Below are 72,089 nucleotides of genomic sequence, written 5' to 3' on the forward strand. Positions count from 1 at the left end.
AATCGATCGAATAGAGATCACGAATGAACAGTAGCACAAAGAATGTAGTTCGTGTGAATTACTTAGGGTTAATTTTCGATTAATGGTAATTAATGAATAGTAATAACCCATATTCATATTCGAATCCTCATGGACCGGGCCGAAGGACTAACTTCGTGAGCTTCGTGGGCTTCGTGATGACGTCAGCGCGAGGCATGTTGATGTCAGCACAAAGGACTTCGAATTTTTTAGATTTTTATTCACACAGGCTTCATTCCTTAGCCAAATTTCGTGAATTTTCCAGAATTCTAAACAAGGAAAAATTACAAAAATTCCAGAAACATAAACCTGTAGATACTCGTTACCAAAAACCTGTATCTACTCAAATATGCAATCGTAGATCATCCGTACTAACTTGTCATCACAATAATGTATCAAATAAATCTTACATTATTATCTTGACATAAAATCGATCATTTCTTCATTGATGTTTAACTCAACAATGCAAACTTACATTAAAACATATTTAATGTATAATGCATTACAATACATCAAAATATCATATCAACAACCTATCACATTACATCTTAGGTTGTGATCTTGATAATAAAATTATAACCTATCACACTAAGTCTTAGGTTAAATACAAGGCAATCCATCATTGTAGCACAGTTCTTGTAATTTCTGAGCAACTTTTATTGTCCGTCGCAATGCAATTATAATAAGCAAGCGAAAACAATTTTGCCTTCAATCACAATCTGAAATTTTGATGCCAATTACATTGTAAAATGAGTTTATTATCTGTAACCTGCACACTTAACAAACTTCATCAATGCATCAAAAACAATAAAAATAGCATAAATATGCAAAACAACCAAAATCTTAACCTAGCAATCATTACAAGATCTAAGGCAAGTCCAATCTCTGTCAAGCATACTTATCAACCAATTGAAATTTCAAAAATTTTACTTGAAACACATTCAAAAATATTTTGACTTTTCAATTTTCTAAACATTTCATTTTCTAAATTAAACAACTTTTGTATTAATTAGAAAATCCATCTTTTAAACATTTATACCATAAGCAACAAGACTTATATAATTCACTAAGAATTATAACTGTGAATGTTTATCAAACTCTCGTGCAATAAGAACTAGTTTGACACACAAACTGACACTTATTAGTAAAAAAAAAAAATAAAATAAATAAAAATAAGAATAGCTAAAATAAAAAACTAAACTACTTTATTTATTTACAAGAAATTCAAAGTTTTTGCAGATTAGATCAGAATAGCATTTACATAAGTCTGCAAGTGAGAAATAATTCTCTTATTATTAGTTATGAACAGTGACCCAACCACGATTACCGGTATTTTGTCCTCTTAAACACTCGGTACTTCCAGTTTTCTTTGAGTTATGACACTTTCGACATACACTGGCCAAGGACAGTCACCATGTAACCCAAGTAGCCTAATATGCCACTGAATAGTTTGCGAACTTATGTGACCCACATTCAGATATACTTCCGTAATTGATACAAGCACTAAAATAACAAATATTCAATATATATTCATAAACATCCTTAAACAAATCATGAGACATTTTTTTAGATAGCAGAATTTAAGTACTTTGTGATTTAACTTATTTGCTTTTGCATTTCATTATTTATAAGGAACCCGTGATTTTCTATGAGACCTATGTAGCGAACTTTCTGACAACCTATCCCAAGTTGGAAGCTTTAGGTAGGCTAGGTATACAAAGACACCCCGAGGACATACTTGTCCGAATCTCAAAGACCACATTAGCCCCTTAATTTTCATTCATTTCATTTGCATAAACAATATCACATTTAACTTTCATGCTCATGATTGGTAGAGGTTTTTGCCTATACATTGAACAAATCTTATAGTAATGCTAGATCTTTCACAAAATTTAAGGACTAGATCAATTCATTACTGAAAAGCATGCATTCTCAGCCGTATATCTGAATATGTTTCCCACAAGAACATTGTATAATTTAAGTTCAGATTAAGGAAACCTTGCTACTTTGTGTCTACCAATATATCCCAAATTGTAATCACTGAACTAAGCAATTATATTACGATTAAGCCGACTTAAAAGCTAAGTATCCTCACTTCTAATCACCTTACAGCATTAACTTAAATCTCTTCATATTTTTGTCATTTTCTCAGTTTTCACATTTTTATGGTTTTTATGACACTAAGAACTCTTTTTGTATTTTTATGACTCTGGCTATTTACAGACACAAACTTACAAAATTAGTTCTTTGAGAGATTTAATATGAATCAGCATTCTTCATCCCATTGAGAACAATTAACTTCTCAAATCGAGCCTTATCAAATGCTTTGGTATACAGATCAGCTAAATTATCATCAGTTATAACCTTTTCCAAATGAATCAACTTCTTTTGGGCACAATCACGCAAGAAATGATGTCTAATATCAATATGCTTGGTGACCTTATGCATGACAAGGTTATTTGTAATGTCTATAGTTGACTTATTGTCTATTCTAATAGGAGTATCAAGAAAATCCATACCATAGTCACGAAGTTGTTGCTGAATCCACAATACCTGGGAACAACAGCTACCAGCAGCCATATACTCTGCCTCACATGAAGACTGAGCAACACATGTCTACTTCTTCCACTGCCATGATACTAATCTCCCTCCTAACAACTGACAACCTCCAGTCGTAGACTTTCTGTCATTGTTACAACCGCCAAAGTCCGAATCAGTATATGCAACAAAATCAAACGTTCCTCCAATTGGATACCATAGACCAAGCCCTTGGTTTCCCTTAAGATAAGGTAGAATACGTTTTGCTGCAGTCAAATGTGACTCTTTTGGACTAGCTTGAAATCTAGCGCAAAGACAAACAGCGAACATAATATCTGGACGCGAAGCAGTCAGATACATCAATGAGCCAATAATAGCACGATAATAAGTTGCATCCACAAGTTCATCTTTCGGATCAAGAACTCCTAAACCATGATTTTGTTGAATAGGAGTACCATATGTCTTGGACTCTAGCATTTGAAACCTCTCCAAGATGTCATCGACATACTTAGACTGGTGAATAAAGAATCCATCTGTTCTTTGATCTACTTATAGTCCAAGGAAAAATTGTAATTTCCCCATATCACTCATTTCAAATACATTTTTCATGCTCATTTCAAACTCTTTGCACATCTATATATTAGATGAACCAAAAATGATATCATCCACGTAAACTTGTACAATTAGATAATCTCGCTTCTTCCACTTGATAATCAATGTGTTGTTTATCGATCCTCTTGTAAAACCATTTGTCAACAAATGTGTCGACAATTTCTCATACCACACTCTAGGTGCTTGATGCAATCCATAAAGAGCCTTATCCAGTCGATATGCTCTTCTTGGATAGTTCGGATCTTCAAACCCTGGCGGTTGGTGAACATACACTTCTTCTTTAACTTCACCGTATTAGAAGGCACTCTTAACGTCTAACTGATACACCTTTATACCTTTGAAACTGGCATAGGCTAAAAATAACCTTATAGCTTCAATCCTAGCAACTGGTGCAAAAGTTTCGTTATAGTCATATCCTTCTCGTTGTGCAAACCCCTGAACAACCAAACGTGCTTTATTTCTAGTAACGATCCCTTTGTCATCTCGTTTACATTTATATACCCAACGAGTTCCAATCGGTTCTTTACCTCTAGGCACATCTACTAACTCCAAACTCCAAGTTTTTCAAATTGAGCTAATTCTTCTTGCATAGCTTCAACCCAACATGGATCTTGAAGTGTTGCCTTAACATTCTTAGATTCTACTTGTGAAATGAAACTAGAATATAAACACTCAGTTATCAGTCCAGTGTCTTTCACTTCACAAAACAAACTAGTCAGGTCCTTATTTAACTGATTTCTAGTTCGAACAGGTTCTGTAGCATTACCAAGAATATTTTCAACTGGATGATCCTTATTAACTCGATATTGAGGAACCGAATCAACATTCAGAATTTCTCCTAAATTTCTTCTAATCTGAAACTTAGGAGAGCTAAAATCATCTTCCGATTCTTCAGAAATAGGATCATCATCAGGCAGTGTAACCTTCGATGGAGTAAGTGGTGTAGTGTTCTTGGGTTCACTATTATCTGAATCTGGTGTCTTATTCTTGTCCTTACCACTTTCATCAACATCAGTAGTAGACTGAACGTTGGTTGGAGTAGTATCGACATTTTGAGTAGGCGGAGATATAGGAGTATTATCCATGTGATCTCTTAAAATAATCACATCATCAACTTTCTCAGGATCTGAATAAGAATCAGGACCATGTAGTGAACTAAACACACTATCGTAATCGAAGTTTTTGCCACTTCCAGAATGAATAGCGGGCTTATGACTGACAATCTTGACATTTGTTTCCAAATCAACTTTGCCGGTTTGTTTGTTGTAAACCCGTCGAATTGATGTTCCCGGTTTATAACTCATGAGAAATCCCTCTTCAACCTTTGAATCAAACTTTGACTGAGGTAGATACTTCAAGAAAGTACACGGTACACCAAATGGTTCAACATTCTGTAAATTCGGTTTCTTCTTATGTAGAAGCTCATAACATGTCTTATTATGACGCTTAACTACAGTAACCCTATTTAAAATATAACAAGTTGTATTCACCGCCTCCGCCCAAAACATAGTAGGAAGCCCTGAATCTGCAAGCATAGTTCTGGCTATCTCGATTAGAGCCCTATTCTTTCTTTCAGCAACTCCATTCTGTTGTGGTTCATACGGAGAATTGTATTGATGATGGATTCCCTTTGACAAACAAAAGACATCTTTCACATTATTCTTGAATTCAGTTCCGTTGTCACTCCTGATTCTCTTAACACGAACTCCATAAATGTTTTCAGTTTCGACAAAGAAATTTATCAAAATCTGTGGAGTTTCATCTTTCAATTTAAGAAAGAATACCCATGAGAATCTCGAGTAATCATCAGTAACCACCAAACAGTAATACATCCCACCGATACTTCTTACATTTACTTGACCAAATAAATCCATGTGAAGTAACTTGAAAGGATTGGCAATAGAATTTTCTTGCTTCGGTTTATGTGTAAACTTTTGCTGTTTACCTTTCAGACAAGGTACACATTTGTCTTCCATTCCAAACCGTTTCATGGGAACGCCTTCAACCAAACCATGTTTGACAATGTCATTCATCTTTCGGAAATTGATATGTCCCATTCTTCTATGCCATAGTAAAGATTCAAATTCGTTTGCTTTCGATAACAAGCAAACAGACTCCTTTGGATCATCAACACCTAACACAAGGCCATAGATGTCTCTCTTCCTAGGAGCTTTCAGCAAGATCCAATCTTCAGGAATAACATATCCTGGTTTCAATATAAGTGCTTCTTTCTCAGTAAAATGAACATTATTTCCCTTGTCACAAATCTGAGAAATACTTAATAAATTATGTGCCAACTGTTCCACATAATTGACTTTCTCCAGCGTAATCTTCCCATTGACAACATCACCTTGGCCCGAGATGTTGCCGCCCTTAGGACCTGCGAAACTAACATAAGAACCATTTACATTTTCATAACTGGACAAAACATTCTTGTCCCATGTCATGTGCCGAGAGCATCCACTGTCAACATACCAAAGACTGATAGGCTTCCTTGGTTCTCCCTTCTGATCTGCAGCCTTGCAATCTGCCATGTACGCAACAAAGTCTTCAGTTGTCATACCTTCAGGTATCACAAAGTTCTTCATTTGTTCTTCAATGCTCTTCATAGAAATGTCATCAACAGGACTCGATGACTCTTCCTTTTCTTCAGATGCTTTCACTACTGTCATTTGTTCACTCTCAGATCTTACGGTCTCGACAACATTACATACATTCTTCTGAACTATCTCAGATGCACTTTCTTCACTTGAGTATATAGCATAATCAATTGTTGCAGCTACCTCATCATATAATTTTACCATGTAGGCATGATTCGAGGTGTCATCAGATTGTGTATCCCATTGATAAGTACCATCTGGATTCTGAACAACAACAGCCTTTAACTCCGAAAATGGTGACGAAACTGGCTGTTGTGGAGTAGCAGGATATGTAATCATTGCTTGCGTTTTATGATTACTCGGAGTAATACCGCCTTGATTGTAATTTTGACGACCAGCAACGGTATTATCAATCCTCTTAGGTCGTTGACACTCTCTTGCAAAATGACCAAATCCATCGCAGTTATAACATTTCACCTTGGATTTGTCAAAGCCTTTAGTGCCATTACCTATAGGTCTCCCAGTTCTCTGAGTAAATCTTCTGACCTTAATAGTGAGCATAGCTAGCTGCCATTGTAGATCCATTTCTTCCAAATCATCAGGATCTATCTGATTGTAATCCTCATCAATTACTGCGGGATCAGTAATCTTTCCTTCGATAAATGCTTCATAAGCATTACAAAAGGCTGAGTAAACACTCATTCTTCCTTCTGCAGAACTCATACTCATTGGCATAGAATGAAAAGATTGTACATTGCTCTTGACATTCGTATGTGTATTGTCATAAGCAACATATCCAACAATACCTTCAGCATCTACTATTGGTGTAGCTTCTGCACCACTTAGAAATGCATTGTTTCCCGAGCTAGAACTTGCTAAATGAACAGACTTAGCATGATATAAAGATAGATCTTGTGTGAAATCCAAGTGAGTATCTTTAATTCTTCTCTTCATGTCTCTGTTCTTCAGCTTGGAAACTACCTTTTCAAAGTCCCATGTACTGTATTCCTGATCATCTTGAAGTTGATGAACATAATCAGTCCATGTCTTAGGCAATGAGTCCAAAAACTTATCAACTAGCTCAGTTTGAGGATAAACAACCTCAAAATACGACAACTCAGTGGTCAAATGACTGAATCGAATAATAATCTCGTCAAGAGATTCTCCTTTCAGTCCATTAAAGGCTTCATACTGGCGCTTTAGGAGTTTGATACGATTCTTCTTCAAGGTTACATCGCCCTCACAATATCTTTCAAGAGCGTCCCATAAATCCTTTGAAGTAGTGTATTTTTTAAACAAATGTACACTATATTGAGGCAAGGCCATAGTAAGAATGGACAAGGCCTTTCCTTCAACTGCGTATCTTTTACGTTCTTCAATCGTCATATCAGCATAAGTATACCTACCGATCACTCCATTCTTCTCATACGAAGGCCAATCAAAACCTTGAGTTATCACAAGCCACATTTCCATGTCGGTGAGATGAATGTAGTCTTCAAAACGTCTCTTCCACATCCAATAAGCTTTGGAGGTGTATTACCCCGACCAACCTCATGATCGTGCATGATCATCTGGTTGATAAGTAGGGCATTAGGAGAGTTTGCGGCAGCTGGTATAGTCGTCATTTTGAATCTTTTGAAAATCAAATCAAACGAAATGGTAAGGAGTTCGTATGTTGCGAAGTCACACGAAGGACACGAAGTCACACGAGTTACACGTGACACGAGGTACTAATACACGAAGCCACATGAGTTACACGTGACACGAGGTACTGATACACGAAGTCACACGAGTTACACGTGACACGAGGTGACACACGAAGTCACACGAGGCACACGTGACACGAACTGACGGCTGACGTAAGCAATACACGAAGTTCACCTCGTGCTGACGTAAGCACGAAGTGACACGAAGAAGAGCACGAAAATACCTTTAAACACGAATTTCGAATCGAATTTGCAAACAATAGCAAATCAAACGATCTTACACCTTCTGGTAATCAACCTTAGGGCTCTGATACCACTTGTAAGGTGCCCTATTGTTGTGTGGATCGTAATAAGATGTGATCCGTTATGTCAAGAGTGCGGAATCCTCTTGAGATAACTAGATTGCTATTGCCTTTTGCTGATTAATAAGCAATTAACCAACCCAAGGAGATGCACAAGGCTTGTGGTTCGTGTAGGAAGTCACACGAAGGAACAAATAACCTTGATTCGTGTATAATCACTAAGATCTAAAAAGATTAGAAACGATTTAACTAAGATTAACCTAATTCCGTAGATTAGGTCTTGTATTTATACTAATAGGTATTGGGTTTGTGTGGGCTTCGGCCTTAATTACGTATTAGGCCCGATTAAGCAACCAATCGATATACCTCGTGCTGACGTCAGCACGAGGTCAGTTCTTCATGCTGATGACGTCAGCACGAGGATCGACCCTTTGGTGCTTTGTTTGACTTCGTTTGGCTCGTACATAACATCCAATCATCGTTTAAGTGTTCTACGACACTTATAAACCTTGATTCTATGTTCTTGTACCTGCAAAACAATATATAATACACAAACACAATATAAAACACAAACAGATATAATATTGAAGTTCAAATGTAATCATTAAATATCAACACAAGTTCTTATTTAAATGATTACAAACATAGTTCCTAGAACATAAACAATAATCAAATCTATGTTGCGATTGTCACAACGAATCTGCATCTACAAGATTTGACCCCTTTGAGCACCCAGCTCCAACAGATCTACGAGGGGCAGCAGGCCAGCCGCCAGGCTTTTGATGACTATTAGCGGCGTATGGATCAGGAGGTGACATGGTTGGGGTCGCAGCAGGCCCATACAAATTACACTCTTGATTATTACCAGCCGATGTGGCAGGATCAGTATACAGGGACGGAGTTTGTGAGGCCTGACCTGATTCCACCCTTCAGCCCACCACCTATCCGTGTTCCACCTTATCGACAGGACGGCGGTTCTTTCTTCTTCACGCCATCCCAGATGTCCCTACGGCCCCATGACTTGGGAGGATCTCCCCGAGGGCCAGTTCAGTTTGGTCGATATACAGGTGGCGATGCTGGGATTTCCTCTTCCATGCCTAGTTTCTTTGCAGGTGCCAGCTCTGGATTCGCTGATTTTGCTGGAGGCTCGGGAGGATTTGCCGCTGGTGGTTCTGGACAGGCAGATGATCAGCCGGGAGGCGGCTATGGCGGTTCAGGTTCAGGAGGAACGCCAGAGCAGGACACTAGCTGGGTAGATGATCTCTTTGGCCCACCCGGTGCTCCTTATGGCTATCATGGGCAGCAGCAGTGATGACAGAGATGATGATGACTTCCATCCGGTACCATGGGATGAGGTCATTTGTTGATTGATATTCACTCATTTTGGTAGATGGATGATTGTACTCGATACATTGTTTCTTATCTTCTCTCTTTATTTCTGTTGGTATCCACCCTAGGGGTGATGAAACATTATATTTGGTTATTCTTCTTTTTTTCTTTTAGTTTGTTGCATGAACAGTAGGTATAAGTATTGCTTTGAACTATTATGGTTTGCTTTGATGAAATATGAGCAGGTTGTTACATTTGATGGCTATAGCGCAACTCCGGTGTGGGGGGAACCCCTTGGATTCTCTTCTCATCTATTCTATGGCATCAGTGTGTTGATTGTGTGATGGTGTGTGTATGCTGGCAGTAAGTTTAACACCATATTTGTTATTTCTATATTTGATGCACACACAACTCTCGCACCTTCCGTTTTGGTACAAGTTGTTTATCCCACCAACCAAAGTGTCCTTCCTATTTCGGAAGTGCCATTTGTGACACGGGTTCGATAACTTGTTTCAAAACGGAATGTGTCCTTATTCCGGTATGTGCTCTTATTTTTCTATGTCGCTTACCCCTATTTACTTTTGTTTGACCAAATATGGACATTGAGGGCATTGTCCATCTTAAGTGTGGGGGGTGGCAAATAGGTTTAAGCTATCGGGTTTATCATTTTTGTTGTTTCGCTATTGAGATTTTTATCAATTTTGTTGATGTGTCCCTCTCGTAGGCCTTTGGATTCTATCTAGGGGTATGAGTTTCTATTTTGAACTCTTAACTGTGATGTGCATGTTTAAAACTGGTGATATCAATTTGGCGGAATAATAGAAGTTGATATGATTTTTAAAACTTGAGTTGAACTTGTCCTTGTGGTAAATTGCTTTTGACACTTAATTGATTACTTATTAAGCAATTTTACTACAAAATGTTTCCTTGACAAAAATTTTAATTGGCGAAGTGTGTCCTGAACGGTTATTTGGCTAGTCCTTCGGGATTGATAACATTACTTGCATACTCATATATATCCAAAACATCCGATTGTGAGATTTCATAATTTCATATATAGTGTGTCAGGTGACGGTTTTGGTTTGTTTGCCTCGTAAATACGTCCCACTCTTAGGCTCTTGGAGTTATTCAGGAGTAAGGGTTTTCATTTTGATGCCCTGCACTAAGATGTGCGTGTTTGAGGTATTTTTAAGCCATTTCCGGGTTCTTTTCTTGATAAGAGTATACCGGTGATGTGTTGATTCTAGAACTTGGCCTAGTGATCGTGACGAGTACATTGGATGACGAATTGGCATTTAGGTTTGACCATACTTTTTATTTCTTTCTTTTCATTTTTCTTTTGTATATCCATTTCCCTAGTATACAACCTTATACATATACTTGTCTATATTCACACAATTTTCTTTTCTTTTATACCTTAGCAATATATACACATATACATCACTGTAACTTACCTTTCCATTGTATAAATCCACCTATTCATTTAAACTTCACGTAATTATACCGTTAGTCTAATCTGGGAGCCATTGATTGTCATTGGTTTGTTTGGATGGTTTGGGAGAGTTTCAGTGGGTTGATTTGTGAAATATTCTTGTCTATGAGAATATGTAAATGGGTTAAGTTATTGAAGATTGTCTTGGATTGTTCAAACAAAGAAAGTGAAGTGTTATAGGCATGTTTATCATTGTAAGAGGGTATCTACTAGTAGAGTAAAAATGGTTCAAAAAGAATAAAAAGAATTGAAAAACAGAAAAATTAAAAAAAAAAAAGAGAGAAAAGAAAGAACTTGGGCTACTAGTAGGTATTTCTCATTTTTAAAATGTCTAGAAAGTTGTTGTATCATTAATTTTGGAAGATTTGGTTGATTGTAAGTTGTTTGAAGTTGATACACCACAATGGTGTCGGGCTTGCTTGGTACTTTGGAGGTGTCTGCGAAATTGCATCTTATGGGATAGTGGTTTGTTGGCAATCAATGGTGTGGTTTGATTAGACTATTTTGTACACTTTTCATATTTACCTTATACCTTGTACTATTTCCTTTCACTTTTAACCTATATAGTTCCCATATCCTATTGTACATATCCCTTATACATAGCTTTAGTTTAACTAAACAACCACCCTTAATTAATGCCTATTTTGACGATGTACTTGATCCTTGCGCCTTAATGGTGGTGTGACGATCCTGGTTCAAGCCTATGGTAAAAGAGTATACATCACGACTGAGTTATGAGTGATTCTTCATATATTCAACCTCGAAAGTAAGTTTGTTGGAGCAGAATAATATTGATAGGATCGTTTGTTTTCATTTATGCTTAGTTGATTATCTTGGCTTGCGGATTGTTCAGGTATTGTCAAACATTTCAAGTTTTCATTTAAGATTAAAACTGCTTCACCCGCTTTCTGTCATTTGACATGCTTGGTGTTGCTTCTTTTTGATACTTGTCACTTGTTTGATAGTTTGATTGTCAAGGAATGCTTTACTTAAATTTTGGATTTGCTTAAGGACAAGCAATGCTCAAGTGTGGAGGGATTTGATGTGACTAAATTATACCCATTACCCACATCCTTATTGGCCTATTTCTTATGCTTTTTAAGTATATTTTGTATGCATTTGGCGCGCTTATGGTGTTTGCTAGTATTTACAGGCTCTAAACAGGTTACACGTTCATTTGGTGCAATTACGAAGGGTTATTGGCCTAGAAGTTGATCTGAATGATTGAGAGTTGATAAAGTTTGGAAGATTGAAGAGTTCAGCAAGCTTGAAGATCGAAAGACAAATCTTGTCACAAAGCTTGAGATTGCGCCGCAGTGGAGGTAGCCATGCCCACTGCGCCGCAGTCCTTATCCTCGGAAAAAATGGAAAACACCCCACTGCGCCGCAGTGGGGGTCGCACTAGGCTGACTGCGCCGTAGTCAGGAAGGGAGAAAAGAAGGCCAAGAAAAATCATTGCGGCGCAATGGTGGTCACACAAGCCACTGCGCCGCAGTCAGCGGGAAGTCAAAGTCAAACCACGATCACTGTGCCGCAGTGAGGAGAAGTCAAGACTCACTGCGCCGCAATGAGTACACGGGGTCTGAAGGAATAGGTCGGTTCTGCATCAAATTTTCAGGAGGTATATAAGCAAAACCCTAGGTCGAAAATAGGGCATCAAAACTCTTTCAATGAGCTGTTCTACAAGGTTTCTTCACCCTCCAATCAAGATAATTTCTTAGGCAGATTCGTTGAAGATTCACGGGCACCCATCTAGATCGTATCTACTTACTGTCTTGCAATTTATTTTTCATCAAACGATTGGTACATCATGTTTCTCTTCTATTTTATTTATTATTGTGGATTGATCATGAGTGGCTAAACGTTTAATCATCCACCTTGATGAAACGAGACGGATAATGTGATTGCAACATTTTTAATTCAAAAGAGTTTATTCAATTATCGTTGTTCTGTGATCTTGATGATGTTAATTCTTTTTATTAATTAATTTTGATATTGGTTGCATATAATTCTTCGTTAGTCGTACCAGTTGAATGTGTATGTGATTTTAAAACGGTTACTTGTCTATAAGTAATTATCACTAGTTCATGGTATGATAGTGAATATCATTTTAAGAAAAGATTAATTTTGTCAACGTGATTGATATCGGTTGGTGGTACCACGTTATTGTCACATAGGATCAAGTGATAATTTGATAGTCAATAAAACTGATTGTTGGAAGAATTGCCTTAGTTTTGGTGGTACCAGCTTGGGTAATTTAACTAGCAGTTAGGTGATTCGGTATTTTGTTCACGGTTGGTGGTACCATGTGAGCACCTTAATCTTGTCACGATTATCTTTAAACTCTAGAGAATTTGTTCTTAATTAAATGCAATCACATTTAAAGTCGAGGGAAGTCAAGGTGGATGACTTTTAATTATATTGACTGAAGTTCCTTTTAAATTTATGCAATTATTTTGCAAACCAATTTTACTTTAATTGTCAAGAGGATTTTCAAAGCAACACCCATTTTCCAAACCATTTCATAAGCAACTAATCATTTCCAATCCCTGAGAACGAACTCAGACTTATCTCTTAACTATATTACAAACGATCGGGTCCACTGCCCGTGAGTGCGTAGTAGTGAGTTTTTAGGTAGTTTTAGTTTTATAAATTTAAAGCTCGATTTTGCACATCAGTTTGACAAATTCTATTTTTAGTTATTACTAGCACGTTAGCTACATAATGTGGTGGTGATGGCGACGGCTATTGATGGTAGTGACGGTATCTGAGTGTTGTACATTGGTGCAAATGTAGTTATTGTATGTTGGTAGTGCAGATATTTTAACATATACTAACACGGCACTCGCATAATGTGGCGACGGGAATGGTGTGGTGAGGGTGACACATGTCAATGGAGGCAACTATTGGTAGCGGTGACAGTATCGAATGATGTTGGTTAAATTATTTTAAAAATAAGAGCATGATGTGTAAATTAGTATGATAAGTGTTTATGGTGTAAATTAATTCATTATGGGCATTGAGTAATTTTTAATTACCCTATCCATTAAAAAGACGTTACTAAGGACAATTAGGTCATTTCTAATGTTATTTTATTGTAGTTATTTTCTAAAATGAAGGGAGCCAAGAAATTCTAATAATAATAATAATAAAAAAGAGTTTAAGGGGTAAATTATTACATTAAAGTTGAAAGTGTAAATTAAATCATCAAAACAAATTGAGTGATTTCTTATAATTCATTTTAGATCCGGGATTTTGTTAAGAGCAATTAAGCTATTTATAACATAAGTTTTGTGCAATTATTTTTTAAAAATAAAAGAATAGATAATTTTTTCATATAATATAATATAATAAATATGGGTAAAAATCGAGAGAGAATGTTCTTAAGGAGAGATTGAAGAGAAGGTCCGGTTTTTTATTTCTTTTAGCCCGTTTGTTTGATTTTTTTTCATTTTTTCACTTTTTTTATTCTTTTTTTAATTAACTCAATCCATGAAAAATTAAATTTTTTTTTCAAAGGTATGGCATCACGCTTAATGTGTGTATTGAAAAAAGCCTTGCACGAGTAAGATGGATCAATTGATAACAAGTCAGCTTTAGCATCGCGGCCACAAAACTCTTCTATCTCATCCAAAGCATCAATCACCTGTCTTTTTGTTGTACTGTGAGCGACTTTCCAGAACATACCTTTCATTGTATCACCCGGGAACCTTCGCTGCCAATTAGTTAAAACATGTCTTGCACAAAGCCTATGTTCAACGTTTCAAAAGATGAAATCAATAGCTGGAATCAAACCCTGTGTCAGATAAAAATGAATAGTTGTGTAAAACTAGACAAAAGTTAACCGAAATAGTAGAAAAGTATGTTACTAATTAGTTTCATACCTTTTGTTGATCGGATAATATACTCCATCCGTTTCCATCAACCATACCCAAGTCTTCTTGAGTTTTTATTTTTAACCTCTACAACGACCCACGCAATAGAAAACATTTGATCATTCGCATCTCGACCGACTGCACTTAGAATCTCACCCTTTACATCACCTTTAAGAAACCAACCGTCCACCCCAAATATTCGTCTACATCCCTCTAGAAACCTTCGTTTGCATGCATCAAAACAAAAATACATCCTCCTAAATGTGTTATATGTCAAGTCTGGACTAGGTTCACTATCAATAACTATTGTGCTTTGAGGATTTTTAGTTAGCAATTCTAAAGCATAGTCCCTCAACATTCCATTTTCTTGAGGGATATTACCATCAAGTTCACCTTTGATTTTCTTCGCCTTTTTACATAGATGCACATTAACATTAACCTTCAAGTCGCTTTTCACCTTCTCTTTCAAATCCTTAAGTTTAAGCCTATGTGTCTCCATGATGGTTTTCTGAAACTTAAATGCAATATATCTTGCACTTACTAACTTCGACTTCCAGCTTTTGTTACATTTATGTTTATTTCTTAATCTCTTAATTTGAAATTGATCCAAATTTTCATGATGCCTATATATGAAAAGGGTAGCCATCTCTACATTTAACTTGTAATCTTTTTCTATCACTCTTCTTAAACCACAAATTTCAATGATGAAAAACAGGGTACTCAACACATGCCTCCTTCAGCTGTTCTACATCATCAAACATTAACCCAACTTCAAACATAGGGGGGATTTTCTTCGGATCAAACTTCGCCTAAACCTAATATTAGGTATGGAACCTTCACCACCCTCATCAATTTCCGAGTCAATTTCCCCACCATCATCGGAATTTATGTACTCGGTTTCATATCCATCAACTCTCTCTTGATTTTTGTTAGAAGAATCGTCCGTTTTCATATCTTTGTGAGATTCCTCATCAGTCGAAAGTACAAAATCATCATCTTCTTCAATGTTATTGTCATCATCATGATCAATGGGATTGGCATCTACCTTTTTTATTCCATCGTCTACATTTTTTGTTTCATCATTTGTCATTCTTGTTTCATCATTAGGTATCAGTCTAGTTCCCTTCCCAACAGCTTCACATCTGCTTCACCAACTCTTGGATTAAAATTGCTATATTCCTCGCCATGTTCTAAGAAAAAAACACATCCCTTATTTGAATGACACAACAAGAAACCTGCCCAGGCCGTTTCGGAATCATGTATATGCTTCAAATCCTCATGAGCATTTATTATGGTTCCTAATGTTTGTTGTTGGTAAACCTTTTTGACATTCTCATACCGAAAGCTTCTTATAAATTCTACAAACCGATACCAACATGTAAAGTAATCAAAACTCTCATATGTCTCCACTCTACCCCCTCGTATTTGAATGGCATAAAGCTCAAGTTTCTACCAACATGAAAAGTGTATTTGAATATTATCACTTGTTCACCCATTCTTCAATAAAAAAGAAAGCATATACAAAAATATCACATAAAGATCACGAAACAAATGTGATTAAATTAACAAATATCAAAATCGTAAAAAAGAGGCATTTCAATATCACTTAAAAAGTTTGTTTAGTAAATTCTAATTAAGTATATGACAAAGAAAACAACTACCTTAACAAAAAAAAAAATTAAACACTGGTTGAAAAAAAAACTCAAAGTGAAAAACAAAGATAAAACCTGATTTTAATTGTTACTTGTGTATTTGAAGGCACCGATTTTTAGATTTGTTTCACCATTTGCTATCTTTTTCACAGAGCTGCTTGTTTATGTAGGAAGAAAACACCGATTATTAGATTTGTTTCACTATTTATTATCTTTTTCACAGAGTTGCTTGTTTGGGTGAGAAGAATACACTGATTATTAAATTTGTTCAATCATTTGCTATCCTTTTGGTGGAAAGATATGTTTGTCGATTGATATATCCTACTTTGGCCGAGAACATATTTCTAATCAGCAAATCGATTGATATACCCTTCTTTATTCCTAGTCAGCAACCCAATCTTAATCAGCAACACACTCATCCACAAAATTGTACCTAGGTATTAGTTAAAATATGACAAAATTAATCTTTACATTAATTTAGAGGGCAAATTTACCCTTTTAACCTAATACAAATGACAAAGTAACGTGTAGGAAAATCAAAGAGGGGAAAATTTATATTCTCCATCTCCAATTCCAATATTCCATCGTCGTCTCTTTTTTAATAACACAATCAAAATTGATCATCGTTTCCGTCTCACCCCCCTTGTATACATATATACATATAATACAGATTCCGTAGTGATTGAAGGAGACGGAAGTTGATCACTGCATCTCCACACACATTATCATCATTATTTCAAGATATTGAATTGATGATGTGTAGAGATGCGTGAGTATACATATAGATATAGATATATAGATAGATAGATACAGACGATGATATTACTTCAGTCTCAGTCTAGATATCTCCTACAGATCTTAACTAACCGCCTTCACAAGTAATTATTTCCTCTATATCTATTAATCTATCTCTATCTATATCTATCTTATATTCGCTTACTCTCTTTTCTGCATTTATTTAGTTTGTATATCGAAATGTTATTGTTTTTCGATAATTCCGTATACGGTACATGCTTGAAACCCTAGCTTTGACTATATCAATGGATTTTTTTCACATTGTGGATTTTAGGTGTGACTGTAAGTAAGTTAGCATTTCATTATGATGTCTAATATCTGAACATACAATTGAATAGAAAAGATTGGGGTGAAGTCCGGTATTCCGTCCCTTGCATAAGTGATTTTTTTAGGAATATTTTGGCGTAATTTAGGAGTAGGGATATATACGGTTTGTTTTTAAGGAAGAAAAGAAATGAAACTTGTAATGCTGCAAAGGCGAATCGGTTTTGAGGATTCCTTGATTGTTTTAGCCTTTTAGGACGTCTGGCCATTTTATATTTATCTATTTTGAATGTGTTATGATGGTAGTGACAGTATTAGAGGTTGCTGATAATGGCGGTTTAAAATGATAAGAAATATGTATGCAGTCTCATGAAATGGGAATTGGGATAGATATTGATGGTAGATTGTTATTCTTTGTTAAGATCCTGACCAATTGTTATACGTAAAGCTTGTTGATGTTTTTCGCCGATGTGTAGAATCTGGAATGGGTTTAGCCATTTAGTAGCAGGTGGATAGTGGTTTTTTTTCTTCTATTTTTTTTTTTTTTTTTTTTTCTGTCAGACCAACTGGTTACCTTTTGTGAATACAAGTTTGAATAGAAGAATACTATTTACCCTTATGGAATGACCGGGACATACGTTAGAAGTGATTGTTTTTACCATCAGGTTAGTCCGTCGTGGCTTGGTTATACATTTACCATCAGTTTAAAGAGGCAAAGACTACTTTCAACAATTTGGGATTTTTGTTTGATGTTCCTTTATGACTTTCCATGCTCTTTGGCATTTTCCGAACACAATAGCTTCATTTTTTGTTAATGATCCTCCAATATATTTGTGGATTTAAGGCATGGAGACTTATCCCCTAGTCATTTTTCTAAAGTAGATGTTATGTACACTGTAGCTTTAGATGTACCCTATCATCTACCACAGTTAGTAACTTCTCTTTCTTTGTCCTACAGTATCGAGAAAGGAGTTGAGTTGGACTGCCATTGGGTTGAATTTGATGACATTCGGTATCATATTCAGGTTAGCCACACAATATTGTTCACATGCTTTCTTAAATTGAATAATTGAATAATACGGGAAATATACTTGATATTGTTAAATACGGATGATATGTTATACTTATCTAGTTATTGAACTTCAAGAACTAGAATGTTTGATGGTCAGCGCACTGACTCATGTAATTCTTACAGGCATCAATAAAGAATCCACATCTTCTGCATCTATCAGTATCACTCCCGACTCCACCTCCAGAAACTGCCTTCTCAAACGGACTTCCACTTGGCGCCATTGAGGCTATAAAAGCGGCTTATGGGACAGTTGTTCATATTCTTGATCCTCCAAGAGATGGTTTTAATCTCACAGTTAAACTTAACTTGTCCAAACTTCCTCCAAATGAAGGTTTAACGAGTTCCCTTTCTGAGGTCATATTAAGTTTGCATCGACATAAAATTATTGCTACCAATTGCCTAGATTGTTCATGATTTATTTATCTTTCAGATTTCCGTTTTGTTTCTGGCTTATTGCTTATATGTCAGTATCTGCATGACTGCATTTCATCCTTAATTATGCTCCTCCCTTCTTTCATGCATGATCATCTAAATAAACATGTTAACAAAACATGTAGATACTAGTTAGTTACATGTACTATATGATGTTTAAGTACGTTGAGTTCAACTATCGTTTGGTGTCATTCTCCTTTACCAAACTGACCGAGGTTAATTGCAATCTGTTGCCGTAGTGTGACATGGGGATTAATTTAAAATTTTAAATGTTTTGTCCATCCAACTGTTTGCATAAGAGCAAGTACTAGTGTGGTAACATTCTGAAAAAACATTTCAAAATGCTGATGATTACTCTATAGATTATAAGTTCTTGCAAGGTTCATATCTTATTTGAAAACAATTTCTAGGAGCCACACATACTTTCATAGCAGATTTATACGGTTTACATGGAAGGAGATCTTTGTGTAACCCCGTGGAATTGTGGTTAACCAATGGTGGAGTGAAACCCAAAAGAAGGAAGTTTGGCAAGGTTGTCATACTTTAAGTTTAGGACGAGATGTAGATACATAAGCTTATTATCATCATGAATTCATGTTCCATCCATCTATTCTTGATTGAGTTGGAGTCACGATCTTGATTAATTTGTCAATGGCACTAAATGTCCTATCCTTAATGATTCCTTATAGCTCACATCCCCATTTGTTGTGATACCATTTCTCATCATTTTACCTTTATCACGTGTGACTTGAAAAACATTATACGAGGATCTATGGTTACTGCTGATAACATTTGTGTCTAAACAACAGGATTTTTAAAGTGCTGCATATAGATATATATACACATGTGTGTGTGTGTGTATCTGAACAGTAATGCTTACATTCTGTATACTAAATAGTTGATAACATGCGTATAATTTCCTTGATTAGAGGTGATAAATGGTAAAATGATACTGTTACTTCACGATGTTGCAGAGAATAGACAAGCGCTTTTGGTTAAAATTGCATCTGTGAGGGAGGTGGTAATGGGTGCTCCATTACGAGTAATTTTGAAGCGCCTAGCATCCAGGTCTGTGCCTTCCAGTGCTGGAGTTCTTGTCCCCCTTGTGCACCGACCAAATGAATCATTCTTTCTTCTTCCACAGGTGCTATATTATATCTGTATAAACGAGTCTATTTATAAATAATGGTTGGCTTATTGCTTCATATAACATGATAACGGTAGCTGCTTACTCTTGATAGTTTATCTGATCAATGGGATCAAACTCACAGATCATGTTTGTAGTCAAGGGCCTTTTTCAATCCCAGTAGTTGGAAGTGTTGGCGGCACATTATAGATTAACAATATATTTTTCGAATCATGTCAGATTAAATAACAAAACACATACTGATTAGGAAGTTCATTAAGCAAACTTAATGAATCCTCAATAGTAAATGTGTACAAATTCTAAAGCCATTGACAAACTCAGCAATATGTAGCACTTAAGTAAATTTACAAAGGGAAATTGGATAACGTTTATTAGGTTTCATCCTATTATCTATTACGTTATTGAGCATTCACCAGTTGGCATTGCAATATTAGGTGTTGCAAACCACTCAGGTGACACTCCTTTAGAATTGGATCTGTATTCAGATGCGTTATGGAGGGTTTTGTTTTTATTTTATAGAAGCATCAGATTAGTGGTGTAGGTATTATCTGTTGATGCTGTAACCTAATATTCTCTTCCAGAGTGATTGAGATTTGTGACTTCTCTAAAATTAATTAGCTTTTAGAAGAAGCCATTGTAGTAGCGTACGTCTAAAAGCACATTTTACATGGATAACATAGAACATTTGTTACCACTAAGCTTTGCTACAGATTTCTTTATAATGGTTATTTTTGAAAGCTAAAGGTAAGAATGTATAAAGCTTACTAGTACCTTTCCATTGATGAATTCATGTGTTTGATAAATACATAATTGTTTGATGAAAGTTCCTGTTGTGAGAGTCACGCATCTTCTCTTTGGGGCTAAAGTTGCCTACTTGCCTGAAACCTTGAAGCTTATTGCCTTAGATGATTTAAATTCTAGAAGTGAAATTTATCTGCTGAAAACGGGATCTAGTTGCAGATAGAATTGCATATAGTTCGTACATACAAATGCTATAACTAATTATTGGTAAGTTTAGATTGCTAGTTTTATGTTTAGAATTGACTCCCAGATTCATTATTTCACTACAAATTTGTATGAATTTGTTGATTGGTTATATTATTTGCCGCGTTAAGCCGAAGACTGTGCTACTAACCATTACTGTTAGCTGTCTCTTTCGGTTAAGCGGAGGAGTTTTATATAAGCAAATAAGTTGAAAAGAATTACATCGTTGAAGTTGTTGCTTTTGATGAATATCCTAAAAGCAAACTAAGGGTAGAAAAAACTAGAGTAGGATTGGCTCACTTTAGATTTCTTTCCTAAATAATATTGACCCAGATCTCAAAAACTAAAGACCCTGACTGAAAAGTTCTAAACTAGGTAATATCTTATACAAAAAATAGCCATTGCATCAATTATGATGCTAAGTCAAGATCAAGCATTATCAAAAGTATAGAGAACAACACTAAATGTAATTCAGACTTGGTACTGGGCAAGAATGTGGCCACCAAGTAACGAGGACATAACTGCCGCTCACATTACAAGGATGAAGTTTTGGACCCAGCGATTTGCAAGAGTCATTTCTTTTTCTAGGTTGTTACTATTGAAATGCGAGCTTAGGCCTCTTTAATTAGTAATGATGTCATGAACAATCATGATCTCATGATGTGATATTTTGGTACCATTTATAAATCATTTGCTTAAAATTATACTAAATACATGTTGAATATCGTGGCAGGTAGAAAAGGCGACTGTTGTGTTTCCTATGAGATTTAATGATTCCGTTGATACCGTACTTGCAACATCATTTCTACAGGTAATTACAAAAGTGTTTTGGTTATTGTTTGCTATGTAGAAGGCAATAAATTGTGTAATGCTATGTTTCTGGATGTAGAGGACTTGATTAGAAAGATCTCATAACTCTCGAAATGGAGAGAGTGACCCGTTTATACATATAAGTCAAGAGAAATGAGGAATGCATAAAGAGATTTCTAGAACTTTAGTGATAAGAAGAATCTAATCACTTTTTAGAAATTAGTATCATAATTACTGAAAACAAGAGACGCCTAAGAATAGTAACTAGGTTCTTGAACATGGCTATCCAACAAGGATCCCTAAGTTTTTTATACTGTATCTGGGTAAGGCTTTTGTAAAAGTATCCACTGGTTGTTTATGGATGACATGTACTGGTATTTCCGGACTGCAAAGTCATTGCTGTGCTATTTAGGTTGGTCGCGCGGCTATTGACTTAGCTTAGTTAACACCGTCTTTAGCCAAATACCGCTACAAGTTCCATAGCAGAATGTTCAAATCTAGCTTTTGCACTACCCTAGGCTACGAAAACTTCATTTTTTATTACTTCAAGTTTCTAAGTTTCTATCAAGGTATATGCAGTAGTTCGTATTTGGCCTTTTAGACATCAATGATGTAGCCCGATCTACATCATTTGCCGGACTTTATGTTAGACATTGAAGGATTTGCTATATGGTCTCTAGAAGAGTCCTTTGTTAGTTTGTATATTTGATCACTATGCATCTTATATCAAACCTTGTATGTGATAATCAAGTGCCCCTCTAGTAGTCTAGTAGTCTAACTATATTGTTGGTTGGTTTGAGATCTTATGCTATTGATGTTTTAAAGGGTCCATAGCTGTTGACTGCTTGCACCATACTATCATAGCATCCCCCTTTCAATTAACAGATTTTACATATATTTCTTGTATGTCAGAAAGGTCTGTTTGTTTAAACTGGATGTTCATATCTAGGCTGAGCTTGAGCATAGGTCTGTAATCTCCATCTTGTTTACTATAACGTGTTAGGCGTGAAGTCCTTGTATGGGCTTGTTTTAATTCGGGCCGGCTGGCTTTTATTTAAGCCTTAATTAAAAGGCTGGTTCTAATTAGGTTTCTTGGGGACCAAGTTTGTAAACCCTAGCTGTCTCCTATATATACTGGTCTATTGTATTGTAATTCGGTGTCATTGAACCCTAGTTGCAGCCGTGGATTAGTTCACACACTTTGTGTGAGATACCACGTTATATTCTCGTGTTCTTCTTCTTTATTTTCTGTTTTGCTTCCGCTGTGCAACCCAACTGTTCCTAACAAGTGGTATCAGAGCTTAGGCTGCTTTGATTCTGTTCGTGGCTGCTGAATTCGCGATTAAGGGACTGTTTTCTGCCCCTTTGTTCGCTGATCTTGTTCTGCTACTGATCAGATCTGTTTCTGAGATCAGTTTGATTGAAATTCGGTTGTGGCTGCTGCTGTTACTGTTCGGTTTTGATCTGTTCTGGTTCTGTTCCTGCTGTTCTGCTGCTATTGCTGCTGTTTGCAGTTTTCTGCTGCTGCTGGAACTGCTGCTTTCTTCCTGTCAGATCTATTTGAAGCTGGTTTGCAGCTGTTGCTGCTGTTCCGCTGCTGTACATCACCAAAAACCGCCGCTGTTTGCAGCCGACTGCTGCTGTTGATCTCGGGTTTAGGGTCTTCGTTTTGTTTTTTTTTGGGGGGGTGTTGTTGACTGATCGTTTGGAAGATATAAGGTTGCTGTTATTGTTTTTTTTTTTTGTTTGATTCTTGTTGGCGGGTGTTAATCAACTAAGTTGAAGCCGGGTAACTTTGGTTATTTATTTTTCGTTTGTCATTATGGCTGAAGACGGAAAAGTTGTGATTGAAAAGTTTGACGGTTCGGATTTTAGTTGGTGGAAGATGCAGATTGAACCATTACTTGGTCAAAAGGATCTGGACATGGTTCTTGGTAAAAAACCGGAGAAGATGAATGAAGAACAGGCAGCTCTTTGGGATACGAAGGATAAGAAAGACAGAGGGGTTATTACACTGAGTTTGATGAGAAACGTGGCTTACAACATCATGTCTCAAACTACTGCCAGTGGTATGATGTCGGCGTTGTCAAATATGTATGAGAAACCGTCTGCTGCTAATAAGGTATTCCTGATGAGAGAGCTATTTACCATGAGAATGAAAGAGGGGAGCTTAGTAACCGAGCACATTAACAAATTGAACTCGATCATGTCCAGATTGTCTTCTGTTGAGATAGAGTTTGATGATGAGACTAAGGCTGTACTATTGCTATCTTCATTGCCAGATAGTTGGTCCGGGACGGTGACAACTATTACTAGCTCGGTGGGAACCGATGATATGACATTTGAAAAGATTCGCGATTTGGTATTGGGTGAAGACATTCGCCGGAGGGGTACTCAGTCGGGATCTTCTTCTGAGATGTTACATGTTGGCAAGAAGGGGAACAGCAGGAATAGTGGCAAGGGTCATGGCAGGAGTCCATCTAGAACTCGGCCAAGTGTGCGTTGTTGGGACTGCAACGAGACAAGGCATCTTAGGAGTTCGTATCCTAATAATAATAACTCCGATCAAGGTTTGAATTCTGCTTTTAAGAGTGCTTCTGATTCAGATGATGGTGATGCACTGGTACTTAGTAGTGTGGAACCTTGGGTCATGGATTCTGGTGCATCAGTTCATGCCACCCACAGTGCTGATTGCATGCAGGATGTTAAAATGGTCAATTTTGGCAAGGTTAGGCTTGAAAACGGTAAGGTTCTTGATGTGACTAGCATAGGTAATGTTGTCTTGGATACTTCTTTCAGTACTACCTGGACTTTGCTTAACGTGAGGGTCGTTCCAGAGCTAAAGACAAGTTTAATCTCTATTGGGCAATTGGATGATCTGGGTTTTGATGTGAAGTTTGGTGGAGGGAAGTGGACAGTGTTCGAGAAACATCGAGTTATTGCTAGCGGTTTCATGAAAAGTTCGTTGTATTGTGCCTGTTTCGTCTGGGGAAGTGACCACCCCTGTTAAGACGAACGCCAAAGTTGGAATCGCTGATTCGGTAGTTAAACGAGTTTGGTCGACGGTAAAGAACTCCGGGACTCCAGGTAATCTGCTTGAGCGTATTCGGAAGTCTAAACGTGTACGGGAGTTTCGTGACAGTGGGAGTAGCTCGACACAGTCAGGGAATCTACGTTGGGTTCGAAAGACTAGGGATCCGAATGAAATCTCTCCTGAGATACCGTCGTTGGAGAGTGTTCCTCTAAGAAGTGTTGAATCTACTTTGTGGGAGTCAGATGGGATTGAGGATGTGAAGCTGATGTCTGGTAAGACCGTGTTGGGGCCATCTGAGGCTCCAACGGGGCCTTCTTTTTAATAAGTGGGGGTCCGCTGCAACTAGGTGTGCTATGGTTTGAAGTTTGGTTTGTTCGTTGAGCTGGACCTGTTCTTCTGTTCCATGTGTTTTTGGATTACTGTTTAGACCAGGATATTGTTTGCTTGAAAGGCGGGCTGAAGTTTTTCGCAAGGTCTTCAAGTGGGAGATTGTTAGGCGTGAAGTCCTTGTTTGGGCTTGTTTTAATTCGGGCCGGCTGCTTTTATTTAAGCCTTAATTAAAAGGCTGGTTCTAATTAGGTTTCTTGGGGACCAAGTTTGTAAACCCTAGCTGTCTCCTATATATACTGGTCTATTGTATTGTAATTCTGTGTCATTGAACCCTAGTTCCAGCCGTGGATTAGTTCACACACTTTGTGTGAGATACCACGTTATATTCTCGTGTTCTTCTTCTTTATTTTCTGTTTTGCTTCCGCTGTGCAACCCAATTGTTCCTAACATAACGTTGCTTAAGAACTTGTTTATAGCCTATATTTCTAAGTAATCCCATATAACTTCAACTTTTTTTTATCTATTTATTTTTAAAAAAATTTTTTTTTTTAGAACGGCATAAAGAATTTTTATGGACTACAATAATTTGGTCTCTTTGGACTACGATTAGTTTACTCGATCGTACGTGTATTGTTGTTTTACGTTCAAACACTTCACTTATGTCCCAGTCAAACTAGCCAATCTCACTACTATTTTGGGTGGTGGTACTGGCTGATTAAATCGTATTCCTACTCGTTATGACGTTATCTATAAATAGTGCTACTGAAGAAATATTAATTTTGGTTTGATTATATTACTTAGGAACTTGGGACATCTGTTATCATTGGCACAAGTTGTATTTGTTTTATAAATGTCGGATGTTCTGTTTGTGCGTAAAAACCTGAGTGAGAATGCTATATGGGACATGGGTAGAAACTCACATCATGTTCCACCTGCATTATGTTTTAAGTTGTTCTTTTTTTCAGAATTTTGAGCTATGTCACATCCATAAACACCTTTAGACCTCTATCTACATACTACATTTAGGTCTAACATTCCGTTTGGTATTTATCGCTCTTGGTCAATTGTCTAGAGATGACAATTGTTGATTTTTAGTTATTTGCAACATATTTTTGATGATTTTTTAGTGTTGGTTGCCTCATATACTTTGTTCTAGGACCTGAATATCTCTTTTTTATGTTAACTCGTGTTTCAATGAATAAAATTAGTTTGGAGTCTATACAAAACCTTACGGACGATGGAACGTTATATTGCTCAGAGGAGCTAGCAAAGTATATGGATATAGTCGGAATTAAGCACGAATCTTCTTGTTTATTTACTCTACAAAATAGAGTAGTTAGACATTAACTTGTAAACACTTGCTGATACCATGAAAGACATCTTACAGTTGCATGTTTGTTCTGGTAACCTAATGCTCTATGTCTAGCGTACTTGAAATGGGAATAATTACATCCATACCTGAATGTGGATGTTGACAAGGACATATTGGATATGTATCTTCTCAGCTTACACTTCTAAACCTGTTTTCTAAATTGCTTATTTTAACCTATTAATCTAACTTGCAACATGTTAGAACTCCTTTTTTTTGGAAACATTTACAAATGTTGTGTCTTGGTTGGAACAGTAATAGGTGTTCTTGGCCTAGTCAAATTGATGATATAAACTAAACATGTGTTTCATTTTTTCAGGAGTTTGTGGAAGCAAGGCGTAGTGCTGGACTTAATAATGCCCCTGCTTGTTTGTGGTCTTCTTCTCCCCCTAGTGAACTGAAGGACGCTCCTCAACAAGCATTGTCTGCAAATGCTGGTTTTGTTTCATTTGGTATTGCTGAAACCTTTTAGGGTTTTTATTTATATGTCAGCCACACATAAGCTAATTTATTGCGTGTTTGACAAATCCAGTTATCTCCCCACGCCATGTAGAAGGAAAAAAACTGGACAAAACCGTTTGGAATTTATCAACCTTCCATGCATATGTGAACTATCATGTGAAGGTGAGACTTCTGTTTTCTTTTCCTTAATTTTTTTGAATTCTTTCACATGTTCCACCTATACAGGGTGAACTATCATGTCATTTTACAATCATGAACCATTTTGTTCATGTGACTGACACCATGTATTTAAGAGTCAAACAAATACACAAACCAAAATGAACCCAGTGTTAACTGACACTTATTTTTTCTTTTGCATTTTGGTAACAGTGTTCAGAAGGCTTCATGCACACTCGTATGAGACGTCGAGTAGAATCATTAATCCAGGTAAGCTCTTGCTTATGCTTATGCTTATCCTTTTAGGCTTTCATTGTTAAATACTTAAATGCATTACCATGTTATCTTTTGAATTTATATATCACTTTTATTTGTTAGAGTATAGTTATCTTAAGAGTTCATTTTTTTCTTATTATCTTCTTAATTAATGCATATATCTGAAGGTTTTTTTTAACCAATGTTTGAAAGAAATGCCCTTATCATTCATGGTTTGAAAGCCTAACAGCTTCTAATACAAATGCAAGAATTCCTAGAACTCTGAGTGCACCGTTAATGGCATCATTAGTGTATATAAGTGAAGATAGAGAAAGAAAGGTGGGTGAAATGGTGGGAGTTGGACTTGGCCAACTTGGTTTGTTTATGCCTTGGGATAGTTTATGTGATAATGCAACATTGAGCTTATCTCATAATCTTCACAAATCACAATTGTCTCTTTGTTTTTTGTTGCGGATAATGATATCTTCGCATCCGTGTATGTTTTCTTAAAATTGTGAAGCTCAGCAAGAACACAGTGTCACTCAAGTAATAGGGTTAATCAGCCATGTTCACTCAAAGTAGGGGTAATTCTATATTTTTGAGGTAGGATTGGATTGTCATGGTTTGGGCTAGACCTGCCAATCGCAAGTCACGACCCTTGTATTAAAATTGAGCCAGTTTGGGACTTGGTAAAACTTTAGCTTCTGTGAGTTGTATTGTTCAATGGCAAAGTTGGATATAACGGGTCCAGCAGGCTGCAACAAAAATGCACTGCCACCACTTCCAACTGCCTGCCACCTCTGTTGCTACATATCTCGGTACTCTTATAACCACTGCCTGTGGAAGTGGATGAGTGGTGAACAATGATGTGAATCGATGGATAGGTTTTGAACAATGGTGGCCACCAATGTTTGGGAATTTAATGGGTGTTCTGGGCGGATTGCATTGAAAAGACGGATTTCTAGAGAAAAGGAGATGGGTTATTTTGGGCTTTAGCATTTTGGAACAGAACACAGTTTTATCATATGAATTAGTTTTGTTGCAATCTTTAATTTGATATAATTTAGTAAAATTTTAATTAATAAAAGGATAATATTGTATGAATAATATTTTAGTTTTTAAGTTTATAAACGTTAAAGCAATAAATTGTAGGAAGTCATCTTTAAAATATACTAACTATTAAAAAGTAGTGGGCCAATCCAATCCTACCCGCTCTTGACCCAAGCTGATTGGACTGTTTTTAAAAATGATCTTTTTTTACTCGGACCCGTTCTGAACTTAACCTTTTTGACGCGTTATGCAACCTTCCTGTTTTGCTACTCCTAATAGCGCTGAAGTTAAATAAATTTTGACCCTTCAATCCTAGCTGTGCACTTGATTTGGTATCTTGATTCAGCTTGATAGAGTTATCTACTTTAAAACATGTAACTTAGAGAAATGGAAACTGTGTAACCCAGCTCGTAGAACTCATTATGATCTGTTACACAACCTACCCATTTCAATTTCATTTTGCCTAGATTCACCACTTGATCACTTATGGTTTTAAAGTTGTATGCTGAGACATCTTTGCATTGTTCCTCAGGCCCTTGATCGTGCCAAGCCAGATGAAAATGCATCTATAGCAGCCCAAAGCAAATCCTTTAAAAGACTGGTTTGTGACTTATTTAATCATTGTTGGCTTCTAGGCTTGAGATAATTTTGACTAATCTGAGTTTTGTTTCAACCTTGTCTATCGCAGAGCATTGAAGACACACGGGGAAATTCACATTCGTAATGCGGGGTTCACTAGGATAGAAGTGCTAGCTGTTGCATTATTTGTGTTGCATTTTGCATCTGCAGTTGTGCTTATCCAAAATTTGATTCGTGCAGGCAAACATACTTTTCTTTTTCTCATTCGGAGTATATTCTTTGCTCAAGGTTGAAAGTGATGCATGAATACTTTTAACCCAATCTTTGTAAACGCCTTTTGTCTTCCGTAATTTTTCAGTATTATTTTTTTTACCAAAAATTATACCAATGCCAATAACTATCAGAAAAAAAAAAAAAAAAAAAAGAAAAAAACCTTTACTGAGGCAAAAGCGAGACCAAAATCCACAAATCAAAGGATTGTGTAAACTGTAAAGCGAGTGTGCATATATGACCAGTCGAGTCCTTTTCGTTATCACTAGATAACTGATGAAATGTGATGATGATGTATGTGCACATGTTAAGATTTTATGATGACAAATGGAAGTTTCCAAATATGATAATTGGTTGAATTTGTACAAATATCATCATTATTCATTATATATAATGTGCAGACATGGTTATCAAGTATTTGTTGCCACTGAAAATACTACTTATTCCATCTGCATGCATCCATTTGCCAACATTTTGGTTCCACACATATTATGGTTTTTCTCTTCATCTTTTCACTTCAACTTGCCTTTTAATCATGACTGTTTCATTTCTTATATTACAAATTTGTCTTTTTGAAGCATGTAAAGGAAAACAAGTGAAAGTTATGTAAATTTTTTTTAACACAAGATTTGTAGTGCTTATGGCTTTTGTCCCAATTGAAAAAGACTCCGATGGGACCAAATTGATATCTGTACATCAAAATATTCTATACAAGTTTCTGATGGCTTTGTCTTGATGAATCCTTGACCACATCATAATATTAGTTTCCCAAACCCACACAGACACAGGGCCATGCCAAAGGATGAATCCCAACAAAGTGTTGTAGAATAAAGACATTGCTTTTGCTTTTGCTTTTTCTTTTTGAGTGGCCTAAAGTGACAAGAGCCTGTTTTAACTATATTGGTTTTATGCTTGAAATACCAGTTTTTATTGATTATTATTGTAAGCAAGGTATTAGGGAGGTAGAATGTTGACGATCATTTTTTTTTTCTTTTTAAACAACAATGTTGACGATCATATATCTACCTCAAGGTAGAGGGACTTTTTTTTTTTTCTTTTTGAATAGCAATGTTGATGATCATATATCTACTCAAGGTAGAGGGACTGTTTCAAGAAAGCAAGAATAAATTTGTAACTTGTGTGTGCTCGCACACTTGTAAACATATGCATATATAAAGCATTTGTCAAAGCCAAAGAAAGCATTACAAGCATTTAAAACTTATAATTACATCAATTGTATAGCATAATTTTTTTTTTGGTGTATATAAGCATGTGATCAAGTATTCAACAAGTTGAAACATTCTACCCGTACTCAATGTATATTTTTAACTCTACATTTAAAAATTTAACGTGTATATGTATTACCTAGAGGTCTGTTAAAATTTAAAACCAAACATTATCTTTAGTGAAGAATTTTTAGGTGTTAAAGAGTGAAAATAATAGTATGTTGGAGGGAATTTTGGTGAATGAAAAGGTATCTTGGCAGTGGAAGTGCATCTTCTTTTGCTTTTACTTTACCTCATAAAGTTAAAGATGATCCTAAATCCCACAACATTTTTTTAAGAGGACAGGAATATACGTACATCTACAAGAACATCATTAGTATTTTGTGAGGATGCCAATTTTCTACATGATTTGTGACATGACATGATATAAACCGGTTTGGATTGACACTAAATAGATCTGTGTAATAACGAGACACGTTTAATATATGGGTTGAGTTTTGGTTGACATCTGTAACCTGTTACGTGCCAACCCGTTAAACTTAAGTAATTTTTATTTTAACGTTTGAATAGTTAGTGTCTGTTCGTCTCACTTATCGGCACTTATGCTGTTACGCCATTTGAATTTTCAGAGAACCACATAGGGAGGAAAATATTCTATTAATCCGCCAAACAAAACGACGATTAATATGAGTAACCTTATTTTTATATAGATTATATCATATCTTATTACTGTACTTATGTGTATCACAGATATAAATTCTGACTTATAAATTTTATCGCTTAGGTTGTGATTTAACATCGACTGGACTAACCTATTTATTAAGTAGGTTGGATGTAACATCACTACGTCAACCCACAACCCGTTATTCAGGACGTGACATGATTGCCACCTTATTTTGTATATATCAATTCCTATACTGTTATTTTTCTGACAAAAATCCAAACTTTGAACGCATGAAAGCAAATGTTTCAATCATCACTAGACCAATCTGTTTTATAGATTCTTCATCAAACCACATATAGTTCTTGTAAGACTTCATCACTATGCTTATTGCTTCCAAAATGAAGCTACCATTCTCACATTTTGTCTTCTTTCTCTTGTTCATTTGTAGTTGTCACTCCATTTCACATTACTCACTCAAGAAACAAGCCTCAATTCTTGTTTCTTTGAAACAATCTTTTGCAGTCACTAATCACCCTTCTTTGGTCACTTGGAACCTCTTGCATTATTCCTCACTTTGCTCAAATTGGACCGGAATCGTCTGTAACAACACAACATTCTCCATAGTCTCTCTCGACATATCAAATTTAAACCTCTCTGGCATTCTTTCACCTGTTATCAATCAACTACATTCACTAGAAAATGTCACAGTCCCTGGAAATGGTTTCTCGGGTCCATTTCCTATCAAGATTCATGAACTAAGACGACTTCATTTTCTCAACGTATCAAGTAACATGTTCAATGGAGGTCTAGAGTTTGATTTCACAACATTAAAGAATATTCAAGTTTTTGATGCTTATAACAATAACTTTTCGGGTTCACTTCCTTTAAGTATCACCAAGTTAACAAGCTTAACTCACTTAAACCTTGGTGGGAATTACTTTTCGGGAGAAATTCCTGCATCTTATGGAGATATGAAACTGCTCACATTTCTCCATTTGGGCGGTAACGACTTAAAGGGTTCGTTACCAAGGCAGCTTGGAAATCTGACCAGTTTAGAACAGCTTCTTTTGGGTTATTACAACCAGTTTGATGGTGGGATTCCTGTTGAGTTTGGAAAGCTAGTGAATTTGATTCATCTTGATCTATCAAACTGTGGACTAGACGGCGAAATCCCAAAAGAAGTAGGGAATATAACAAAGTTGGATACTTTATTCTTGCAGACTAATCGGTTAATGGGCTCAATTCCTTCTGAACTCTGCAATTTGGTTAGCTTAAAGATTCTTGATCTTTCAAATAATCAGCTCACTGGTGAGGTTCCTCCAGAATTATCTGCTCTAAAAGAACTTAAAACCTTGAATCTTTTTATGAATAGATTACATGGAGATGTCTCCATTTTTGTTGGAGAGTTACCAAATTTGGAGGTACTTAATCTTTGGGATAATAACTTTACAGGTAGAATTCCTCCAATGTTAGGATATAATGGTAAACTTGTACGTCTTGATCTTTCGACTAACAAGCTTACAGGAAGCATTCCAAAGCTTTTGTGCTTAGGAAGAAAGTTGGAAACTTTGATTCTATTCAATAACTTTCTTTTCGGGCCTTTACCAGATGATCTTGGTAAGTGTAAGTCACTTAGCAGAGTTCGAATGGGTCAAAACTATCTAAGCGGGTCGTTACCAAATGGGTTCTTGTACTTGCCATTGTTGTCTCTAGTTGAGTTACAAAACAACTATTTGGCAGGAAAGTTACAAGCATCAAACACAAATCCATCGAAGTTGTTAGCCCAATTGAATCTTTCAAACAACCGTTTTTCGGGTACTCTTCCATCTTCTTTTGGGAACTTCTCGGGACTCAAGATTCTTCTCTTGAATGGTAACAAGCTCTCGGGTGAGGTTCCATTAGAGATAGGTTGGTTAAAGAGTGTACTAAAGTTGGATTTGAGTAAAAACAATTTTTTTGGTCCAATCCCACTAGAAATCTCTCATTGTACTTCTTTAACTTACTTGGATCTTAGTCAAAATGAACTCACAGATTCAATCCCTTCTCAAATGTCACAACTTCACATACTAAATTACCTCAATGTCTCATGGAACCACTTGAACCAAACTCTGCCTATCGAATTTGGCTCCATGAAAAGCCTCACATCGGCAGACTTCTCTTATAACAACTTGTCTGGTTCAATACCTGAAACTGGTCAATATTCTCTTTTCAAGTCCACATCTTTTGAGGGAAACCCAAATCTATGCGGGTCGTTTTTAAAACGCCCATGTAATGACTCGTCGTCTACATCACCTTTACTAACCAACCATCAAGCTGATTACAAAACCACAAAGGTTCCTGCAAGATATAAGCTTCTTTTTGCTTTAGGACTTTTAGTATGTTCACTTGCATTTGTTATATTAGCAGTTATCAAAACACGAAAGATAAGATCAACATCACATTCTAAGTCAAAATGGAAGCTCACCGCGTTCCAAAAGCTGGAATTTGGTAGTGAAGATATCTTGGAATGCTTGAAAGATAATAACATTATCGGGCAAGGTGGTGCAGGTGTTGTTTACGGTGGAACAATGCCAAATGGCGAACAAGTAGCAATTAAGAAATTGGGAACAAGTAAAGGCAACAATAACGCCGGTGCACATGACAGTGGATTGTCTGCAGAAATACAAACATTGGGAAGTATTAGGCATCGGTATATAGTGAGGTTAATGGCACTTTGTTCGAATAAGGAAACAAATTTACTTGTGTATGAGTACATGCCTAACGGTAGTTTAGGTGAAGTCCTTCATGGAAAGAAAGGCGGGTGTGTTCTTAAATGGGATACAAGGCTTAAAATAGCTATCGAAGCTGCAAAGGGTCTTTGTTACTTGCACCATGATTGTTCACCTCTTATTATTCATCGTGACGTTAAGTCCAACAACATCTTACTTAGTTCAGATTTTGAAGCACATGTAGCGGATTTTGGACTAGCAAAGTTCTTGCAAGCAGATGGTGGTGCATCAGAGTGTATGTCTGCTATTGCTGGTTCATATGGCTATATTGCTCCAGGTATAGCTCTTCGTTTACTCTTTGTTATTGGTTTGTTATATCAACGATCACTTATGTTCTTGAATTATCTGGTTTGATTTGGATGGGTTGAGTAAGAGTTGACCCAAACATTTTCGTTCAACATATAACAATCTTTTTCAAATATAAGTGTAACAAATGTGTTACAAATTTTGTAAAATTCAAGTTATAATCCAACATGTTGAGTGAAATGACACTTTCAAGTTTCAACATGTTGTATCTAGTCCTATTTTACATATATTTGACCCATTATATATAAACAAGATAACCTATATCTATCTATCTACTTATTTATAGACTAAATAAGTCAAACTTTAGATGATCTGAATTTAGACCTATAAAACTGTTATAAAAACATGCATGTGAAAGTATCAAGATTGGGGATTTAAAAGCTTTCACTTTCTCTTAATTCTATAAAGTTTAAAGTGTATGGTATATGGAAATAGATCTCCTTTCACTTTCACTTGCACTTCACATTGGTTAAGAAAAAATTGTAAAATTTAACAATATGGGATTGGTGGTGACAGAATATGCATACACATTAAAGATTGATGAGAAGAGCGATGTTTATAGTTATGGAGTGGTACTACTGGAGCTAATCACAGGGCGAAAGCCGGTAGGGGACTTTGGTGAAGACGGATTGGACATTGTTCGTTGGTCGAGAATGCAAACAAATGGGAAGAAGGAAGAAGTAGGGAAGATCTTGGATGAGCGGCTTAAGAAGGCTCCTATCGACGAAGCAAAACAAGTGTTCTTCGTGGCAATGTTATGCATACAAGAACACAACGTCGAGAGACCAACCATGAGAGAGGTGGTTCAAATGCTTGCACAAGCTAAGAAACCCAACACATTCCAAATGCATTAGTTTTGTATCCATTTTGAAAGATTTGGAATTGAGTATAATGTAAGTGTTGATTAGAGGTTATGAAATGAAGGGGTGTTAATGCATATAGACCATCAAAAACGAATTCATTGATACGTTGATTTAAGATATCGTATTGAAACTAATGTTATAAAACCACATTATTGGAGTCACTTATTATTATGTTGAACAAATTCTCAATTTTAAAATGTTCGGGTTTAATTCAAGATTTTAAATCTTAAAATCAAATTCAGAGGACACATAGTGACCTTTACAAAAATAGTAGATATACAATATACGAGTATATACCAAATAAGAAACAAAGATATCCTTGATTGGATCATTGGAGTGGTTACAGTTCCTGTTTTAAATTAAGGTCTCATGTTTTAATCTTGGCAAAGGCTATTTATTTAGATTTATTTTGAATTTCGTTTACATAACTGGGCCACTAACCCAAACTATTTGCAAATTTAATTGGATCAGCAACTCAGTACTCGGTCCATGAAACTAATTGCAATCTAAACAATTCATTCCAGGCCCATCAAATTAATTGCATTTCACATTTGCAAATAGAATACCTTTTGATGGATGCAAGATGGATACCTTTTGATGGATGCAAGATGAGTGAAGTCTTAAAGGGGGTGTTTGGTAGGAAGTAATCATAAAGAATGGAAATGTAATAGAGAATGGAAATAGTGAGAAAGAAAATTAGTATTTGGAAAGAGAATGGATTTCGTTGTTTGGAACCCACAGAGAATGGATATATATAAAAAAAAAAAAATTTAAATAATAATACATTTATTACATATAACATCTTTAAAAAAAAAAATTTCATTCTCACCCATTTGTAGAGAATGGAGAGAGTGGAATCAATTCCTCTTTCTCCATTGCAAACAAACAAAAGAAGTCTTTCTCATTCCTTTCTCTCCTTTCCATTCCATCATACCAAACACTCCTAAGTGTGCAACATGACTAATTGACTATTCCTTATGATTTATGGTCCATAACACCATAGTTGATGAGTATAAAAATTTGGAATCTCACACTGTCTACTATGTTGTAACCTTGATTGCATAGTAATCCATTCTTCCAAGTTCCAACTTTAGTTTTTCTTGTTACCACTGAGACTATCACAGTTACCAGTATTTCCACTAGTCGGCTATAAGAAACTTCAAATCTGCCAATGGGGTTGGTGACTTTAGGGTTTTTCACCAAGATTTAAATCTTGAGAAGATTCATAGGTACTCAAGTCTATATAGGGGAAGGATAGATTGTAGTTAAATTGAAGAAAAGAAACTTCAAAATAGAATCTATAATTCCATATGTAGATATATGATACACTTACGGACATAAGATGAAGTATCACATAAATAATGTATTTTCATATGTTAATACTGTAAAACTTCATAAAAAAATTTATTAGATTTTCCCAACATTAGCTCATCTTTCTTCTCTTTAAAAGTTTCATGTTATGAATTTTTAAAGTCTAATTTTTTTAATTTTGATCTTAAACAAATTTTTTGTGTTAAATAATAATTTATGAAAGTTATATGAATTGATGATATTTTAGAAATGTTTTTAATGAGTATAATTTCAATCAAGTTATATAACATAAAAAATATATTTAAAGTTAAAATTTTAAAAGAAAAATATTGAATATTGAAAATAAGACACTTCTAATGAGACATAGAAAATATTTCTTTACACTATTAAAGTGAAAACATATATATATATACCACATCCAATGATCCAAATGTACAGAGAAATAAAATTCACATACACTTTGTTAAATCAAAATACAAAGAAAAATAAAATATACATACACTTTGTTAAATCGTTTGATGAAGAATTCGTTTATATTCACTTGCTTGGTAAATGAACAAACATAAATAATACTCGTAATTTTTTAAATTTAGTTAAGTAAATAAATATCGGCAAGGTTGGTCATTCATATGTCCATGTTCCATAATACAATTGTGTGTTATACATACAAGTATACAACCATTTAGACTAAACGGTATGAGTCCTTCCCATGGAGGGGTCTTTCATCACATGGCACAACATAAGCAAACTAGGCGTTTTGTCAAAATGAGAGAAATGAGACAACTCACTACCATAAGGCATCTTTTGACATTTGTTTCATTTTCATTGCTTCGAAAAGTGAAAAAGTGAGGGAGAAAGAGACTTGACATGGGAAATTGGAAAAGTGAATGTATAAGTTAACGAATTTGCCCATCCGTAAAGTAGAAAAACAAAATCTTGGAACGCCTAGAGGGCAGTGTAGTAAGCGTTCCGGGCCAAAATGCCCCCTATTCCGCCTAATTCCATTTAGTCTTATATGTATAGTATGAAAAGATCGAGGACGTGGTTGGCGCGACTCTTTGTCATGCTCTTCTTTTGATAATAGATACTTGTTTGTTTTTTTTATTATTTAATAAAAAAATATATACATAAAGGGGAAGAGGTAAGAAACATGAAAGGTGGGTTGTGATGTGTCATTGTAAATGGACTTCAAGAAGATATGGGGTGATCGACGCTACATGGTAGCGAGAAAAATGTGAGGAAGAAATCTAAGGTTGCGTAATCCGTAATTAACATACATAGTTTTTTCTTGAGAATGAAGTACTGGAGTTTTTTTTTTTTTTTTTTTTTTTAAATGCAGCAATAGATAATGGTTATAACCCTCCACGTGGATACGGCCACACCACTTTGACTCCTGACAATGCTCTACAATTTTTGTTATTTATGTGTTAAATGAGTATATCATTGCTAAGGTCACCTCTCTACATTTACATGTAACAAATTTTAAACCTAAAACTCCACATGAGGAAAACAAAAATGTGAAAATCTGCTGACCAGCCCACTCCATTGGTTATTGCCTTATTGGAGTTATATATATGCACATAATTTTCCATAAATTATAAAATTACATTATTTGTCACATATCCTTTTATAGCAGGCAAGCAAAAGTTGTAACGCGCAATATGTCCGGGTCTTATTTCTTCTTTTGGAAATATTTTTTTTTGATTTGAAACATTGCTTGTGACCCTGTATAAAGACTGTTTACCTTACCCAGAATAAATCCTAATGACATAATGAGTTTGGTTGGATAATTATATATTCTATACTCATACTCATTTGTATTTATTAAAGAAAGGGATTGTTTTGACCAGGCGAAAACAACATCCTATGTCCACCACTCATACAAATGTAAAAATTACTGTACATGACAATGGAAATAGTAAATGTATAAACATTTAGATGGCGACATATAGCCAATATTATTATTTGATTTGTATAGGAATGAATTGAATACAAATATATATATTTATTCATCATATACATATTGCGTGTAGGCAACCTCCACCCACTTCCATTCTCTATTTTCCAACTTTCAATTAAGAAGATTTCTAGACTAGTCCCAATATTACGTCACTCGTTGGTCGTTGCTTTATTCCATAATAAGTATTCTGCAAATAGCTGTCTAACCTTCGATCTATGGTTAACGATATAAAAACCGTATAGTATAGCCAAAGCGATAAGTATACAAGGAAACAACAGATATGCCGAAGATAAGGATTAATTAACTTTTTCAACTCAAAGAACCTATCATGTGTATTTTTCTAACTTTGCATCGGTTATTCTTTTATAATATTTTATTTTTTCATTTATTTTTTTATCATTTTAGATCAACCAATAAATTAAACATAGAGTTTTGTTAAATCAACTAATCAAGTATGATATGTCATACTACTTCAGTTTGTAAACTTGTAATATAGTACGTGATGTGAAGATTCGAGCCAAGTACGAGCAACTATTTCATTAATATACTTTGTAAACTATATAATATATATATATATATATATATATATATATATATATATATTGGTAAACATATTGGTTATCTTATATCTAGTTAAGAAGATTTTACTGGCCTTTTCGATAATCGAGTTACACAAGGTTTTAAAACAGAAAAGTTTTAAGAGTTTATTGGTTAGTTAGTAAAGCATGAAAAGATAAAATGAGAGAAACATAAATATATAGTATAGACTATAGACTATAGAGGATGATGAACCATTTTTTGTGTAAATGCTTTGTTTGCTTGCTTAATAAAATACGAGTACAACATATTTCAAGGTATGTCGCATTGGATTAATCAAGAGAACGGACATTGTGAGGGTCCCGTCATTATATGCAAAATATATTTTTGCGATTAATAAATTTACCAAAATGATAATATATATATGTGCAATTTGCATAAGTAGATATCTCGTGATTATGTCCATGTATCTTTTTGGTCTGTATTGCAGGTTGGTAACTGGTCACGCACAAGTACAAGTACTACACTATAGCATCTTGCTAGTCGATATTTTTATAATAATATTTTATCTTTGCCGTTAAAAAAAAAAAATTTATAATACAAGCGGATAAAATCAACCATATATAGTCGATATGGGTTAACTCACTTGACACTTGACAGAGGTTCTTGCTTATTGAATATGTTTACTACCAAAGATATTTTTTTGGTGATTATTAAAACATAGTAGATTTTATACGGCTTTAAGTACCATGCGCTTTAGGTACTAATACGGTACATGAGATCTGGAGTTCCCACAAATTTTATCTTTTGAAACAGAGTAGATGACCAATATATGCAAGAAAGTGGGAATCTGAAGAGTGAAAACAAAAGAATTTAAATGTAACTTTTATAAACTTTAAATATCATACAGATTACGACATTAATATACAAGAAAGTAGAAACCAAAATACAACCAACATCACATTTTCAATGTATTACAAAAGGGTGGGCAACCCACTCCACCCCAAATAAATAGAAAAGAAAGAATAACAAATGTGTCCATGTAAGTTTTGTTTACAAAACTCCTTTAATTACTTTGATTTATACCACACACCACACATTCACCTAGCTTGATCAACAAGCCTTTGGTGGCTCGGCTACGGCTGGCTCCTCGGCCTTAGGTGCCTCTGGTTCGGGTGTTTTCTCAACCTCGGCCACAACTGGCGTCACGACCTCTTCTTTCTTCACTTCCTCAATGACGATTTCCTTTTCTTTGCTACTCGATTCTTCAACTGGGGTCGCGGCTACTTCTGGCTCTGCTGCCGGTGGTACAACTTCTTCGGTTTTCTCTTCAACCACGACTATAAATGTTGACACCTTCTCGAAAACAAAAAATATAGGTCCCTCGACATAGGTTGCTCCGTACTTGCAGCATGCTTCATGAGCTGGTTTTGAACCCGGAAATTCTAACACAACAAAAAAGTACAAGTTTTATTCGAATTCAATTCGTGAAAAACTATTAAGAATCGTCATTAAGCTCAACTTAATTAACTAATTTATTTAATCCATATAAGACTTATAATTAAACTACCTATTTTAGAAAGTTCCTCGAGGAACTTCTCGACTCCGGTAGACACCTTCTTCAAGAGGCCCTCTTTACGTTCCTTGACCGCTGCCTGTTACGTTTTTAATTCGTTAAACATTAATCTCATATTCGATTAAATTTGTTACAAATAACATGTTATAAAAAAAAAAAAAGTAAGAAAAAATATATAGAGATACAAATAAAACTCAATTGTTATATAAGGATACAAATTTTGTTATAATCATACATAGGTTCCCAAATTATTAGTAGCTAAAGCTTTTAAATAAAAAATCATATCATAAAATACAGTTTGCAATAATTGAGTTTAACCCTGACTGTCCTTGTCGTTTATATTAAATTAAAATTAGATAAAACGTACATATAAAGTTTATCTTGAAAATATCATCATTAACATAAAAATATAATTAGTAAAAATTAATTTATAAAATACAAGAAAAAATAAATAAATATATATCTACCTTAATTTCAGCAGAAGCAGCTTCATAGATTTCAAGAACTTTAGCTTCAAGTTCCGCCTTCTTCTCTTCAAACTCTTTGCTGTAATCCGGCTGCATGTGAATATAAATTTAATTATATATTACTTCTCACAAATTTATAATATATATATATATGATCAAGACAAGATCATGTCTTAATTAATTACTATTTAACTCTATTTGTATATGATCAATTAAGATTATGTCTTAATTAATTATTGGTACCTTAGCTTCGTCGAAGGCCTTGCAAGCTTCAGCCGCGGCGGACTTCTTAACGCTGTTCTTCTCGAACAACTTCTTGAACTTTGGCACCACAGTTGATTTCCAGTATCCCATCTTATTATTTGTTGTAAATAAATATTTTTCTTCAAATAAAACTCTGTACCATCAAAACCATATTAATAATTAGTTATGTATTATAAATTGATACCCTAGCTTATATATTATTCACCATGCAAGAATATAAAACCTTAATCAAAGAGATAAAGACCATGCAAAGGAATTATCTAAAGCAATTAATTAAACTTGAGAAATTAATAGTACATGTTTAAACAATTTCTTAAACTTTGGCAAAACTACCTTGTATTCTAAATTAATTCAAATTAATACATGTTTATAGCAACAAAATATTCCGAAAACAACAACGTTACCATGATAAAAGCGGAACAAAATACCTTTAGGAAGATGATATCAAATACTTTTTAAATATAAATAATCATAAAAAACAGCAAACATAACTACATCATCATATCATCTAAGCCTAATAAAATATAATGATCAAGATCATATTAAAACCAAAACCTAGCCACTATAACTTGTAAAGATATATATATATATATATATGTGTGTGTGTGTGTGTGTACAAACAAAAAATAGGATTTTTAGAAAATATCATAAGCAATAGTAAGATTATAATTAAGATACCTTTTGAGAGCAAGTGTATTGATTGTTGATGAAGGTGAAGTTTGTAAATGACTGGTAAACGATGTGATCACAAGTTATATGAGCTTCCAAAACTTTGCCCATCTACTTATTATATTCTTGATACTTTATTATATTATTATTAATAATTATTAATATTAATATTTTTAAACACACCTCATCCAGCCGAACCCTTGTTAATTACTAATTTGCCCTTCTAATTATCATCCTTTTAGTTAACTTCCCTTATGATATCTTAATCTTAATCTTAATCTTAATCTTAATCTTAATCTTAATCTTAATTCTTATTCTTAATATATATTATAAGACAGTTGAACTAATGACTTATTAACCAATCAAATCGCTCAATTTCATTAAATTGACTCTCGATTATGTCATCATTTAGATGAGCTATAAATTAAAAACTATAATAATCATTATCCAAATATATTATTATATTAGTATTTATATTAATTTGTAGAAAAAATCTTATTAATTTACATTTTTTGTTTTTCATCAATAATTTACATTTTTTAGCCCTCAATACTTAATAAATAAATAAACTATATTTTTTGCATCACTAACCTATACTAATCGCTGTCGTCACCTTCGTCCGCAAATATCAGTTGTTGCCACAACCACTACACCATCGCCATCATCGTCGCCGCTTTGTGTGGCCTTTCATCTAGTAAGTGGTAATAAGAAGGTATTAGATCTATTATGAAACTCATGAAATTTAAATTTTATAATACAAATGGCTTTTTTATAAAAAAATATTAAAAAATGGCTTTTATATTAAAAAAAAATCGATAAATTTTAAATTTAAATCTATTGATAAACTAACTTCTTTTTTTTATGTTGACATATATATAAACAAATTTAAGCAATTAAAACTATATATTGACATGTATGTAACCAGCAGCCAATCCATATAACCTCAATGTTATATAATATGGAAATGAGAAAAATTAACAACTAAACTAAATTGTTTAGTGGATGGCTCCCTTCCCTGACCTCCATAGGTCGAGAGTTCGAAACCCAAATATAGCATATAATTTTTAAATATTTGTTTCAAAAATATGCTGCTAATTGATCAAACCAGACGTAAGTTAATCAAAGTCAACTTAAACAAAATTATTTTCTCTCAACGCAAAACGCGAACAAAATTAAAATCAATGAGATATATATATATTTCTAAAATATATATCCTTAGTATACAAGAAAAATTGCTGATGCAAGCTAAATGTCTTGAATACTCAACTTGAAACAAGGAGATGCGTGTCTACTCAAACTTCACAATATATATCCACATAAATCCGGGTGTTTAATTAATTCATGTTGCAATCATGGTCACATCAACCTAAAGACAAATAAACTTCGTAGAAAGCATTTGATAATGGAAAATGATATTCCTATATCATAATTTGACTACCTACAATAATATTTGCATTATGCAGTTATATCATGTGTAATAAAATTTGTACTTTTGTTATAAATAACAAAATTATATTGTAAGAATATCACTCGCTTTTTATAATTAACTTGAAATTTCCAAATAACAATATATAAACATAAGCCTTTTCTTTAATTACTATATTATCATGATTATTCAACTAATATTTGTATATACGTTTATAACATGATTAAGATTCTATGCAGTTTTTTGGGAGAAAGGATTCCTTCAAGTTGTTTTCAACTTGATTGATCAAGTTGGAAACATCTTAGCTCTTCGATTGAAATTAAGGGTCAAGATCTAAAGATGGACTTTGAATCTTGACCCTTGATTTTAATTCAAGGGCCAAGATTTGGCTAAAATGACTAGCCAACTTGAAGGAATCTCGTCCCTTTTTTTGTGCGCTAAGAATATGAACATCACCGAAGCATAAAAAACAATGTGTGAAATTTTGAAAAATTAAATTTGACCAACCTATAATGATTAACTAAAATTAAAGAATCATGCAAGGGTGTATCAAATCTTATCGCTCTGATTGACTATTAGATTACCAAGCGGGTGTTTTTTCTTCTATAAGGTATTGAGGTCGATGGGGCTTTCTAGCACTGACTTGATTAAGACAACGTAAGTTAGATCTCTTGTTGCGAGCAATTAATCCACACTTTTCCAAAAAAATCAAAAAAATTATTAACCTTCAATAATAATTGGTTTTGATTTAAAATGGTTAAAAATACACCAGTATGATAGTAGTATGGACTAGAGAGTGCTTGAATGCTCTCCAATCAACATAGTTTATATAAGTTTTAGTCCAAAGGTTAAATCAATAAAAACTTAATCTAATAGGCACCTAGCCTCCAACTAGATGAAAGTTGAAACATTTGACTCTCATTTAACTGTTATCTTCTTTGAAATTTATAAAATTTTCATCTAGCTGGTCATTTTCAAAATGGTTGTATATTCAATAAGGTTCGAACCGAGTCTAAGTAGTATTTTTATATGTATAAAAATACATCATGCATTAAAATAATATGCTCTTAAATATGATGTCTAAAAAACGTATTGCATCCAAAAACATATAAGCCTCGCAACCATGAGAATATGGGCCATATATGTATAGTTTTTTGTAATAATGCTGTTATATTACATTACATACATATGCACACACATATACAAACATAGCAATAAATATATATTTTAAGTTTTTAATGATTTGAGTTGCTGGTTGGCATCGAGGAGAATAATGATTGAAGGTCAAGAGGGGTAAAATAGGAAGGTTGAAGGGAATTTGAAAGCTGGCGCTCACCTTAAAGGGGCCCATTGGTGGGGGCCCAATGGTGACCTGTGAAACCAACATTTTCTGACCTGTCCTTGAAGAGATTATCTTCCCACGTGGCTGAGCTGTGAGGCTTAACTAACAGCAATCACGCCGTTAATTTCACTCAACATCATTCACAACATACATCTTAAACAATCATTTATATTACAACTTCATACTTAAAAACCAGTCCTTCTAATGCTAATATTCTTATATTGTTTTGGTATCATGCTCTTGTAGGGTCTTATGAATATGCTAATGATAAGATATACACAATAACACAAACAATGTCTTCTTTCACATTATAATTGTACTATTTTGAGTTTATGTTGATAACAAGTATCAATAAAAGGGAGGGCGATAATTCGTATATTTTTTTTCTTTTCGTTGTAGTCATTCAAATGTATTTTAAGGTAATATAAATATATTTAATGATATACGATTAAAATAATACTCCATCCGTCTCATTTTAATTGTCACGTTGACCAACTTTAACCGTAAATAACTTTGTTTATACTATATGTTTGTTGATGAAACTTATATGGACGAAAAGTACATTAAAAGCCCAATCCATTCATATATTTTATAACAAATATTACATGAAACAAACAAAGTTATTTACGGTCAAAGTTGGTCAACGTGACAATTAAAATGGGACGGAGGGAGTATAATATATGAATCACCTTATAAAATATCAAAAAATGATTTTCGCTATCTAAAAGTTTTTGAAAACAAGTTTATTCAAATACAATAAGGCTATCTCCAATGCTATAATTTTTATCTCCAACCATACAAACAATAAGACGTTCTTGAGCTGCCACATCATATCCTTACAAATCCTTACACATCTTTATAAATCCTTAAAATCCTATAATTTTAGCTTCAACCACATCTTTACATATCATTTAACTCCACTAAAAACAAAAAAAATATAAGTAAGGGCACTTAAGGGCATGCCCTTGGGTAAGGGCATGCATCAAAAAATCTTTAGGTTTTGACAAGCTTCAACCGCAAAAGATATCCAAGGGTACCTAAGGGCGCCCAAAGGCGCCCAAAAACATCCCCATTGAAGATAGTCTAAGTGGCCACCTAGGGGTTTTTTTTGGGGTTCAGGACAGAGGATATTGGATTGGAGACCAATGATCAAATCTTAGTAACATATAGTTTGGGCATTTACCTCTTCGAACGTTTACTGTCCGTAGGACATTTGGTCTTCAGGGGTCATTCGAGTTTCAATTTCTAACATACTGCTCGTTTGGATGTCACTAATAGAGTTCGATCCATTAACCAACTAACACGTCGTTTTAAGGGGAAAAAAAAGATTAAAAAAAAAAATATCTCTCAAATAAATGGTTGTTAATTATTTTGAAACATGTAAACTCTTGTCTTTACTATTGTAAAACTATGTTAGTATGAGGTTGTTTAGTAAAGCTTTTGGGAGGCTTTTAGACTATCCACATCAATGAACCAATCCAACCCGATCTTCAATTAAAAATTAATTTCTCTCTATTCCACATATACGACCCAATCTAACTCAAATTTTCACTCTCATCCACAATCTAACCTAAAACAATTTTTTATTATATTAAAATGATTTATCAAAAAAAATACATTTTTTTAAATACCTCCGTTTTCAATAAAATTTATGCCAAATGTTCGCAACTGAAAAATAAAGAATACTGTGTTTTTATATTTTTATAAAAAGGTTATAAAATGTAAGATATTAAAGAAAAACCAATAAGGTTTATAACTAATTGTATACAATAAAATATAATAAAAGTATCTACCAATGAGGATACAAGATTGATGGCACAATCTTAGATTGTTTTTAGGGAAGTGATATTTTCACAACTCAAATTTGTCATCTACAACAATTGCCTGTTTCAGACAGTTGTACATTGTGCAGTAAATATTTGTATTTGTTGTAAATGATAAATTTTTGTTGTGAATATATTACTTGCCTTATTTTTAAGTCTAAATTGATAGAGTTTGTAAAGAATCTTTTATTTTTATTAATTTTTTATTCCACCATCTCAATCGGAGTTCACGGATAATCGTAGTCTTAGCAACTTAAAACCCAAACTGTTAAATATTATAAGCTCCATTTGTATGTTTCATTGAACGAATTGCTTACAGTTTGCTACATTTATATTTTGTCTCTTTTATATCAACAAAAAGCAAATCTTACAAATAAATACACAATATTATGTGAACCCTTATATATATATAGGATAAAGTTATTTTGAGAACCTTTTTTTTCGAGAACCTTTGAGAACTTTTCAAATCAAGCTCAACCGATGATTGTTCCTTACATGAAAATTATTTTTTGATTGTTTTCTGAATAACTTATGTGTAATTTTGAAGTTTATAATTATGTGGAGCATGGATTATCATCCGTTATACAATTATGTGGAGATTTGAATTCATGATCACATGTGCACGAATATTGGTATGATCACATGTATGCAAGTTGATCACATGTGAGATGATTCGGATATAATGAAGAAGATAAAATGAGGGCTTTTCGTATTAGGCTAAATATGAGATGATTCGGATATAATGCGGATCAATCAAATAAGTTAGACAAAGCTTTCAATTTTTTAACGGCGAACATTATATTATTTATACTTTTATTCATAAGCTAGTAAGCTACTCAAATATTATCTACTTATATTCGGCAGTTAAAAAAAACATATTCTACTCATCTTCTTATACTATTCCATGATATTAAAAAATTAATCATTGCTATCGATTGAACCATGTTTTTTTCCCATCAAAAGACAAGAGTTTCTATCACTCAGCAAAAATTGAAAATGACGAAAAGTGCTTTTAAATATGACATAAGGGACTATTTAGGGGTTAATAGAACGAATCACACTTTTACCACTAAACTGTACCCGTTACAATGCAATTATTATATATAAATGAGTCTTTTGTTGAGGGTTTCTGTTATAATATAATAATCTTATCTTATATCTTATACATCTTCTTATCTTTTATATATACATGGATTGATTTTAGGATTAGCTACTAGTATAGAGTAGTCAAATATAAGCATTTACCATATTGAAAAACACACTATGAGAAGCCACACGATACTAGTGAAGTTGTGAAGCTTTGGATTATCAAATAAATGCAAAAACATCCAAATTACAATCCGAAATCCAATTCATCCAGATTGAATTGTTATATTTTGGTTTTGGATAAAATTGACACCCCTAGTCCTAGTCCGACATCTAAGAGACTCTTAGTGCGCGTTTGGTTCACAGAATATTTCGGGAAGGAATGAAATCTTTCAAAGGAATTGGAATTTGAAGGAATGGAATTTGACGGAATGTTTTTGATTTTTTGAAAATTCAAGTGATGGAAGGAATAGGAATGGAGATTCCATCAAATGATGGAATGTTTACATTCCTATGGAATGAGATTCCCTCTTCTTTGTGCAACCAAACGCACTAAGGAATGAAATTCAATTTCAATTCCATCAAATTCTATCAGATTCTGTGAACCAAACGTGACCTTAGATGTTGGTCAAAGCTTTTCTCATTTCATCAATTTTACCATTTTAATTTCTCCCAACAATCTAAAAATAAAAACATAAACACGGCTGCTTATGTGTGTGACATAGAAGGGAGGAAAGGATTAAACGGGTAAAAGAACCACAAGAAAATATGACTCGATAACAATAGAGATGTCCAAAATTATAAATCGTAAAAGAAAAAACACGAATCACTTTAATTTTGGATTTTCAATACTCTAACAACTAATTGGGCTGGACTTAAAAAGCTTATATCAAAAGAGCCCTTATATTAGATTTGATAATTCTCTATGTATTGGACAATTGGACTGTTGGGCTCTAACTTTCTAAATTGAGTGACTTCAAAAATCAAACAGTGCAAACTGTAAAGGCTATTTATGGAATTTACGTCAACCAAAAGGGGGAAAATATGAAGTAAAAGCTCATTTCTTGAAATTGAAGAACAACCAACCAATCTAACAGATTACATACAAACCCAAAAACCAAAAATGCCACAAGATAGAAAAACTACTAATTACATACTTTAAAATATATCACAAATTAAGAACAACATTAAAACATGTCTTTGTTAAAACTTTCATCAACTCAATTACCAATAATACCTCTTTACACTTTCTTATCTTCTCAACCCATCCATAACAATTCTGTTTCTTTTCCTCATAAACATCATTATTTGCATCAAAGAATTACATGTAGAAGAATTAGTCATGTTACTTTTGGTTCTGGCAATGAAGATACACAAACTGAGTTTAATGTGAATACAACAATTCAAGAAAAAGAAAAAGAAGAAGAAGAAGAAGAAGATGATGATGATGATGATGAGTTTGTAGGAGACCCAGATCCTCAAGACCTTGAATACATCTCTCAAATTAAAAGGGTACATTTTTTTTTTTTTTGGGGGTCATAATTTAACAAACCCATGTTTAAAGTTTGAATTTTGTTGTGGTTTCTTATGGATAAAATGTTTGTTTTCTGTTGTTGTGTGTGTGTGTGTAGGTTTTGGAGCTTTTGAAGAAAAATAGGGACATGCTCTTTAGTGAGGTAAGTAACCTTTGTTTATTTGAGTTTTTTCTTTTTCTTTTTGTGACTATTTTTTGAATTCATGAAAGGGAAATTGTTTGTGTTACCAATAGGGACATGATCTATATGGATAAAATGTTTGTTTTGTGTTGTGTGTATTGCATATTGTTTTTACCTATCAACTTAAAAAATGTGGATAGTAAAACAGATTTATGCAGTCATGTCTCAACTTGATTCCAAATTTTGCCGGGGCTTTTGTTAAATTTTGTAGTTAAAACTAGTGATGCCCGATTGTCTTCCATTTCTAAGTAAAATATAATATATAACTGTTAATATATAAATAAAATAAAAGGAATAGATAAGTTGTTAAAACGAGTGATGAGTGTTTGGAAATCAGGAAATGTATCTAATCTTAGTTCAAACTCGGAAGTCTATTGTATGTATTCGACATAGAATGCTTCTATTGTGTGTATTTAGCTTTATCGTATGTATCTGGTATAACTTGTGGCAACGTGTATGAAAGCAACGTGGCACGTTATAGAGATGTCACATTAGCAAACGTATTGTCAGATATATACAATAACAATTTTCGAAAGTTGTATACATACAATAAAAACGTTTTATGCTGGATATATGCAATGGGCTTTACCCTTCAAATAATGAAACTTGGCTCTATTTTTTTATTTGAACAAACTATCACTATGTTTACCATACATATGTTACAAAATGAATGTAATTGCATATGTTTGTAACAAGTTAAATTATTTGCATTGATGGGTAGAAATTGTATAATTGGAACCTGAGTAATATTTCAAGAAATAAGTGTTATTCTTTCCTGAAAACAGCAATGTTTTCCATCAGTTCCAAAGAATGGGATATAGCATTCATATGATTTCTCTGATTGGAATTGTCAGGTTAAGTTGACGATAATGATTGAGGATCCCAGAGAAGTCGAGCGAAAGAGACTTATTGGGATCGACGATGCAGATACTCCAACTAGAGAAGAATTAGCTGATGTTCTTCAAGAAGTCAGTCCCCTCTCTCAAACTCAATTTTTGAAATTTTTTTTTTTATAAAAAAAACAGGTATTAGGGGCCATTTGCTAATTATAAAAGGATCTGGGCTTAAACATTCTAAGAAAATCCTTTTCAATCACGTATCTGAACAGCATTATGTTTGCACTCAAAAGTTGAAGTGTTCTTAGAACCAAATTATCCGTAATAAAGAGTCAATTTTCTTATTTAGGTGCAAGATGGGAAGATACCACGAGACCGTGTTGCTCTTCAACTGCTGGCCGAGGAAATGCTTCAATGGCCTAATTTAGAGGTACATCAAGCATCTGGCGGTTGTATATATAATCACCAATTCAGGAGTTTATATTTTAAACAAACTTGTCATCTTGCAAAACATTGATCATAACGCCTTTGATTGGGAATGTATTATGAAAAAGGTTGAAGCAACTAAAAAAGGTCCACGCAAATCAAAATACGCAAAGGCTACAGATACAGGAATTGATCCTGAAGTGGCTGCAAAGAAGCTTAACATTGACTGGGATTCAGCTGCTGAGATTGAGGAACAGGATAGGAGTGATGAGAGTGAAGTACCTTCACTTGTGGTACAAATACTCCCTTTTTTCTACACTTTTAAGTTGTTCACTTTGATATTGAAATTAAATTCCATTGCGCCACTAAAACTAGAATAATGGGTCAGATATGCAGGTTGGGTAGGTAATATTTATCCAAAAGGGTTGGGCCAACCACTCGTGGCCAAAACTTTCTACTTTTTCCCTTATAAATAATAATTAGTGTGTTATATGTAGTTATAAAAGGTAATAATAATCTATTTTTTTTTAGTATAAAGATCTAAGAGATTGCATGCATTAAACATACACTTTGTACGATTTTTGAGCAGTTTGACTAAAAAAAAAGGCCATTGCAATACTTTTATTAATCCTCAAGACCAGCATTACAACTCATGTAACCAATTTGGACTGCCCAAATGTTACAAATATAAACTAATCTTTTTGTCCAAAACTAATTCTAGCATTAGCATACTTCTATATTCGCATTCAGCATTAGTAAATACAATCCTATACTTCACTACCCTGTATATACACTTATATATACTCCATTTCACCTTCAAATCCTTGTAGGCCCTTCCACAATATTGTCTTTAATCTTCTCTTTATGTATCTGCTCATCACTAAAGGATCTAGAGTTCCTTTTTTCCCAAAGCATATAAACACTTGCAGCAAAACACAGCCTTTGGACTACACTTTGTACAGAATTGTTGCATTTTTGCTTACTGAATCAGTCCTTTATCTCATGCCAATTGTTACTAATCTGTTGCTCTCTCATAATTTCCTTCATTTCCTTCCAAATATCATTTGAAAACTCACATTCAAAGAACAAATGATCTTGAGAGTCATGTTGTTTACCACATAGAGCACACTTGTAATTGGCAGCACGATTCCATTTTAGCATTCTTTCATGTGTCTGCAATCTATCTTGCATAGCTATCCACCAAATAAATGCATGACTCGGTTTGCATTGGCTAAAACATACAGTTTTACCCCATTGAATCTTATTACATACTTACTTTTATTATTCAAAACATTCCTCACAGAGAAGTCCATTTCATTACCAGAATTATTCAACCAAACTACTTTATGATCTTTACTCTCATTCAGTCTTGAATGATTACAGAACCCAATGTCGGTACCCTTAGCAGTTAGCACCCAATGTGTAGGCCAATTCCAACCTCCACTTTGGATCATATCACTCACAGTCACTTATCATCTAGTCCAGCATCTTTTAGCATACTAGAACTAATGCGATCAGTGATCACTCAATGGACTTAAGTGACACCAGTTATCATTTAACAATGAAGTTTGTTTACCACTGCCAAGTTTACTTATACAATGATTTCTCATTTTGTCCCTTTGTTTCAAGATACCTCTCCAACTCCATGATGATTTCATATTTTCCTTAGCATTCCATATACTCTAATATAACATGTTTCCAATTTAGATTAAAAGGTTTACTTCACTTACCTGGCCATGTAACCCACAATATAATCCAGATTGGCTCTTAATATATGATATAAAAGCTATATTATGACCCTGATAGCAATCTAACTTTTGAGTAGACCGGTTTAGGAGATTTCATGTATTAAAGGTACACTTCTGACAACTTTTGAGCAGTTAAATCCTTTTGACCTGTTCTATTTTAGCTAAAATAAACGTTTATTGCACTCATTTGGCGCGTTAAAATACAACATTGTCCAAATGGGCCAATTGATATACGAATGGGTCAATGTTAGGACATCTGTATCTCATCTTCAGTAACATTACAATGCTGATCTCCATCTTTATGAGAATGTCATATGACAAAGTATATGATATTTACTTGTTTGTGTGTTTCAGGGATACGGAGCACTCTATTTGGTGACAGCATTCCCGGTAATAATTGGTATATCAGTGGTGTTGATTCTTTTCTATAATTCTCTTCAGTGAGACCCGGATACAACATTGTTAGGCTAGTTGATTGATGAGCATCAAAGATGTTTTGATGGCCATCATCAGGTTCAAAAAGATTTTGGTGTGCTGTTTATATGAGACATGATGTAAAGTTGGATAGTAGCAGATGGTACATGGTTACAACAAATATCCAATTCTCAGTCAAACAAAGTACTGATACATTTCTAACAAACTATACACAGTTTGTCATATTTATTTTGTAACAAATAAATCAAAATGACCTTTTTAAGTGATACAAGAACAATCCTTGCTAGCCTATGTCTTTGACATCCTAGACCATTAGCATTGGTAGGGGACCCCTAGTTTTCAGCATGGAACACAACCCATGCCTGGATCCCTGTGTGTATGGGTCTAGCATGGTCTTTGGCATGGTGTGACAATGTGGTAGTGACCATAGTGTGGAAAGGAAAGAAAAAAAAAAGTAACATCCAGTGATGTCTTTAACGGGTTTTGGGTCTCATTACGAAGGTATGAGTAACGACCATTAAGACGTTTCTTTGTTGTGCATGCTTCATAGTGTCACGCAATCCTTCAATCATACCAATGTAACCAAAGGTTATATGGAAAACTTTAGATGGCCAGCAAAGAAGCTAAATGTGATGAAAAAGAAAAGGAGAAAAAAATGGATGTTAGTTATGATTTATGAACATATTGATCTTCATTCCCTGCTCAAAGTCAATGTCTTGGGATGGCGAGCACAAATGGAACGATTATCCACCATGGACCAACTGCAAACCAGAAACGTCCCTATTCCATCGTCCTTATGCCCACTTTGTAACCTCCATTCCAAAACCACTAATCACCTCTTCATCCACTGTTCCTTTGCAGACACTTTATGGAGCGTTTTGCAGCTATGGTGCCACAATACCCTCCGAAAACTGCAAAACCTAACAGACCTCCTGCTGATACATAAACATATTAGCAGTCACCTACAAAGCACAAAGCTGTTAGAATATATGAACATCAACACATAACAAATCACGAGTATGTAGCGGAAAAGAAACGTTTATGCAATCATATTAATTAACAAAGTAATGAATAGAATATGTGTACCTTTGTGCAAAACTTCCAATAAAGTTGATAATAATAATAATTATTATTGTAAGGTCTAAACTAAAACCCCTTTACGATCGAACACTTGACACCCTTATATCGTATGCTAGTACCTGATCACGAACTCACAACCCCATTGTGTAAAAAATAAGTTGCAGTCGAACAAAAAACATAAGCACACTTAATGCTAAGTGATTTAAATATATTATATAACATCACTTTGAAAAGTAATTCAAAGTCTAATGTCGTTGGCTTTGTTGTGTTTGTTTTCGACTGAGAGAGAGGGGATAGATTTTTAGGGTTTTTACAAATCTATTTGTCAATAAAAGGAATTAATTAGAAGGGTTTTCTAAATTGGTAAACAAGTTAGAATGGGATTAGGAAACTCCCTAAGGAATTTCGACCCCCTCCCTTTGTACAATTAGAAAACTTCTAATTTACAATTTAATCCTTTCTCTTTAATTAATTAAATACTATTAAACCTTTAACATAGTTTAATTAATAATTCAAGTGATCGTTTAATTAATATATTACTATAATATACAATTAAATATACAAAGTTAATGTGTCATTTTGTATAACCCCGTAGGCTTAAATAAATACCGGACATGCGTTTATTATAACGTGATCATATTCCAACAGCTCCCACTTGAGCATGTTATTATAAAGGCAATAACATTGGTTAGCGTCTAGCAACACGTCAATGCTCCCGGAAATATTTAAGCATAGTTTCTTAAAGTATCATTTGAAATGATTTAGTCTTTAATATATCCCTTTGTTTGAGATACCCTTGTTAGTTTTGGATATGGATCAATGTCATTCCATAATGTAACGATTTTGTTTCTCATTTAGCAATTAACTTAAGATTACCAAATTCCATCAAGACAACTTCTTGAGTTTATTTGGGTACGACCGTACAAACATCTTAATTAATCAATGAGGGCGCCAAATGGTATCATTCTTCAGTTGCAAATTGAAGGAACAAATCCTATATTGACTACAAGTGTCAAGTCATGCTACTTCTCAACATTTCTGAAATAGCCCTTTATTACTACCTTGTTCAGGATAGCGTAGAACTAAATCAAGAGAATGTGATCCATACATTCTTAACCTACTTGCATCTCAAGTCTAAGGATAACTAAGCAACCATTTCACGAATTTCACTTAATGACGTCGATCCATAAAATGATAATTTGTTAAGTGGGTTAAGTCCGATATGCATTTCTATGGATATCATGTGAGTTTGGCAGGACCATCTTCATATATTCACCAGAATATTACCAATCTCTCACATATGTCTTAGTTTAACAATACTCCCATATAGTTAATCGATAATGGACATTTAGAATATTTAAGATATTCATGGATTTAAACATACAAATATAGGACACAATTATTATTGAAATGAAAGCACTCATTTATTTAAATAATAATTGTTTAACATCCCTTATCCAAATACCAATAACAGGTTTACATGAGATAACTAGCCAATATAAGACCTCTGCCCTCGGCATGCTTATTTGAGCTTTCTTTTACCAATGCCTTTGTAAAACGATTAGCTAAGTTATAATCTGTGTGAACTTTGAGTATCTTAAGTTCTCCTAGTTCGATTTTTTCACTTGCAAGGTGATATCGTCTAGGATAATGTTTGGCACCATTCTAAACTCCAAGTTCATTGGCAATGATAATAGCTTCCGTATTATCATAGTACAGATCCATAGGTGTGTTATTTGAGGGCATCACGTTAAGATCCCAAAATAAACTTTCTAATCCTGACAACTTTCATGGCGGCTTTTCTAAGGCGGCAATATACTTAGACTCTGACTGTGGTTTGCTTTTAGCTCATAGCATTCCACCGTGTCTTCATATAAAATGAAAACTTATCCCGACTGATATTTTGAATCATCTTTATCAGTCTAAAATCCAACATCACAAATTCTATTACCATTTGAATTTTGATCAGGATTTCAACCATACACCAAGAATAATTCTTTAGTAGCACACATGTACTTAAGAATATTCTTTACAGCAGTCCAATGATCCTTTCCAGGATTTTACTGATAGCGGCTAACAATATTTTGCGCGAACGCAATGTCAGGTCTAGTGTATCTTACCGCATACATAATAGATCCCATAGTCGAAGCATAAGGAACTCTTTGCATACGCTCCACCTCTTCAGGTGTTGAAGCACCGTTCTTGCTAGATAAATTAAGTCCTTCTTGTATGGGAACAAGACCTCGCTTAGAATTCTTCATCTTGAATCGCTTTAAGATTTTATCTATATAAGCACTTTGACTTAATCAAAACAACTGTTTACTTTTATCTCTATAGATTTTGATTCCAATAATGAATGCTACTTAACCCAAGTAACATTACTCCCACTAGCTTTGCGATATACACATATGGCTCATAAGGATTTTAAGCAAAACCAAACTTCTTGATTTCCTTATCAAACCTTTTATTCCAACTTCTTGATGCTTGCTTTAATCCATAAATGGACCTTGAAGCTTGCATACTTTGTTGGGATATTATAGATCGACAAAACCTTATGGTAGAACCATATAAACTTCCTTTTCTAGAAACCCTTTTAAGGAAGCGGTTTCGACAACCATTTGCCATTTCTCAAAGTCATAGTACGTTGCTATGGCTAAAACGATCCTAATAGCTCTAATGTCCGCAACGAGAGAAAAGGTCCTCATAGTCAACTCCGTAAAGTTGAGTATAGCCTTTTGCCACAAGACGAGCTTTATAGGTGTGTACATTTCCATCCATGTCGGTCTTTTTCCTGAAGATCCATTTACACATTCAACCAAGCTCCAAACTTGATTATCTTTCATGGATTTCATTTCCACATTCAAGTCTCCTAATACGTGTTCTTCAGACTCAATCATAAGATTTAATCTTTCATGAGCACGTATTGTCCTTGAGGACTTATGAATTGGAATCGCATTTTCATTATAATCTTCAACTTGTAGTTCATCTAGAGATTCATCTCTTTGAACATTCCCCCCCCCCCCCCCCAAGTTGATGATTGCTAGTCTTTCCAGAAGTTGACACATCTTGCTCTTGAGTCTCATCAAGTTCAACAATCCTCCCACTGTCTTCTTGAGATATGAGTTTCCTTTAAAGGAGCTCAGCAAATCAAAAATTACTTTGACAGTGTTTCCGGTAGAAAAGTAGAAGTAGTAACCCATCGTTTCCTTTGGGTATCCTACTAAGATGCAGTGAACACCACATGAATGTGGTGTCTTGTCAACCTTCTTGGTTGGATCCATATTGAGAATGCATGCAGCAATCTCTAGAGCATAATCCCTAATCAGAAGAGTGTTAAGGTTCATTATTTAATCTAACCATGTTAAACAAGGTTCGATTCCTCCTCTCAAATAAACCATTATATAGGAGTAAGCTTTTGGATAAATCCACAAGCTATTAGATAATCCTTAAACTTTTGGCTTAAGTATTCTCCACCTCGGTCCGAAGAATCTTGATGGTTTTTCCGAGTTGATTTCCTACTTCACTTTTAAACTCTTTGAATATTTCGAAGACTTCATGTTTATGTTTCAGCAAGTAAACATAACCATAACGACTGAAACTATTCATAAAAATGATGAAGTAGCTAGCACCTTTCCTTGACACATGTCTAAATGGGCCACATACATCCGAATGTATTAGTCCTCTCCGGTTTTATGCGGAAAAGGTATTCTTGTTATCTTGCCGAAAACACAAGACATGCATTTGGCAAATGATTCATCATTTGTAAGATCCCTTCACTTTGAAGTCTTTCCAATGCTTTTCTTGTTAACAACAATACAAAACCACGCATTTATCAAATGATTCATCATTCGATTGTAAGATCTCTTCACATTGAAGACTGTTTAATGTGTTTCTTGCTAACGATAATGCCAAAGACACACATTTATCAAATGATTCATCATTTGATTGTAAGATCTTTTCACTTTGAAGTCTTTAAATGCATTTCTTGACAAAATTAAAAAAGATAACAATGTCAAAGATAGGTAGAGTCCAAGTTAAAAACTTGACTCCTTTGCTATTGAATTATCATTTGAATCTCATCAACACTTATAATTCAGTTTTAAAAAGATACTTAAAGAACTAGTTAAACCAGCTTGCTTCTTCTTCTTGTTCAACTCAGCTAGATACTTAAAACAATTCCTCCTCCAGTGTCTCACTATAGCATAGTGATGACAACTGTGGTTATTAGCCGTACGCTCCTTTTTCCGAAGGATCTTTTAAGGTTTTGAGACTAAAACACCTTGTTTTCCCTTACCAAAATTCTTGCCCTTAGCTTACGGTTGTTTTGCTTTCTAAACCATTCCCCCCTTGATCATAAGAACTTGGGGTGTCTCAGATTTCTTAGGAAAGTTTTTCTCTTACTCAATCAACATGATATGAAGTTCAACTATGCTATGCAAATTGTAATTGTGCACAAATCAAAGTCATTTATGCCAATAACAATAAGCAGAAGATACGCATAGTTTAACCTTTCCAAAATGATCAAAGTAACTCTTCATCTTGAGTACATAAGCACTCACCGGTTTTCCATACTCATGTTCAAGTTATGGAGTAACTCAATTAACTCAAGTAATTCAACTCCAACTTGTCTTCTGTACATAGACTTGAGTTCTTTGATCATATCACACGGATTTTGCAATCCGAATTGCTTTTTGAAGCTCGGGAGCCATGCTTCTAGCATCAAATAAGCAACTTCAATATGTCTATTGTACCGAGTAATTTATGCTTCCAACTGCAAAGCAGTGGCACTCGCATCAGGAATAGCGGCACTGAGTTTCAAGGACATCTATTTTCATTTCAACTCTTAGAACGATTCTCTATTGACAAAACAGTCATTGAAATTGGTTTTAGAAAGTTTTCCTCTTTCTAGCATCGACATGAAAGCCGATTGGTGTGTGTTTTGTGAAGGATTTGTTGCCAGTTACAAAACAGATTCAAGTTCGATTATCGGTATTTTCGATAATTAATCCTTAAGAAATGTAATTTACCTATGTTAAATACTTTTAACAATTAATTTCATTAAGGCTAGGATCCAGTTTGACATACAATCACCACATCAGTTGATCTGCTAGAGATGATGATACTCAAAATGGTAAGTAACGATTAGTAATTGCATATCTAATGCAACTCCTAGAGTTATAGAACTTACAACAACACCAAAGGGGTCTTTAAGTGTTTTGTAAACATGTTTTGTTCCATCTTATGCCACGGGTCAAGGTCTCACCGTCTTAACTCGTTTTAAGTCGCCCAATTAAGAACGTGTAAATAGTCCGCCGCTGGTCTCACAACGGGTCGGTAATCTACCCTCAAGAGATCTCATCCGCCTACGGTCTCACGTAGGGTCAAATAGTAACTGGGAGGTGCTCTAAGCGAAGTGGGTGGCAATGACTTAACTTTGAATGGGTAATGCATTTGATGTGAATCAAAATTTTATGTACGAAGACTCATGCAAATCTTCATAACATAATATTTAATAAAATCATTTGTATGGTCTTAACAACATAAGAGAGCTCGGTAGCTCCATTTGAACGCACAAAGAAGCGCAAGGGCAAAGGTTTGCGATGGACGCAATTAAAAAACCTGCCCTTTTAGAAGGCTAACGCACTCTGACTATACCTCTCTTAGAGTTTGTTCAAATGGGTGAGCCGGTGTATCTCAAGGTTGTAAGACTTCAATTTTATTAAAAAAATCTCTTATTTCGATATTGCTTAGTCAAGTTTATATTTTCTCAAAACTATTTTGCATCACCATTTATATCTCAATAAATACGCAAAACAATAAACTTACTAATCTATTAACTATTAAGCATGCAATGAGTTATGGTAGGCCACCTAAACATGTCACTATGGTTTCAATTATGTCTAAATCGGCTCCCCCTTCAAAGAAGAGGACCACATACATCAAGTTGCCTTGATTGCGTAAGCCTTAAACATATATAAAACAATCAATTATCACATAAGCACATAGTTGCTGACTGGAATTTTCCAGTAGCTTCACGACCTGTTTAGACCTGTTTCTGGTCTGATTCAGATTTCGGCCAGAACTACAAGGTTTTAGGCCTATGTGTTGAGCATCTACAGTCGAAAGAACAACCTCTAACTCATTACGGATTAAAAGATATGAATTTTTTAGTGAACTGTCGCAAAACAGAAAAATTACACGAAAAATTCACATAGTCACACAATTATCTCATAATTAACCCTAATTATTGGATCATAATGCTATGCCTTTTATATCACTATATCTTAGTAATAATCAAAAGGAATTTTGCATGAATCCCTTATGATTTTTACTATTATTTAACAACCTTAAATAAATCAAGTACATAAGCATACAATTTATATCAAATAAACATACCAATTCATAATATCAAAACTTGCTTAGAGGGTATCAATTAACCATTAAATTAGGTTGAACTTAAATAAACAAAACCCTAATTTATTTAATTAAAAAAAATGACTTTTATAATTAATAAAACAATTAAAACATAATTTTTTAATATTTAATTATTAATAAAATCGAACCAACCCTAAACCCCCCTTCAAGTTTTGATCTTTGTAACTAATAGATTACATAGGTGGCTCGTAATACCACTGTTAGAATATATGAACATAAACACATAACAAATCACGAGTACGCAGCGGAAAAGAAACGTTTATGCAATCATATTAATTAACAAAGTAATGAATAGAATATGTGTATCTTTGTGCAAAACTTCCAATAAAATTGATTATAATAATTATTATTATTGTAAGGTCTAAACTAAAACCCCTCTATAATTGAATACTTGACATCCTTATATTGTATGCTAGTACCTGATCATGAACTCACACCCCCATTGTGTAAAAAATAAGTTGCAGTCGAACAAAAAACATAAGCACACTTAATGCTAAGTGATTTAAATATATTATATAACATCAACATCACTTTGAAAAGTAATTCAAAGTCTAATGTCGTTGGCTTTGTTGTGTTTGTTTTCGACCGAGAGAGAGGGGATAGATATTTAGGGTTTTTACAAATCTAATTGTATTGAATGTATAAAACCCTTAACCCTTGATTTCTATTTAAAAGGATTAATTAGAAGGGTTTTCTAACTTGGTAAACAAGTTAAAATGGGATTAGGAAACTCCCTAAGGAATTTCGACCCCCCCTTTGTACAATTAGGAAACTTCTGATTTACAATTTAATCTTTCCTCTTTAATTAATTAAACACTATTAAACCTTTAACATAGTTTAATTAATAATTCAAGTTATCGTTTAATTAATATATTACTATAATATACTAATTAAATATACAAAGTTAACGTGTCATTTTGTGTAACCCCGTAGGCTTAAATAAATACCGGACATGCGTTTATTATAACGTGATCATATTCCAACAAAAACAATATAGCACATAGCTTATCACGCTTGCTTATCTGTGGACAATTTGGAAATGTAGGAACGACAGTCTCTTCTCGAATTAGCAACCATCCCTCCAGTTCGCCATCAAGGAGCTTAAATCAGTTAGTTTTTCTTGGTTATCCAACAGGGCTTCCAATTTAAGAATCACTTGGACCCAATGGAACAGTTTTAATTTCTAGTTGTTTTTATTCTTCCAGAACTTTGTTATGTATCCTCTAGCCACCTCCTAGAGTTTCATTATCAATAATATCTCGATTTTTAATGTTAAAAAAAAAAAAAAAAAAAAGAAACATACTGATCTTCACATTTATCTTGTTGAGGTTCTATAAAATTTATATAAATCGTCCAGCTGAACTAACATACATATGATAAGATTCTTATATTATTTATTTATTTATATACAATCCATGTATGTGTCATTTTACAGGTGACTTGTAGTAAACTTCAATGATTGATTTTATACCTTTTAATACTTTTTGTTTCATTCCAATAGTATGTATATATTTGACAGTTGAATAAAACATGAAGCAGCTTCAAACTAACACATTCCAATAATATTTGACTTTTTTTGGGTAAAAGGATTCACACAATAAGTTGTATTAAAATTAAATTTAGTATTACGGTCAATGAAGTTCAGGCAACATGGCTGATGATGTACCATCGCTAATCCTGCGGATCCTACGAATTAGACAAACTAATCTAAAGCCAAAAACCTGAACAAAGGCTGGAGCCCAATATTAGTTAATAGGCTCCGACACCTACGGCCACGCTACAGACAAATGGTACAATATAGAACGTGCACTAGCACGATCAGCCCGTATTTGTACCTTTGGATCAGAGTCCGTTTATAATAGCTGTCAAACGATAACGGCCATCCCCTAACGTTACCGTTAGGCCCAACTTCTGGATCCTTCGTGGGAGGCCTATAAATACCTCCCTAGGGGATCCATCTAAACCCTAATGCATTCTACACACAAAAACACCTCAAAAACTCACACTTGGTGGCGTGAAGATAACTGGTTCTTCATACTATTAGGGAACCGCCAACAAGTCTAAAAATCATTATCATTTTCTTATACTAGATTAAATCCCCCTTTAATTTAAGAGTATCTTTACCCTTAAACAAGTAGCGTCATCCGCACTAAAACTTCAATAATCTGGTACAAAAATGGCTGAGGATGGTGACCAGCGGTCACCTCCAGGTTTTGAAACCTCAAGAACAACAATAAACGCTCCTCCAACAGCAAGGCAGTTGGAGGAATTCACACCACTTTTACGAGAATATCTTAGACAGATCGATATGCAAAGTGTACGAACGAGGCTGATGTTTTCAGATGAAGCGGAGGGTACAGAAGAAGACTTCGAAGTAGAAACACCTGTCAATAGACCCTCTGGCGGTAGATCAAGAGCAAGAGTTCACTTTGATGACACACCAAGAGGATTCACCACTTATCAGAATGAAGAGCCCCAAATAGCTTCGAACCTCCCGCCTATGGTAGGAGAGTATCTCCGTAACGCAGGTCAAACGTACAATCATAACTATCACGCTTTTAGTAACCAGCCCCCACAATATACAAGTTCTCAGCAATACTTCACACCGCAACCTACCAGAGGGTCGAGGAACATGCAAGGGCATTTCTCGACTCCACAACCTGGTAGAGGACAAACGTATGATACCTCCCGCCAAAATGCAAATTGCTATCACTCACAAGCTCCCAACACCTCACGATACGCTCCGTCTTATCCGGGGTGGTATCCAACCGAGGAAGATATGATAATTCGCACGGAGCCAGGGCCTTTCGTGCAACGGATCGAAGACTATCCACTGCCGGAGGGTGGCCTGCCAAAGGGAATATAGATGTACGATGGGAGGGAGGATCCAGACAACCATTTGAAACATTTCAATGGGATGATCCGGATGCAAAGATGGAATGTTCCAGTCGCTTGCCACATGTTTGCTCTCACATTGAAGGATTTGGCGCGTGTATGGCTAGATGCACAGCCGGAAGGAAGCATAGTCAATTTTGAAAATCTAAAAGCAAAATTTCGCTCCCACTTTAGCCAGCAAAGAAAGTACAAGAAGATGCACTTAGAAGCGCACAACATCAAAAGAAAGGAAAATGAAAGCATCTGCCAGTTTATCACTCGGTACACAGATGAAACAACGCTAATGAAAGGCCTTAGTGAAAATAAAAAAATCTCAGGTTTTGTCCATGGATTACGCTACCAGCCACTTGTGGAACTCCTCTCAACAGACCTTCCGCAAGAATACACAGTGCTGATGGACAAAACTTATACTTTTCTTGTGGGCAAATAAACAGCAGGTGGAGTCACCAACCCAGGCTACGGCAAAGACATAGACCGAAATAGAAGAAATCGGAACTCCCGTCATGAAAGGTTCCGGACGGCTCCATTCAATAGACAACAAGGAGGAACTTCTGGAAGTCACCATACTTTTCAACATCCTCCAAAAAACGTTCACGACATTTTAGCAGTAGAAAAGGCTCCGATAAGGGGAAATCCCCGAAACAAAGATATGTCCAAATATTGTGAATTTCACAATTGCTATGGTCATGAAACAAATGAATGCAAAGTTTTCAAGAATAAAGTAGAAGAAGCAATGGAATCTGGGAAATATTCGATGTTGTTAAAACGTATTAAAGAGCCGGGACCAAGAAACAGTCGTGGAAAAAATCCCGTGATTAACGCTCCAGAGCCAAAGGCGGAACCGTTGGAAGAAATAATAGTGGCAGTGTTTCCGGAGCGTTCGACGTCAGAAAGATAGGTGATAAGAACAGAAGCATGGAAGAAAGTGGCCATAATCTTTCCTCCAGTAAAAGATGAAGAGGCGTCAGAAGCAATAATTGTAATTGGAGCTATTGTAGGAAATCACCCGGTAAAGAGAATCCATCTGGACACCGGAAGCGGGTGCGAGATAATGTATGAACACTGTTTTCTAAAGCTGAAAGCTACGCTAAGAAAGAAAAGAATAGATAACATAAGTCCCTTGGTAGGGTTTTCAAATGAAAGAACATGGTCATTAGGAGAGGGTACTTTGAATGTCACTGTTGGAGAGGCTCCGAGAACAAGGTCTGAAGTATTAACTTTTGTCATAGTTCGAGCAGAGTCACCATATAACATTTTACTTGGTAGGCCAGCAATGAGAAAGTTAATGGTACCATCCCCAATACATGCAATAGTAAAATTCCCAACTGCAAGAGGAATAGGCTTCGTCAAAACCGAACCCCGGCCGGAGGTTCAATGCTCCCAAGTGTTGACTCTGGAGGCTGGAGAATGCTCAAAAAAAATGAAAACCTTGAAGTTGCAATAGAGAAGCTGTTCATTAATAACAAGTATCCGGACCAATACATAATGATCGAAAAATAACTACCGACTGAATACAAGAGAAAGCTCAAAGAGATACTCGAAAAGAATAAGGATGTATTTGCTTGGACACCTGCGGATATGACGGGCGTCCCGAGAGAATTGAAGATAAATGGTGAAACCTTTGACATACAACATCGCTTGAATGCACGACCACATCTGGAGCCTATCAAACAGAAGAGTCGGAGCCTAGCTCCAGACCGAAGCAAGGCTGCGAAGGAACAAGTGGAAGACCTAGTAAAGGTTGGTATCCTCAGAGAAGTAAAGTATCAAAGTTGGGTAGCTAACCCAGTAATGGTAAAAAAACATGATGGAGGGTGGAGAATGTGTGTCGATTTCACCGACATCAACAAAGCTTGCCCAAAGGATTGTTACCAACTCCCAAAAATTGATTGGAAAATCGAATCCTTGGTAGGCTTCCGCCTAAAATGTTTTTTGGACGCTTACAACGGCTACCATCAAATCCAGATGCATCCGGATGATGAAGATAAGACGGCTTTCTATACATCTGAGGGAATTTTTTGTTATAAAAAGAGGCCTTATGGTCTCAAAAACGCCGGAGCAACGTACCAAAGGCTGGTGGATAAAGCCTTTGGGGGGCAGATTGGAAAAAACTTGGAAGCTTATGTCGACGATATGGTAATTAAGAGCAGAAACGAAGAAGACATGTTTCTGGACATCGAAGAGACATTCCGGACCCTCCGGTTGATCAATATGAAATTGAATCCCAAAAAATGCTCATTTGGAGTAGAAGAAGGCCAGTTTTTAAGGCATGTGATCACAAAAGAAGGATTTCGGGCAGATCCAGAAAAAGTCAAAGATATCCGGAGTATGAAACCTCCACAGACTCTTAAAGAAGTGCAAAGCCTCAATGGCAAGCTGGCCGCCCTCCATCGTTTTTTATCGAAGTCAGCAGATAGGTCTTTGCCTTTCTTTCACACACTTAAAGGTTGTTTGGAGAAGCAGAATTTTAGATGGACAGAAGAAGCACATGAAGCTTTCACAGAGTTAAAAACTACCTAGATCAATTACCAGCGATGACAGCTCCGACACCTGGAGAAACTCTCTAGATATACTTGGCAGCCTCCGGGGAGACAATAAGCGCAGTCCTACTGGCAAATAGAAAGGGAACTCAACAGCCGATATACTATGTGAGTAGGGTCTTGCAGGCACCAGAAACAAGGTACCCTGAAATTGAAAAACTAACTCTTGCTTTAGTTCATGCAGCTCGTAGGCTCCGACGCTATTTCCAGGCACACCCCATCCAAGTCCTAACAGAAAAGCCTATGTTTTAACAAGGCCGGAGGTTTCGGGGAGGCTGGCTAAATGGGCAGTTGAATTGGGAGAGCACGAAATTAAGTTCAAACCAAGAAATGCAATCAAAGGGCAAGTATTAGCAGATTTCCTCGCTGAAGTACCATTGGCTGAAACAAAAAACAAAAGAAAGGCTGTGCAAGAGACAAAGGTGGAGAATCCGAAAGAGTCCCCAAGCCCTAAAGCCTGGAAACTTTTCACCGACGGAGCCTCCAGCGTAGACGGATCCGGCGCAGGTCTCATCTTAACGAGTCCGGAAGGCTAAGAATTCACTTATGCTCTCCGCTTTGATTTCAAATCTTCAAACAATGCCGCAGAATATGAAGCACTATTACCAGGGCTACGAATCGCGAAACAGATGAAGGTTGAACACATTCATGTTTGTGTGGACTCTCAAATAGTGGCCTTTCAAGTAGATGGGACATATGAGGCTAAGGAGCCAGCAATGAAAAAATACTTGGAAAAAGTGAGGCAGATACGACAAAGCTTTAGAAGCTTCAGGATACAAAATGTTAGCCGAAGTCGGAACAAAATTGCAGACGTTTTGAGCAAACTAGCCTCCAGTTCCTTCGCACACTTAACCAAAGAAGTCCTTGTCGAGACTTTGCAAAAAAGCTCCATTGAAGAGGAGATTGTTGTGGCACCTGTGGAAGAAAAGGGGCAAACATGGATGACACCCATCATAGAATATTTGACAAGTGGTCTACTACCAGCAAACAAAGAAGAAGCAAGAAAAGTCAGAATTAAGGCTCCACAGAATACTCTCCGAGAAGAGGGACTCTACAGAAAGTCATACTTAGGACCATTATTAAGGTGTGTTGATCCGAAACAAGCAAAGGCCGTAATTGAAGAGATACACCATGGATGTTGTGGAGCCCATACTGGGCCCAGAATGGTAGTAGCCAAAATTACCAAAATGGGATACTATTGGCCATCCATGCATAGTGATACTCTAAAAGAAATTCAAGTTTGTGATTCTTGCCAAATTCACGCAACAGTCCTGAAGGCTCCAAAAAATGAGCTCATCCCAGTTACATCAGCTTGGCCTTTCTCAAAATGGGGCATTGATATTGTTGGACCTTTCCCACAGGCTCCGGTCAAGCTCAAATTTTTAGTCGTAGCTGTTGATTATTTTACAAAATGGATCGAGGCCAAGCCTCTAGCTACCATCTCCGGAAAGCAAATGGAAAAATTTGTCCGGGAACAAGTAATAACAAGGTTCAGAATCCCATAAGTAATAATTAGTGACAATGGAAAGCAGTTCAACCAAGGGATTTTTCCCCAGTTTTGCAAAAATTTGGAGATTCAGCAGAAGTTCACATCCGTAGCCCACCCACAAGCTAATGGGCAAGTTGAAGCAATGAACAAACATATAGTGCATGGAATTAAAACAAGGTTGGGAAGATGCCAGAGTGGATGGTTAGATGAACTTCACCAAGTGTTATGGGCTATACGGACAACTCCAAAGACAAGCAATGGAGAGACACCATTCAGCCTGGTGTATGGCTCCGAAGCCATGATCCCAGCCGAGGCCTGTGTACCGACTATTTGAAGGTTCAACAACGAAAAAGAAAATGAAGAACAACTCGGACAGAATTTGGAACTGCTGGAAGAAAGGAAAGAAATAACATCCATCAGAGAAGCAGCTTACAAAACAAAAATCAAGAAGTATTATGATTAAAGAGTCAAAAAAGAAGTTTTCATGCCAGGAGAATATGTTTTTCGGAACAACGAGGCAAGCAAGGCTGAAAAGATAGGAAAGTTAGGACCCCAATGGGAAGGCCCATATCAGATAACAGAAGCCTGTGGCAATGGGTCCTACAAGCTCGCCACACCCCAAGGAGAAGACCTTCCAAGAACATGGGACGACTCGCAGTTAAAGAAGTGTTAATTATAATTTCTTATTTTGCTTAAGAAAGGAGGCTATGATCCTCTACTCACATGTACAAAAGCTACGACTAATTAAAGCAATGAAAACACGCTACGGCCATCCAAAGCCTACGCCGTGCAATATCCACAAAAGTACAAAAATAAACCTTAGAATTTCTTCTAAGTACCTACGAAAATATATAACACGCTACGGCCATCCAAAGCCTACGCCGTGCAATATCCACAAAAGTGCAAAAATAAACCTTAGAAATTCTTCTAAGTACCTACGAAAATATATAACACGCTACGGCCATCCAGAGCCTACGTCGTGCAATATCCACAAAAGTGTAAAAGTAAACCTTAGAAGTTTTTCTAAGTCACCACGAAAGAATGAAACGTGCCACGGCCACTCGGAGCCTACGCAATGTAACATACTTAAGGCTCTCTTAAGCATAAAAAATATATACATATATACAAAATACGCTACAGGTCATCGGAGCCTATGCAGTACAATATTCACAAAAATGTGAAACCAAAATCCAAAATATTCTTTCCAAGTATTTAGTAAAGAGCAAAAACGTCACAGATCCCTGGAGCCTATATACAATGCTCGTAAATAAAAATAACATACGCTACGGCTGACATATAGCCTCCGTAAAAGAACGCGTAGGCTCGCAACCTTGCGTCGCAAGACCCTAATAGTCTCGCAATCTATAAAGAAAAGCGTATCCAAGAACTACCCAAGACTGGGTAAAATAGAAATTCTCTTTAAAGAAAGATGCAACTCTACGAGGCTTACGCATAAAGCTACACCCAAACATTTGACCAAAGCTTACGATAAGAGCAACACAAAATATTTATACCAAATAGCAAGCAAAGTACCTAAAGTGTTAACACGCTAAAATGTCATGACAGAAGTAAATTGTTTAAGTCGCAGCTCAATATCAATGAGCCTGCGACCAAGAGAAGAGGATAGAAAGAAGGGGAGAAATTGTATGAAGCCAACAGAGGCTTTTACATACCAAATAAAATTCAAATTGTTTAAATAACAAGGGATGCATGAATACATCTTCAAGGGTTCTGAACAGCGGAGCCTGAAGGAGCAGTGGAAGATGTGGTTGGTTGAACAGGGGCGGACTCGTCGGACAAGTTGGAAGGAGTCATAAAGATCTCTGCAGCAGTAAGATCTGCATTGGAGGCGAGTACATTTAAATACTCGAACCTCTTCCGGGAAAATTCCTGCGCAACCTCTCTTAACGCTGTGACAGCCCCCCTCCGATACCCCGGAACCTTCGTAACATTGAAGTTCAGAATCTGCTCTTTCACTTTCAACAAAGCCTTGTTAAAACCAACATTCAAAGAGTAACCCAGTACCACACCCATCTCTTTAGCAAAATCTGTACTGGAGCGGAGCTTATCGAAAATGGATGGAATTCCCCTGATAAGCTCTGCCCTGTCCGCCATCAACCTGTCAATATCATCGTCCATCTCCTGAAGCTTGTCACACAACTCTTTCTCGACAACTTTGCACTCGTTAACCTCCAATGCCAACTGTGCAGACTTGACCTTCTCCTCAGACAACTCATCATCAACCTTTGTCTTTTCACACATAAGTTCTTCAATCTTGTTTTTGTAAGCAACCACCTCCTGTTCCGCCATCTCCGCCTGATTTTTAAGTATCACATTCTACGCTTCCATATCCGCCACTTGCTGAGTTTGGATTTCAGGATCTCGAATCTCAAAGTTCCGAACCTTCCAACGCAACTCTTTATTCTTGCTTTTCAACTCCTCGTTTTCCGCCTCCATTAAATCCCATTGCCTCCAAAAGTCAGTCTGGTAAACAAATCCAAGCTCAAAATAACACAAAAAATAATAATAATAATTAAATAAATAATAATAATAAAATATATATATATATGTACGCACACATAAAGTATGATAATTATGGAATAATGGAAGACATACCTACTCCGACATGTGTCGGATCGAAGTCTCATTGGTGGAACTTCGAAACTTCTCAATCGAAAGCAGCGCAACGTCATGAAGCCGGGCCGGAGGTATAATCCTGGTAACAAAATCTTCCCTCTCCAAATATTTATCCAAACGATTGTTAGCAGGGATTCGGGGAAATGTAACTTTAAAAGGGGCTTTTGACTTCAGAACCTCCAGTATGTGTTGAGAGGGAGGACTGCCACTTCCCGAAGGCTTCGCTCCTTGGCTCTCGCCAGACTCGTCATGACCTTGTGGAATTTCCATCTTCATCCTCCTCACAGCCATAGGGCTTTTTCCCACACCATACCTCGGAGGCTCCTCCACAAACTCACCCTCCTCCGCTTGATGAGTATCCTCACCCTCCGCCAAAGCAAAATTAGCTTGTACCCTGGACTTCTTGTGAGATTTGGCCCCCTTCTTGTCAGACTTCCTTCTTCGTTTAAAAGTTTTTTCGGAAACCATGATTGTAGTCGTCTCCTCCTGGTAACCTTTTTGGTATTGTTGAATACGCCTGGTGTAGTCTTCTTCGATGTCTTTCCGCCGAGATATAGTCTCTAGAGTATCCTTTAAAACAACAACGTCCTCCTCATGAGACACACGAGGAACCTCCTCCGCCGTTGTTCCTTCCGGAAGTTTCGGAACGATGTCAATATCCTCCCGCTCGGAGCCCATATATGCCAAAAAATCCATAACTGTAAAAGAGTAACCAAGTTATATATATATATATATATATATATATATATATATATATATATATATATATATATATATATATAAAGAGGAAGAAAAGAAGAGAAAAGGGAGAGGAAAACAAACAAATACAAAAAATCTAAATAGAATAGAGTATACACGATTAACAATATATATATATGTATGTATATAGAAAATCTCCAGGAAGTGACGAAGCCTCCATACCCTCCCCCTTCTTGTTGAGAAGCCTTGGAGCCGCCGGATGATATTGCAAGACATCACTCAGTTTAGCCAGATACAGAATAGCCTCTGGCAGCGTCCGACTCAATGTGGGCCTACACAATTTTCCCACTAACTCTTGGTCAAACTTAAGGTCAGTTAACGGATCTGCGAGAGTGCCACGAGCATGGCCTTTCATGTTCAACAAGGCCGGAAAAGCAGCAGGCATAACTGAGGCATCGACATAAAAGAACCGATTCTTCCAACCTTTAATAGAGGCCGTCACACCATAGATACACTCCGGAAGCTTCGAACCTGGACGTTTTTGAATAGTAAACCAATCACCGTCGGCCCCCAGGCAATAAAACCTACGAAAGGTGTCTACTGTAGGTTCCGCAGCATGAGCTCTACAAACAGCCTCAAACATGGTTATCCTCAAGGCTCCGAAAGGAGTCAATTGAGAGATGTGACATTTGAAGTGCGTAAGAACTTGGAGAAAAAACTTTGTAAATGGTAAACGAACGTTAGCTATCTCAAACATAGCCATATATAAGGTCACTTTTCCCATCGGAGCCATCCTTGCATTCTCGGAGGGGTGGGGGAGAGTATAATCGTAACCTAGGGGAAACCTATTGTCGGACAAAAACTGAACCAAATTATGTTTTGTAACATTACAAAAACCAACACACAAATCTTTTCTATTACCCATAACGAAATTATAAGGCGGAAACAAAAATTACCCTCCTGCGGAAGCTCACAACAAAGGAGAGGAAATCTATGAAGACTACGGACGCTACGGTTTGAGAAAGAAAAAGGGCAAAAGGAGTTTCCAGAGAGAAAAGTAAAAAATGAAAAACAAAAGAGAGGTATTTATAGGAAAATGAAGGACGCTACAGTACTCCTTGATGGGACGCTTTGAACTGACGAGATGTAAGTTTGGCACCACGTGTAACCCACTACTTTTCGAGTAAAGAAAGCATTTATCACGATGATTCTGGTGATGACACGTGTTTCCCACTCTCAAAAAAAAAATACAATGATATTTTCACAAAATCAAAGTCTACAGGTTCAATCTATTTTTGGAAAATTTTTAGAAGGGGGGGGGGGGGGGGCGAAGGAGTATAAGACAACACTCTCCAAACCCTCCGACTCGATACTAAAGGATTTCCATAACAAAAATGGAAGATGATAAAAAATTTTCAAAATATCTTTCGCTTAATCCCAGCATTACATCAACGATATAATGCTAGGCTGGGGGGCTTGATGATGTACCATCGCTAACCCTGCGGATCCTACGGATTAGAAAAACTAATCTAAAGTCAAATCCTGAACAAAGGCTGGAGCCCAATATTAGTTAATAGGCTCCGACACCTACGGCCACGCTACAGACAAATGGTACAATATAGAACGTGTACTAGCACGATCAGCCCGTACTTGTACCTTTGGATCAGAGTCCGTTTATAATAGCTGTCAAATGATAACGGCCATCCCCTAACGTTGTCGTTAGGCCCAACTTC

At 35.5% G+C, this 72,089-nt stretch overlaps 4 protein-coding genes across 5 annotated transcripts; 3 read left to right on the top strand and 1 right to left on the bottom strand.

Moving 5' to 3' along the window:
• Window positions 1–16,674: 16,674 nt before the first annotated feature.
• Window positions 16,675–29,547, top strand: LOC122589759 (actin-related protein 2/3 complex subunit 2A). Its single transcript, XM_043762085.1, has 10 exons — window positions 16,675–17,002; window positions 18,142–18,208; window positions 18,379–18,586; window positions 19,662–19,831; window positions 21,552–21,629; window positions 26,681–26,813; window positions 26,894–26,985; window positions 27,193–27,249; window positions 28,817–28,885; window positions 28,973–29,547. Exons 1-10 carry the CDS (start codon window positions 16,941–16,943, stop codon window positions 29,006–29,008), a joined length of 972 nt encoding a protein of 323 aa, XP_043618020.1. The 5' UTR covers window positions 16,675–16,940; the 3' UTR covers window positions 29,009–29,547.
• A 1,797-nt stretch (window positions 29,548–31,344) lies between these two features.
• Window positions 31,345–35,107, top strand: LOC122588798 (leucine-rich repeat receptor-like serine/threonine-protein kinase BAM3). 2 transcript variants are annotated; one of them, XM_043761004.1, is made up of 2 exons: window positions 31,345–34,068; window positions 34,660–34,776. In XM_043761004.1, the coding sequence occupies exons 1-2, from the start codon at window positions 31,404–31,406 to the stop codon at window positions 34,683–34,685; spliced, it is 2,691 nt and encodes an 896-aa protein (XP_043616939.1). In that variant the 5' UTR covers window positions 31,345–31,403; the 3' UTR covers window positions 34,686–34,776. The 2 variants fall into 2 exon arrangements, with proteins under 2 accessions (XP_043616939.1, XP_043616938.1); XM_043761003.1 differs by having other exon boundaries at window positions 31,379–34,068; window positions 34,614–35,107.
• Window positions 35,108–39,626: 4,519 nt separating this feature from the next.
• Window positions 39,627–41,861, bottom strand: LOC122587141 (plasma membrane-associated cation-binding protein 1-like). The gene is made up of 5 exons (XM_043759229.1): window positions 41,754–41,861; window positions 41,055–41,208; window positions 40,812–40,901; window positions 40,339–40,423; window positions 39,627–40,213 (listed from the first exon to the last, which is right to left on the bottom strand). Exons 2-5 carry the CDS (start codon window positions 41,163–41,165, stop codon window positions 39,882–39,884), a joined length of 618 nt encoding a protein of 205 aa, XP_043615164.1. The 5' UTR covers window positions 41,166–41,208; window positions 41,754–41,861; the 3' UTR covers window positions 39,627–39,881.
• A 6,649-nt stretch (window positions 41,862–48,510) lies between these two features.
• Window positions 48,511–52,786, top strand: LOC122587335 (ycf3-interacting protein 1, chloroplastic). Its single transcript, XM_043759469.1, has 6 exons — window positions 48,511–48,933; window positions 49,053–49,097; window positions 49,991–50,104; window positions 50,322–50,402; window positions 50,527–50,691; window positions 52,501–52,786. Exons 1-6 carry the CDS (start codon window positions 48,616–48,618, stop codon window positions 52,588–52,590), a joined length of 813 nt encoding a protein of 270 aa, XP_043615404.1. The 5' UTR covers window positions 48,511–48,615; the 3' UTR covers window positions 52,591–52,786.
• Window positions 52,787–72,089: the final 19,303 nt, after the last annotated feature.

This window comes from Erigeron canadensis, chromosome 2, assembly GCF_010389155.1.
Source record: "Erigeron canadensis isolate Cc75 chromosome 2, C_canadensis_v1, whole genome shotgun sequence".
Classification (NCBI taxonomy): Eukaryota; Viridiplantae; Streptophyta; class Magnoliopsida; order Asterales; family Asteraceae; genus Erigeron; species Erigeron canadensis.

What these genes read in the sequence shown, in the direction of transcription:
- LOC122589759 (XM_043762085.1), top strand. Translation starts at nt 16,941, where the DNA reads ATGATATTACTTCAGTCTCAGTCTAGATATCTCCTACAGATCTTAACT. An exon ending in TTAACTAACCGCCTTCACAA is followed by an intron (nt 17,003 to 18,141) that starts GTAATTATTTCC and finishes TTTGTCCTACAG; the next exon opens with TATCGAGAAAGGAGTTGAGT. An exon ending in TTGCAACATCATTTCTACAG is followed by an intron (nt 21,630 to 26,680) that starts GTAATTACAAAA and finishes TCATTTTTTCAG; the next exon opens with GAGTTTGTGGAAGCAAGGCG.
- LOC122588798 (XM_043761003.1), top strand. Translation starts at nt 31,404, where the DNA reads ATGCTTATTGCTTCCAAAATGAAGCTACCATTCTCACATTTTGTCTTC. An exon ending in ATATGGCTATATTGCTCCAG is followed by an intron (nt 34,069 to 34,613) that starts GTATAGCTCTTC and finishes TGGTGGTGACAG; the next exon opens with AATATGCATACACATTAAAG.
- LOC122587141 (XM_043759229.1), bottom strand. Translation starts at nt 41,165, where the DNA reads ATGGGATACTGGAAATCAACTGTGGTGCCAAAGTTCAAGAAGTTGTTC. An exon ending in CTGCTTCTGCTGAAATTAAG is followed by an intron (nt 40,424 to 40,811) that starts GTAGATATATAT and finishes AAAACGTAACAG; the next exon opens with GCAGCGGTCAAGGAACGTAA. An exon ending in CGAGGAACTTTCTAAAATAG is followed by an intron (nt 40,214 to 40,338) that starts GTAGTTTAATTA and finishes TTGTTGTGTTAG; the next exon opens with AATTTCCGGGTTCAAAACCA.
- LOC122587335 (XM_043759469.1), top strand. Translation starts at nt 48,616, where the DNA reads ATGTCTTTGTTAAAACTTTCATCAACTCAATTACCAATAATACCTCTT. An exon ending in TAGCTGATGTTCTTCAAGAA is followed by an intron (nt 50,105 to 50,321) that starts GTCAGTCCCCTC and finishes TTTCTTATTTAG; the next exon opens with GTGCAAGATGGGAAGATACC. An exon ending in GTGAAGTACCTTCACTTGTG is followed by an intron (nt 50,692 to 52,500) that starts GTACAAATACTC and finishes TGTGTGTTTCAG; the next exon opens with GGATACGGAGCACTCTATTT.